The 72,089-nt window shown below is 42.7% G+C and overlaps 1 protein-coding gene across 4 annotated transcripts; it reads left to right on the top strand.

Annotated features, from left to right (window-relative positions):
• The first annotated feature begins 25,538 nt into the window (after positions 1-25,538).
• RAB4A (RAB4A, member RAS oncogene family) lies at positions 25,539-71,309 on the top strand. 4 transcript variants are annotated; one of them, XM_047760474.1, is made up of 8 exons: positions 25,539-25,864; positions 49,508-49,588; positions 52,200-52,314; positions 59,036-59,098; positions 60,576-60,730; positions 62,430-62,525; positions 65,653-65,787; positions 70,716-71,309. In XM_047760474.1, exons 1-7 carry the CDS (start codon positions 25,834-25,836, stop codon positions 65,766-65,768), a joined length of 657 nt encoding a protein of 218 aa, XP_047616430.1. In that variant the 5' UTR covers positions 25,539-25,833; the 3' UTR covers positions 65,769-65,787; positions 70,716-71,309. The 4 variants fall into 4 exon arrangements, with proteins under 4 accessions (XP_047616430.1, XP_047616431.1, XP_047616434.1 ...); XM_047760475.1 differs by lacking the exons at positions 25,539-25,864; positions 52,200-52,314; XM_047760478.1 differs by lacking the exons at positions 25,539-25,864; positions 52,200-52,314 and having other exon boundaries at positions 49,557-49,588; positions 60,614-60,730.
• The last annotated feature ends 780 nt before the right edge of the window (positions 71,310-72,089 follow it).

The following is a 72,089-nucleotide window of genomic DNA, read 5'->3' as shown; positions in this document are numbered from 1 at the left end:
CATGGAGTTTGATTTGCCTTTTATTCTAATCAAGCCAGCACCTTCCTTTTTTTTTAATTTTATTTATTTATTTTTGTCTTTCTAGGGCCAAACCCATGGCACATGGAGGTTCCCAGGCTAGGAACTGAATTGGATATGTAGCCACTGGCCCATGCCACAACCACAGCAATGCCAATCCCAGCAGCATCTGCAACCTACACCACAGCTCACAGCAACACCGGATCCTTAACCCACTGAGCAAGGCCAGGGATCGAACCTGCTTCCTCATGGATCCTAGCCAGATTCATTTCCGCTGAGCCATGATGGGAACTCCAAGACAGCACCTTCTTGATACCAGTCCCTTTCAGCATGTGTGCACATTGGCCCAGATGAGGGCGAAGGGGAGACAAGAAGACCAGAATCGTCGAGAATTTCCAAAATTTCCAAGCCAGCTACCACCAAACCAGATGTCTTTTCTTTGGCAGTTGCTAGCATTTTTTAAGCATTCTGAATTTTTCATCCCCCTTTGCTCAGTCACCCATTTTTAAAGTGTTTGCATCAATGAGTAGGATCAAAGGAGGAGTTCCCACCGTGGCGCAGCAGAAACAAATCCAACTAGGAACCATGAGGTTGCAGGTTCAATGCCTGGCCTTGCTCTGTGGGTTAAGGATCTGGTGTTGCCGTGAGCTGTGGTGTAGGTCACAGACGCAGCTTGGATCTGGCATTGTTGTGGCTGTGGTGTAGGCCGGCAGCTGTAGCCTCGATTAGCCCCCTAGCCTGGGAACCTCCATATGCTGTGGGTGCTGCCCTAAAAAGACAAAAAAAAAAAAAAAAAAAAAGAAAGAAATCTGCAGCATAATCACAAAGAAGAATTCTTTGTAGGTAGTATAGAAAAGGGTGAAAATTATCATAAAGGGATTATATCCAGAATTTTTTTATTAGAAAGTGTTATATAAAATGTTGAACTTCCAGTGTTTCTATAAAATATAATAACCATAGATTAGAAAGATTAAAAAATATTTTTAAACTAAATGAGAACAGAAAAAGTAAAAAATATAATAACATGTGGCATCAAGTTAGCTTATTAAAGGAAATATGAAACATACCGGAATGATTAAAACTACAGGATGGACAAACACCAAAGTCAGCAACGATTTAAAGAAGCTAAGCTTTCAGATGCTGCTTGGTAGGAGGTTAAACTGGGCTTTTTGAAAACTGCTTAACATTATCAACTAAAGCTAAACATACACCTACACTCTGGCCCAGTAATTCCACTCCCAGGTATATACCCAGCACAAAGCTGGTGCCTGTTTCTCGCTGATGGCAAGTCTATCATGGCCAAAAACTAGAGGCACCCAAATGTCTTTGCACAGTAGATGGATATTTCCAATCTCTTGGATTTAGGTTGTTTGTGATTTCCAACTCTCTTATTGATCCAACGTTATTCTCCACTCCCTTTACTTAGAAATTCACAGTTCCAAAAGGCAAAGTCCTCAATTCCCACCCCCCTGCCCACCCCCAGGAGTGGTGGGGAAACATGATTACATTGGGGCTTGTGTCAGGCAGCCCAGGTCAGAGGATGAAGGACTGAGAACAAGACTTGGGAGTTAGAGACACAGAATTCATTACCCTGGGAAGGTCTGCCTGTGCTTACATTTCAAAGGGTAATAAAACCTGGATCCATTCACTTCCGTTCCAAAGGGCTGTAACAACCCAGGGTCACCAGTGCTTAGATTTAAAGAAGGAAGCGATTTGGAAAAGGGCTAATAAACATATAAAAATGTCCAAGCTTATCAATACTTAAAAAAAAAAAGGCAACAAAACTCAGTACCATTCTTTGCTTGTCTAAAATTGAGCAAAGAGTTTCTAAATGTTTTGCTACCAACTGTTGGAAAGATGAAGGTAAGCCTTCTCACACTAGGGGCCAAAGGTGCCTAACAATAAGCCATTAAATGCCTGAACTCTCACACACACCTTGTACCCTTTTCAAATTACCCAGGGAAATGACAGCAGAACCATGAAAAGATCGAAACTCAAACAGCCTCATCACAGGGTTATTTCTGATAGAAAAACCTAATAGTATAACCATAGAGGCTTGGTTAAATAAATCATGGTATACCTATCCATCTTGAAATGCTGTAGGAAAATATTTAATGACAAGAAAACTATTCACAATATATCATTACGCAAAGCGTATGAACATGTATGTAACTATAGGTATAGACACATGTAGAAACACACTGGAAGTCTATGTACCAAACTGGTGAGAATATGAGATATTTAAACTTCCTTTCTTTCCTTCTGTTTATCTATATTTTGTAAGTTTTCTAAAATGAATTCTCATTATTGCTGGATCAAGAAAAACAGTAAATGTTACTATATTTAATAATGTAAAGGAGTCAGCCAAGAACTGGATGGAGCGCAGTGGTTCCTGGACAGAATGGCATCCCGCACCCACTTCTTCCTGCATTGGTGAGTCACATCCCTTGCCCCCAGGAGCTTCAGAAGCTCCTTCCCTTCTCACCAGCCCCACCGACAGAGACAACTTAAGGTCTTCCATAAAAGAGAAGGCATCTCATCTCAAAAAATTACATACATTCATAAGCATATATAGAGGCACAAAATTATGATCATAAGGTAAAGTTTCCACTAGTGACTAAATTGAGTACACGTGTTACCAGCCAGCAGGCATAATAAAGACTGTGGTAGGAATAACAGGACACGTGGTTTCTAGACTCCTTGTGGCAAGTTCAGAACATCCTCCCACTATTTCATCCAACGTCACAGCTTGTACAAGAGTTGGTAAGACTCATTCGACAGATGAGAAAGTAGAGTAAGAAAAACAAAACTGGATTTTAAGTTTCTTAACTTCAGATGACTATATAATTTTTCATCTAATAAGCCTTTTTTTTAATAGGGAACCAGCTTTATTTCTTTTTCCAAATGGCTAATCCATGGTGCCACTACCACTGACTGTGTAATTAATCTTTTGCTCACTGATTCAAAATGCCACCTTATGAGATCCAGATTCCTCTTTTTTTTTTTTTTTATGGTCACACCTGTGGCATATGGAAGTTTCTAGGCCAGGGGTCAAATTGGAGCTGCAGGTGAGGCCTATGCCACAGCCACAGCAATGCCAGATGTGAGCCACATCTGCAACCTACGCCACAGCTTGCAACAACACCAGATCCTTAACCCACTGAGCAAGGCCTGGGATCAAACCCATACCCTCACAGACACAATGTTGGATTCTGAAGCTCCTGAACCACCATGGAAACTCCTAATAAGGCTTTCTGTGAATGAAGAGGGATATAATTACTAATTATATTCTGGCAACAGGTATAAACTGGAACTGTCGCCAGCATACTTACTATTAATCCTTACTTTAAAAACCATAATCCAAGAGTTTCCTGGTGGTCTAGTGGTTAGGATTCAGCACTTTCACCTCTGCGGCCTGGGTTCAGTCCCTGGTCTGGGAACTGAGATCCCACATCAAGCATTGCATGCCACAGCCAAAAAACAAAAAAAAAAAAAAAAAAAAAAACAAACCTGCAATCCAGAGAGAAACTGGAATGAAGAAACTTCAGTGTGTTTTATTTTCAGCAAGTCAAAAACCACCTCACTTATTTCTTGAGACTTTGGAATTGTACAAGACAGAAAAAAGAGATGGTTGTTCAGAAACCTCACAAGCCCACAATCCTAGGAAGTGGCTGCGTTCCAGGTTCCAGGCCTGGGGCCACAAAGCAATAAGCCCATTAACTTGTCACTGGAACTTCCAAATCAGGAAGAGTTCTGAGGAGGGAAAGGAGTAGAGGCCGGAAAGTAACACTTGTGGCCAGAGGCACTCTGCAATCCACTGGGGGAGGCTGCAGGTCCAGAGCTGAAAGTTTATGTTCTTGGGGATGGGAGTGGTACCAGCCTTTGTTGGCTATTCATCATTGTCACTCAAGAGGCATCCCATAAACATTTGATGAATTAATGACTGATTGAATGTATGTCATCAGAATGGACTTAAGCAAAAGAATTACCAGGTTCAATATTGGAACAGCATTTGTGGTCACAGGCCAAGGCTTCAGAAGCCTCCACAACTTGTACTATTTCTTTTACTTTCGTCCAGATAACTCTCCCAAGTCCTGTAAGATTAGGATAATAGTAATATATATATAATTATGTTATGGAGTTGATATGATGATTAAAAGAGTTAATGAAGTGCTTAAAATAATACCTGCCTCAGAGTAAGTATTATATAATTGTAGGTGAAGGTGGAGGTGGTGGAAGTGTTAGCTGTGATGGTGGAGGTAGAGAGGATAGAGGTGGTGATGGAGGTGAGAAAGGTGATGGTGATGATGGAGATGGTAGAGATGATGGTAGGAGTGATAGAGGTGATGGTGGTGGTGAAACCAAACAGGATCCTGTGGGGCTCCTGGGCACAAAAGCCTATGTCCCCCATTGCTTTTTAGAAAATAGGCCTCATTCAGCCTCCTTGACTTTCCCTGAGTCCAAACAGTTGCTAACCAGGGAAGGGAGAGGATGCAGAGAGATCAGAGAGGAGCTGTCAAGAGACAATAGCGCAGCCTTGGGAGAGGGTCCTGGTCCCTCCTCAAGGAATATAGATAACAATATCTTTGAGTTCTGCAGAACTAAACCCCCCAACAAATAGAAGATGTTAATGAAGCATTCTTCATTCCAGAAAGAAGGACCACCAGAACCAGCCCTGGGACCACTTAATACCAGCTTTGAGAAACAATGCAAGCTTACACCCCCTCTGATCCTTATCTGTGGCCTATATTTTCCACTCCTAAACTAGAAAACCACTTCTTATTCTCCCCCAAAGAGGGGGCACAGTCTTTAGGGAATTAGCTTGCTGTGACCTTCCTTTGCCTGGCAAAGCAATAAAGCTATTTTTTTCTCCTTCACCCCAAACTCTTGCCTCCACATTTCTATTCAGCACCAGTGGACAGAGGCGAAGTTTCAGCAACAGTGATGGTGATGGATGCGGCAGAGGTGGAGGTGGAGTTGGTGGTGATGGAGGTTGTAGAGATCATGGTGGAGATGATGGAGGTGATGGTGGTGGTGGCGAGGGAAGTGGTCATGGTGGTGGTTGTTGTAATGATGGTAAAAATCCAAGCACCAAAGAATGATTCCAAATAATCTATCATACACTCAGTTGGAGTTCTAGAAGGAGTATAAAGAAAGAATAAGATGAAAGAAATATCTGAAGATATCATGCCCCCAAATTTCTAAGATGATGAAGAACCACAGATACAGGAGTTCCCATTGTGACGTGGTGGAAACTAATGTACTTGAAGATGCAGGTTCGACTCCTGGCCTTACTCAGTGGGTTGGGAAGCCGGCGTTGCTGTGAGCTGTGGTGCAGGTCCAAGACTCGGCTTGGATCCCGCGTTGCTGTGGCTGTGGTGTAGGCCAGCAACTGTGGCTCCAATTTGACCCTATCCTGGAAACTTCCATATGCCATGAGTATGGCCCTAAACAGCAAAAAAAAAAAAAAAAGCCACAGATCCAAGAAGCCCAGGCAGGATCAACATAAAGCCAAACATACCTGACATATCACAGATGGCTGAAAACTCATAGATAAAGAATGAAGTTATGAAGGCAGCTAGGGAAAAAAATTACTTCTGTAGGGTAAGAAAAGATAATAATTATAGGTGCCTTCCTGAGGATCCATGGATGCTGGAAGACAAAAGAGATACATCTTTACAATACTGAAAGAAAAAAATTTGTCAACCTAAAATTCTATACCAAGCAGAAGTGTCTTTCAAAAATTAAGGCAAAATAAAGATTTTTAAGACAAACAAAAGATGTATTACTGGCATATCTGCTGTAAAATAAAATTAAATTTTTTTCTAGCAGAAGGAAAATGATACCAAATGGAATCTGGGATCTCAAAAAGGGAGGGTAAATATGTGGGTAATTTTTTTTAATCTTCTTTAAGTTTTGACTACTTAAATCAGGAGTTACAAAGTGTAGCCCACAGGTCAAAACCTGCCTGCTGCCTGTTTTTGTAAATAAAGCTATGCTGGAACATAGCCATGCTCCTTGATTTACTCCTTATGGTTGCTTTTTGCTACAGCAGCAGGGTTAGGCAGCTGCAACAGAGGCCATATGGCCTCAAAGCCTAAAATATTTACTGTCTGGATCTTCACAGAAAAAGTTTGCCAACCCTGGTCTAAAGCAAAAAAAATTCCAAAGGATTATGCAGTTTATAACCTATATGGACAATGTATGGCAATAATAGCAGAAAGGATGGAAGCAGAAATGGACTGTTGTCTGATCCTCACATTCTGCATGGAGGTAGACTGTGACGTTAGAGATGTATATCATAGTCCCAGAGTAACCAGCGGAGAATAATAATAAAACTAAGGGGTTTTATGGCTAAAAAATCCAAGAGCTGAAATAAAGTAGAACTGTAAAAAGTACTGAATTAACCCAAAAGAAGGCAGAAGAAAGAAAAGAAGAGATAAAAAGCCAGATGGGACCAAAAAAGGAGGGAAAAAAAAAAGCAAGATAGTAAATTGAACCCAAGTCCATGAAAATCACATTAAAGAAATGGTCTGAACATGCTACTTAAAAGGAAAAGCTTGTCAGATTTTTTTTTCAACAAAGCAAGTCTCAATCTCTACCATCTACAAGAAACCCACTATAAATATAAAGACATACAAAGGTAAAAAATAAAAGGCCAGGAAAAGATAAGCCATATAGACAACTGATTTAAAAAGCTAGAGAGGCTCTATTTATGGCAAACAGAGTAGAGTTCAGGACAAAGAATATTGTCAAGGATAGAGATGATTATTAGGTGTGGGAGTGGTGGTGGGGATTGGAGGAAATCAGTCAAGGTACACACTCTCTGTAACAAGATGAAGTGCTGGGGATGTGATACAGCATGGTGACTATGATTAACCCTGCTGTATGGTATACAGGAAAGTTGGCAGTGGAGTAGATCTGACTTCTCATCACGAGGAGATTTTTTTTTTCTTTTTCTTTTATCTATATGTGATGTGGATGTTAACGAAGCCTATTATAATAATCATTTTGCAATATATGTAAATCAAGCCATCATGCTTACATTTTAAAACTATACAGTGAGGTATGCCAATTATTTCTGAATAAAATTGGGGAAAAAAGATGAACGTCACTTTTTTTTTTTTGGTCCTTTTTTAGAGCTGCACCTGTGGCATGTGGAGGTTCCCAGACTAGTAGTCGAATCAGAACTGTACCCACCATCCTACCCCACAGCCACAGCCACACCAGATCCAAGCCATGTCTGCAGACCTAGACCACAGCTCACGGCAACGCTGTGATCCTTAACCCACTGATTGAGGCCAGGGATTGAACCTGCATCCTCATGGATGCTAGTCGGATTCGCTTCTGCTGAGCCACAATGGGAACTCCAAATGCTACATCTTATTATAACAAATGGCCGGATTCTTCAGGACATGACAAGGCCAAATACATATGCCCCTAAAAACAGAGCTTTAAAACACAGGAAGAAAAGCTGATAAGAAGGAAAAATAAGCGAATGCCAAATTATAGCGGGAGATTCCAACATTTCTCTCTTAGCAATTGATAGAAAGTAGACAGAAAATCAGCCATGATATAAAAGATTTCAATGTCATATCAACCAACTTGACCTAACTGATACTTACAGAACATTCCATTCTGCAATGGCAGAATACACATTCAAGTGCACCTGGAACATTCACAGGATAGATTACCTCCTGGCCTGAAACAAATCTCAATGAATTTAAAAAGATTGAAGGGAGTTCCTACCATGGCGCAACAGAAACAAATTCAACTAGGAACCAAGAGGTGGCAGGTTCAAGCCCTGGCCTCGATCAGTGGGTTAAGGATCCGGTGTTGCCATGAGCTGTGGTGTAGGTCGAAGACATTGCTCAGATCTGGCATTGCTGTGGCTCTGGTGTAGGCCGGCAGCAACAGCTCCGATTAGACCCCTAGCCTGGGAACCTCCATATGCTGCTGGTGCGGCCCTAAAAAGACAAAAAAAAGAAGAAGAAGAAGTAAGTGGATTATGAAACAACACATTATATCCTGATTGTGTGTGTGTCGTGTGTGTGTGTGTGTGTGTGTGTGTGTGTGTCTGTGTGTGTGTCTGTGTCTGTGAAAGACTAAAAGGCACGCATTTTAATGTTAACCTCAGTTATCTCTGATCATGGAATAACAGATCACTATAATTTTCTCCTTTGTGCTTCTCTATAAAAGCCAAATTCTCTGGAATTAATATGTATGGCTTTGAATCAGGAAAAGAAGTTTTATTTAAAAAACATGTTCTGTTATATCCAGTTTGAAATACATTTTTTAATTGAAACCTCCTGATACATTACACAGAGGTTTTGTTTCTTTTTTGTATAAATGAAACAAGTAACTGTTCAGCACTCCACTAATAACAACCTCTGGGGAAAGAGTGGATAGGAATTGAGGGAAAGGAAGAGAGAAGAGAGCTTTTAAGAAGCAGAAGAGGTGCCCTGTACAGTGGGAAAATAAAAAAATTAAAAAAAAAAAAAGAAGAGGTGCCAACTAGGAAGAGGGACTTCAGAATGCTAGTTTTTAGCCACAGAGTAAATATACACACACACATTCACTCATGGGAGTAGGGGTGGGGACACAGAGCCAGAGAGAGAATGGAAGGACTGAGAGAGAAAGAGAGAGAGTCAAGCTTTGACCAGCAGGTGGGAGTAAGTCCTTCTTGGTCTCCCTTTCTCCACTACAGGATCACCTGTGACATTGAGGGACCAGCCCAGCCTCAGACACTCGCCACACCTAAAACTCTGGCAGACTGTCTCTCTTTTAGGTTAAAGAGTTACTTTTTTTCTTTTTCTTTCTTTCTTTTTCTTTTTCTTTTTTTGTCTTTTTTTTTCTTTTTTTTTCTTTTTTTTTTTTTTTGTCTTTTTAGGGTCACACCCTCAGCATAAGGAGGTTCCCAGGCTAGGGGTTGAATTAGAGCTGCAGCCACTGGCCACAGCCACAGCCACTCGGGATCTGAGCTGCATCTGCAACCTACGCCACAGCTCATGGCAACGCCAGATCCTTAACCCACTGATTGAGGCCAGGGGTTGAACCTTCATCCTCATGGGTTCTGCTGACCCATGACTGGAATTCCAAGAGTTACTTTCTAGAGCGATAATTCTCTTTGTCCCTTTTTGAAACACAGTGCATACTTGGACCCAAGTTGTCAATGAGCCCTCTATGCTTTAGTGCAAATTAATTAAATCAACATTTATAGGTATGCTGTGGGAAAACACTGAGTTAAAAAAAAAAAAAGACATCAGGATTCTGAGCCAGATAGAATCTACAGGAAGCTTAGAGTTCCCTTTAGAATTAGGTAACTTAAAAGACCATCAGGGGCTCAAAGGTCCAAAGTATGCACTATGCTAAAAGGCTTCTCACCACTCACCACAGAGTAATAATAATAGCAAGGAGCTACTGTGAAAACCCTATCCTAGTGTTTATTGTATATATTCACCAAGATGTACAGTATCTCTTACTAAAGGTCAAGTTTTCCCTGTTTCTCAAAAAAAAAAAAAAAGAATTAGTTAACTTATGAGGAAAGCTGACTTAGCATTATGAGGGTTAGCTGCCTTAAGAGAAAAAAGAGTGGATGGGAGGAGTGCAGTGGAAAGGGGGACTGGCAGGGCTGTGGGCTCTTTAATATTTCACTAAACCATCAAGACTCCTCCCTTTAAGAGGTGGAGCTCCTAGTGATTAGACTAGGGCCAAAGTGATGGTGTAGGACTTCAGGTCAGAAATTGAAGGCTCAGTGGTGTCTCTGTCTCTCCCATCACATGCTCTGCCATGTTGTACAGACACTCAAGCCATCCTTCCAGAGGCCACTGCAGTGGGTCAACAGCTGCAGGAGCCTTCTTAGAAGCAGCACTCCAGCCCCAAGCAAGCCTTCCAATGACCAAAGCCCCAGCCAACAGCTTGACTTCTGAGGGGCCCTGAGCTAGAACCAGCCAGCTGGGCCATTCCTGGGTCCCCAAACCCAGAAAACTGTGGGAGATCACATTTGTCATTTCAAACTGCTACACTCTGGGGTAAATTGTTGCACAGTAAGATGACTGAGGCAAGTGAAAGGAGGCAGGGGGTGAACTATTTTCTTTTAGCTTAACTTCAGATTCTCCCTGCTCCCCCACCCCAGCATTGTGCCTGCACTCAGGGAAAAGGAAAACTCAGTGATCTGACAAGGGGAGGCCTGGGGAATGTATCTCACAGCATCACCACAAGCTCCACCTGTTGGAAATAGGAGTTGGAGTTCTATCTTTTGAGGCTGCAGGATTGGGGGTTGGGGTCAGTGTGTACTGAGCAGACAACACAGTGCTATCCACAGCAGATCCTGGAACAAAGACCCAGGTCCTGCCTTCATGGCCTTTCCAGACCAGCCCTCCTCAAGTGTCTAGTCACGGGTGTATAATGATCCAAAGATGGAGATTGTTCCACACTAAAGGGTGGAAGTCTCAGGTGCTGGCGGCCCCTTGGTTCAAACAGGGCCCCACAGCAGTAGAAGGGCAAGCATGTTCTATTTTCTAGAGAAGAACCCTTTTTTTTTGGCCATGCCCACAGCATGAAGATTTTCCTGAGCCAGGGATGGAACCGAGCCACAGCAGTGACAATGCAGGATCCTTAACCCTCAGGGCTGAAATCTATGCTAATACAAGCAGTGAGCCCAGCTGCAGGGTCTCCACAGAGCCTCCTGCAATGCTGAGCACAGAACCCACTCAGTCACAGTATGTGATGCAATGCTTCATAATCCCTGCCCTCGCCGTCTCCACTCTTCCCAGATGGCAATAATGCAGCTAGATAATGAAGCCTCCAAATTTTCTCTCTGACCCTTACCTCTATCCATGTGTACCTCCACCTGCCTACTCAGCACCCCCACTCACACTGGACAAACCCTGCTCTCTGCATCCCTCGTATGAAGATGGGTACCATAGTACCTCTATCCCCATGCACTCCTCTGCAAGTGGTGCTGACACCCTCCCATTCATTGCTAGGGTCTGTGTCCCCTCCCTTTGAGCCTGGCTGACCTCTGAGACTCCCTCAAGCAATAGAGGACAGTAGAAATGAGCTGAGGGACTTGCAGGGCTGGGGCATAAAATGCCACGAGTGTCTACCTTGTCCGGGGAGCCTCACTCTCAGAGCCCAGCCCCCAGGCTGTGAGGACCCGGAGAGGCCGGTTGTGGGAGCTCTGTCTGATGGCCTCAGTTGAGGACACCCAGCAGCAACAGCCAACAAAAGCATGGAGCCTTAGACAGTTCCAGTCAGTGCTGGAGCCGCTGCTGAGCCCACTTAGTCCCCACTGAGCTCTGCCCCTGTGACAGACTTGTGAGCATGAGTTTAAGATGGTCTGTCACTCAGCCATAAACAGCTGGAACCCCCCAACCCACTCCACCCATGGCTGCCTTTTCTCAGGTAATAGAACTATCCTTTACCCCATGGCTCAGGCCAACACCCAGATTCACTGTGCGCTCATTTCCCACATCTCATCCATCAGCAGATCTGGTTGATTCTACCTTCAAGATACATCCAGGTGTTCCCGTCGTGGCGCAGTGGTTAACGAATCCGACTAGGAGCCATGAGGTTGAGGGTTCGAACCCTGCCCTTGCTCAGTGGGTCAAGGTTCCGGTGTTGCCGTGAGCTGTGGTGTAGGTCGCAGACGCAGCTCGGATCCTGCGTGGCTGTGGCTCTGGCATAGGCTGGCAGCTGCAGCTCCAATTCGATCCCTAGCCCGGGAACCTCCATATGCCGCAGGAGTGGCCCAAGAAATGGCAAAAAGACAAAAAAAAAAAAAAAAAGAAAAAGATACATCCAGCATCCATCCACTTCCCATTACTTCACTGCCTACCCCCAAGCCTCCATCACTGCTGGGGACCATTGCCAAGCAACCCCTCCACCTCAGCAGGCTGGACCACCCTCCGCTCCTCCACTGTACATATCTCCCCTGACATATTCCATAGTTACTTATTAATTTCCTCGTGTTCTGCCTCCTCCCACAGCAAGCAAGCTGCTGGAGGCAGGAATGGGGCTTGGTTCATAGCCATAGCCCCAGGAGCAGAACAGACCCCAGACTGATGGGCATTCAGCAATCTTTGCTCAACAGGTGAATGAGCACCGGGCTCCGATGCTGACAGCAGAGGGCACTGTCAACACAAAGTAAGTCCTTCTGAGGAGCCACCTTTCTTTCTACTCCCTTAACACAATTTTTTTTTTTTTTTTACTGGATCACACGATTTGACTTCTTTTAAAGAAAATCTACCAACACATCAATAACAAAGAAAATATTGAGGGATTTGCCTCACTGCTGGGCATTCTGAGTTGTGGAGGAAAACATTTCTAAATGTTTTTCTAAATGTGCTCTGCCTCTCCGCTTCCTGATGGTCCTTGAAGACATCAGATCTAAAAGCACAGGGAAATCTACTCAATATCCTGTAGTAACCTAGATGGGAAACTATCTGAAAAGGAATGGATACATGTATATGTATAACTGAGTCACTCTGCTGTACACATGAACACAACACTGTAAGTCAACTGTACTCCAATGAAATTTCTTAAAAAATAAATAACAGGCACCCACTTCAACTATTTCACCAAACAGAGCAGATATAAAAGAACCTTGTAGAAGTAACCCTCCAGGTGGGGCAGTGCACACTGAAGTCACCTGCCTTTTCTGTGGCCCTACAAACCACTTCCTGGGTGAGGGTCAAACCACAAAAGGTGGTATCTGTGTTAAGAAAGGAGAAAGTCACACTCACAGTAAGAGTTTATCTTATCACCAGTCATTATTCTTTTGACACTAGAAGACTTTAAAAATCACATAAGTAATTCATATGCCAATCAGAACATGTAAATAAAAATATTTCAAAAATCCCACCACCTGGAGGTAACAATTATTATCATTTAGATGCACGTCCTTTTACCACTTTGTCAATGTATTCATATACATATTTATATTTTTTATGAAAATGGCACCATGCCAAAACAACTCGAACCCTGCTTGAAATCTGTAGCTCTGAGATTTTCCTCATCTCCAAAATGGGAATAATAAAACCAACTCCTTGCGGGGGGCCTTCAAAGGATTAGAAAGAATGTGAGGAGTGCCTGACGTGCAGAAGACACTCAATAAATATGAAGACATTGTCGTTGTTGCTAAAAGTAAGTTGCAATTGTTTTTTATCCTGGGGCACTGCGGAAGGCTTTTAAACAGGGAGTGTAATTGTGTTTTCCAGAGCTCTCTGTGGACCTTGGAGCCTCCTGAAATTCTCTCTAGGACTCTCTGTGTACATGGATGTGTAGGCCTTCCTGGAGGGAAGGTGCTAGTTCTCATTGGGTCTCAGGGAGTCTGTGGCCCCGTAAAGGTAAAAAACGACTGTGGGAGAGAAGAACGCAGTGAGGTAGGCAGGCAGGAGTGGTGGGTGGAGAGGTGCCAAGTCATGAAAACACTCAAACACACCTACGAAGAGGACCGTGTCTAAGGAACTGAGGCCTCCTGCCAAGACCTGCCATCCCCAGTCTGAACTTCAGATGATGCAGCCTCAGCCAACTTCTTCACTGCAGCCTCACAAGACACCCCAAACCGGAAGCACCCAGTTAAACTACTGCAGATTCCTGAGCCACAGAAAATGTGTGCAATAACATATTTGTTTTAAGACACTAATTTTGGTATAATTTGTCTCAGAGGCAACAGGTCCCTTTAACTTCAACCCCATTACTGGACATCAGTGCCTTTGGCCCACTTGATAATCCAGTATCCATGATATTCTCCTTTATGATATTTCCACACACAGACAAAGGCAAACTCAGAGCTGAGCCCCTTGCCTCTGCACTGTGTGACCTCCCAGGTTCCCTTACATGATAATGTAACATTTGCACAGTGCTCTACAGCTGACCAAATGCATGATCACACTCCATCCTCACAGGGATGAGGAAACGCTTTTGCATTTCTCCATTTTGTAGTTTGAAAAAATGAGGCTCAGAGGAACTGAACTGGTTTGTCCAAGGTCACAGAGGTCATGAGTGGAATTCAAAATATGTGTTTTGACTCCTTATTCCAGATTCTTTCTGTATTAGGTTGGTTCTACTGCCATAACAAAGTAGCGCTAACTGCATGGCTTAAAACGGTAGGAATGAACTTGTTCATGGATCCAGAGGCTGGACGTCCAAATTCAAATCATCAGCAAAGTCCATTTGGAGGCTCCAAGGGAAGATGTGCTCCCTCCCCTCCCATGGTTCCTGGTGTTGGTGCTGGACATCAGTGCTATGCCTTGGCTTGTGGCTGCACCATCTAACCTCTGCCTCGTCCTCACATGGCCTTCTCTCCTAGTGTGTCTCTCTCCTCTTTCTATAAAGGCACTGGCTCACTGGATCCTACCCTAAAGAACCAATCTTAACTTACTCTCTAATTACAACTGCAAAGACCTAATGATCAAATAAGGTCCCATTCACTGGTAGCAGGGGGCAGGTCTTCATCATATCTTTTGGGGGAACACAAATTAACCCACAAACCTTTTATAAATTACATTCTTCCCTGGTAGACAAATCTAAACTGGGAATTCTTGGGATTGTCCTTGGTTGGTGCTGCCTTGCTTTGCCCCCAAGTGCAGCCTGGGGACCAAGCAGCCTGGGAGGGCACACAAAGTATCCACCAGGGGACTCCACTTGACCAGAAAATAACTCCAAAATACCTGCGGGTTTATTAAATTCCTTCATGATTTTTTTTCTTTCTCTTTAAAGATTTATTGAAGTATAGTTGATTTACAATGTTGTGTTAGTTTTAGGTGTACAACAAAGCAATTCGGTGATACATGTACACATATCCATTCTTTTTCAGATCTTTTTCCCATACAGGTCATCACAGACTACTGGGCCAAGTTCTCTGTGCTACACAGCAGGTTCCCTGTGGATCAATCATTCTATATACCTCAGTGTGCATATGCCAGTCCCAAATCCCCAATCCATCCCTCCATAAATTTGTTTCTTAATTTTATTTCTTAAATTAGGACCTTCAGAACTGATGGTCCAGAGAGGTTCAGGGGTGTACTAGTTCTCTAATCACAGATTTCTGAGCAGCTTTAAAACTTATTGTTCCCACATTTGTAGCTGTGGAGTTGGAGCCATCTGTGCTGGTAAGTTCTTTGTGAAGAGAGTGGGATTTCCCAGAATTCTTAAACAGGGCACCCCCTTGAGGGCAGGAGTGCTAGACCAGAGGGGCCAGGAGCTGTAGAGGAGGAGAGCAATCCTGGCAGGACTGGCTTGAGCTTCTTTCTCTAAGGTCATTTTATACCCTCAGCAAAGCTGCCCACCACTTCTTCTTCACACATCATTCCACTCCCTTCCCACCCAGACTCCTGTCCTGCAAGCTTGCCCTGAACCCCACTGTATATTGGTTCCCAAAGAGCCCTCACAGTCCCAAACCAGCAGGGTCATTGGTAAAAAAGACCCACTTTACCCACACGTAATGTGAAACTTGAGAGCAGAGCACAAAGGGGCTGGGAGGAAAACCCACAGAATCCTCCCCAGAATGAGCACCACTAACTCCTGGCCCTGAGCGACTCGCCCATCCTGGGGACCCTGGTATTCGACTGTGGCACAGACCGTGGGCTCCTATAAGATGGGCTAAAAGCCCAACACCATCTCAGTGGCACCAATACTGTTTTCCCCCAGGATGGTACCAGTGTTCACCGAACCGTCATTCACCCCACAAATATTGGGGGGGTGTCTCAAATGTGCCTGCTGTTGGGGCAGGTGCTAGAGGGACAAGGAATACAACAGAGGTAAAATCAGGCCTCAGACGGGCTCCACTCCCAGGTCAGAAGCTCCAGAGGACTGCCCTGCTGACATGGAGCTGTGGCTAAATTGTGGAGGTGGGAGAGTGAAAGAAAGAAAGAAACTGGACAGGTGGTGCTTTAAGAAGGAAATGGACAATCTCAACAGAAAGGATCCAGGTAAAGCCCTCCTGAGAAAGATGAGAGAGTGGAGAGGGGTGATCAGACCTGGTGGGGCGGGGGCACTGTACCCCAGCCTGTCCTGCCAGCTCTGACGTGTTGGCTGTGTCCCTGGGGAAAAAGCTCTGCTGACTGGGGCAATTGTGGGGGGTCCTGGAGGGGAAGGGAGCCACTCCCAAACACAGACAGCTTGAAATGTAGCCCTCGGTATATTTCCAACCTGTCTATACTCCTAACCGGAGAATTACCCTCAACACATGAAGACCCTGCCTCCCATCACATTTAATGGTCCACCCTCCCCAGCCCACCCCAGGACTCCTCAGGTGTTGAGACCACCTGCTTTAGAAACCTGAGGTGCTTGTTTTTTTGTTTTTGTTTGTTGGGGTTTTTTGTTTTTTGTTTTTTTGTCTTTTTAGGGCCACACCCATGGCATACAGAGGTTCCCAGGATAGGGGTCGAATTGGAGCTACAGTTGCTGGCCTACACCACAGTCACAGCAACACCAGATCTTCGACCTACACCACTGCTCATAGCAATACCGGATCCTTAACCCATTGAGTGAGGTCAGGGATCGATCGAACCTGTGTCCTCATGGATCCTAATCAGATTCGTTTCCACTGAGCCACAAAAGGAACTCCCCAAGGTCTTTGTTAAATATACGGATCCCTGAGCCCTGACACAGACTCAGTGAATCAGACCCTCTGGAGACAGGGTCCAGAAGTCAGTGTTCCTGCCAGTCCCCAGGGGGCACAGTTTCAGAATCAGCAAAAGCCTCTCCTCATGTCTGGAAAAACAGCAGGCCTGTCCTGATGCACAGAGTTGTTGGCTGTGTTGTGTTTACCATTCTGTGGGGCATGTGCATGATAAAAAATGAAATGGGCTGAACTGTGCCCCCACCCCCCACACTCACCCCAGCATCTCAGAAAGGGACCTTTTTTCAGGCCAGGGTTGCTGTGAATGTAATTAGCTAGGATGAGGTCCTTAGGGTGGGCTTAATCCAATACAACTGGTTTCCTTATAAAAAGGGCAAGTTTGAATACACACACACACACACACACACACACACACACACGACCTGCCAGTGTGAAGGCGAAGGCACAGGTGGGGGTGATGCCAGCAGACCAGCAGAAGCCTAGGCAGCATGGAACAGATCCCCACCCCCCGCCCCCAGCCCTTGCAGGGAGCCTTGACCTCAGCCGTGCAGCCCCTAAGATGTAGAGACGGGAAACGTGCGCTATCTGAACTCCTAGTCTGTGGTACTTCGGCATAGCAGCCCTTGCAAATCAATAGAGAGAGGGGAGATGGTGCACACATCACACTGTTTCACAGTACATCTGCTGGCCTGGACTACTCTCTTCAGGAAAAGAAAGGAAAATTCTTTTTCTTTTTTTGTATTTTTAGGGCTGCACCTGCAGCATATGGAGGATCCCAGGGTAGGGGTCGAATCAGAGCTATAGCCGCTAGAATGCACCACAGCCACAGTAATGCCAGATGTGAACCACATCTGCAACCTACAACACAACTGACGGCAACACTGGATCCTTAACCCACTAAGCAAGGCCAGGGATTGAACCTGCATCCTCATGGATCCTAGTCAGATTCATTTCCACTGAGCCATGACAGGAACTCCAAGGAAGGGAAGTTCTAATGCCTCTGACTTCAGTCTCTCCTGTAAAGTCACAGGGAACATCACTAAACCCAGTAAGCTCTTCTCTTAGCTCTCCTTACTCTTGTATTAAAAGGCACATTTTACCAAGCTAAGGGCTAGAAATGGTATTGGCCAAGGTCTGGGCTCAGATAGTGACATGCAGACAAACAGAAAGGATGGAATTTGGGGAGGGGGCATGGTGGGTGTTCTCTGCAGTGGGAAAACCCCACCTGGATCTCATGGAATGTGATATATCTTCCATAGGAAAGACAAAAATCTTCTATCTGAACTTAAAAATCAGCCTAGAGGGTTGGGAGAGAGTATCAAAAAGCTTCTGGAGTGACATATCATGATGGTTGTGGTCGTTTGTTACACAATTGGGTAAAATTTGTCAGAACTCCTTAAAATGTACACAAAATTGGTGAATTTTGCTACATAGAAATTATACCTCAGTAGAGCCGATTAAAGTGTTAAAAAAATCAACCCACAAAAGAAAATTCTGGGATTTTTGTTTGTTTGTTTTTGGCCTCCCTACAGCACATGGAATTCCAAGGTCAGGGATCAGATCCAAACCACAGTTGTGACCTACACCACAACTGCAGCAACACCAGATCTTTAACCCACTGTGCCAGGCCAGGGATCGAACCTATGTCCCAGCATTGCAAAGATGCTAATTATTCTGTTGCACCAGGGCAGGAATGCCAATAAAAGAAAATTCTGGTTAAATGTATTTGCTGGTGGATCCAAGAGGAAAAAGAAAAAAACACTTGTTTTGAAAACCACCTTTTTAAGAAACCAGGCTAAAAATAGTCCATTTAATTTGAAACACAGTATAGAAAAGAAAAAGAAAAGCAGAAGAAAGATAACTCTATAGGACTTTTGCTGAAAATGGAAAGAAAACACATATTTTAATATCCTTAGGCAGATAGTTAATCTGATAGGGAAAATACAATAAAAAGAAAACAAGAACCAGAAAATCTTCTTCTTCTGAATACAGAATAAAAATTAAAAGAACCCATGAATAGTCTCTGAATATAAATGCTGTTCAATGCAGAAACAAACAAAGAAGCATTCCCATCAGAACTAATGGCAGATTAACTGGCAACTTTCAAATTAAAAGATGAAGATGGAGAATGAACACACCACTGAACTGGACTTAACACTGAACACTGTGTACTTACATCAGTCTCTGCAGGACATTCCTGTCACATGCTCTAGGGGACATTAGTGTTGCAGAACCAGATGTTAACTTCTGGGTTGTTTGCTATCTCACAAGAGGCCTGGGCTTACACTTAAGTCCCAGCAGTGCCTGTAAACACTCTCCCACTCGCATCTCCACGCACACCCAGCATCTAGGGCAAAAGAAAATGCAGGTGTGGTGCATCCTCGGCTGCAAAGGAGAAGAGTGAGGAGAAGTACCTGGGCAGGTGGGTGAGGGTCCAGGGAAGTGACAGAAAGCACCCAGAGTATGGGTTTTCTTAGGTTTCCTTACTTTAAATAATTTGATGTCTTTTCAAGTCACACCTCTTGGTTTTGGAGGTTTTCATACTGTACTTTTTTTCTTTTATACATTATAGATGAAAAGGAGATGTGTCTAATTTAGTTTGGCTTTAGAGAAAAATCCCAACAATGATACATACCAGCAGTGAGAACTGCGGCAAAATAAATCATCCAAAATGGTATAATACCTACCTCATGAGTTCGTTGTGAAGACTGGGTTTTACAACATACGTAAAGCACTAACACTATACTAGCGTTTAAATAAGTCCTCAGTAAATAGTATTAAATGATTCTTTTGAATGGTTTTTTTGTTTGTTTGTTTTGTCTTTTTAGGGCCACACCCACGGCATACAGAGGTTCCCAGGCTAGGGGTCGAATAGGAGATGTAGCCACTGGCCTACACCAGAGCTACAGCAATGCCAGATTCAAGCTGCATCTGCGAACTACACCATAGCTCACAGCAACACCAGATCCTTAGCCCACTGAGTGAGGCCAGGGATCAAACCTGTGTCCTCATGGTTAACAGTCAGATTCATTTCTGCTGATCCATGATGGGAACTCCTCAAATGGTCTTATTACAGCCTTTCCACAATTACAGGTGGCATATAAAAGAGAGATTATCAAATTTCCCATAAATCAACAAGCTTAAAATTCAGATAATCACATCAAATTAAATCCAAATAATAAAGTGCTGCTGAGTTTTATTTCATGCACTCACTCAAAAGCTGTGTAATTACTGAGGGTTTGCTACATGCCCAATACTATTTTAGGCATGGGGACAGAGCAGGGAACAAGACAGACACCACCCTTTCCTCACAGAGCTTACAGCCTAGAGAGGGGCAGACAACATCCTAAGAAATGATGTGCGGTAAATGCTGGGAGCCCCCAAAGTAGGGGGTGTGTGAGGGGAGGGGGGAAGGATACCTACTTTATATCTGAAAAGGAAGGCCTCACAGATAAGGTGCCATATGTGCAGCATGTGAGGGCTGTGAGGGTAGAAGCCACATAGTCACCTGAGACAAGAGCATTCCAGGCAGAGGAAGGAGCACGGGCAAAGGCCCTGAGGCCAAAGCCTGCTTGGTGTGTTCAAGACTCAAGAAGGCCCGTGTGATCAGAGTCAAGAGACCAGCACCAGAGGAGGGGCAGACCAGGGAAGTCTCAGAGGCCTCATAAGAGACGGGACGAAGGGCTCCAAGCAGAAAGGGGCAGGGAGGCCAGTTAGGGGCAGCACACCAGGGAGGTGGGCAGGTGTGGGAGCGGGGCACAGTCTTGCAGGCGGTTTTGAAGGTGGAGCCAGGAGGACTTGCTGACGGTTAAAACACAGGCATGAGTGACGGAGGAGGACCCCAAGGTTTTGCCCTGAACAAACTGCTATCTACTTAGACAGGAAAGCCTGCAGAGGGCACAGGTTTATTGAGAACTTAGGATGCTTGGGTTTTATTTTGTCAGTATTAAGAAGCGAAATAGGCATTCAAGTGGAGATGCCAAGTGAGCAATAGTACACAGAGGCCCAGGCAAGGGCTTTATGAGATATTTAAAGCCCTGTGACTAGATAACATCAAGTAACGAGGAAGTGAATGAGGATCAGAAGTCCACAGCCTGCAAGGAAGCAGCACTCCTGAGCTGGGGATCAGAGTGGGGTGGCATCGGGGCCCTGGGCAGCGGGGAGCAGGCAGAGGCGTGCAGAGTTGGCCTGATCCTCCACAGGGCTCCCTTCAAGCCTTCACCTACTGACCTGGCAGGCCTGCAAGGAAGCTACCTAGGGCCAGGTGAAGTGTCACCTGTGAAGACTGGAGGAAAGAACCCCCAGCACTCACTCAGGGCCCAGGAGAGCTCCCAGCCCGAGAATCTCAGCACGGACTCATAAGCCAAGGATATGGGGCAAGTCATTGGAAGGGGTTGGCCTCAGCAATGGACAAAACTGCTGCTTTGGGCTCCCATAGAGGCTTGAAAACAGGACCTGAGCACATCAAACTCTTCCCAAGTAGCTTAACCATATCCCAGAATAAAGCTCATAAATATTTATATAAGTAAACAAGTAAAGTTCTTAATGTCTGGCATTGAAAATATTGCTTGTAACAAGGAGAAAGGCCAATCAATAGTGACTGTTTCAGAAATTACTCAGATGATAAAATTAGTAGAAAATGACCTTAAAACCATGATTTATTTATTTTTGGTAGCACCTGAGGCATGTGGAAGTTCCCAGGCCCAGGATCAAACCCGAGTCAGAGCAGTGACAACACCAAGCCAGAAAACTCCTAAAACCATTGTTAAAACATATTCCTCAGGTTCAAGACACTAGAGGTAAGGCTAAGGACAGAGCATGGACCACATACATATACTCAAAGTGAACATCTAGAGATGAATAATGTCTGACATGGAAAATACACAGATGGGACAGACAGCAGATGAGATACTGGAGGAAGGATGTGTGACTTTGAAGATGGGGCAACTGGAATTATCCAAAATGAAACAAGAAAAGAAAGACTGGCCAGAAATGAACAGAACAGCAGTTTGCTATAAACAAATTCTAGTGGCCCAACATTTATATGATGTGGTCATCAATGCAGAAGAGAGGGAGGGACAGGGAGATAACTCAAGAAATAATGACTGAAAGAACTAAAAATCTGATAAACACTATAAACTTGCAGACCAAAGAAGTTTAATGAAACTTGCCAAAAACTATGTCAAAAACCACATCAAGGCACATCAGAGTACATCATAATCAAACTGCTGCAAGCAATGATAAAGATAAAATCTTAAGAACAGGCAGAGATAAAAGATACAGGGCATACACAGGAATAAAGATAAGGTGAGCAGGAGACAATGTAAGAAGCAATATAAGCCCCAAAACATTGTAATAGGGGAAAAAACTGTTAAGTTGGAAATCTAATCTTAGCAAAAATATCACTCAGAAACAGAGGTAAAATACTTTTTTTAGACATATGGTAACTGGAAAAACTCATCACCAGCAGATGTGTGCTTTCAGATCTGCCAAGGGAAATCCTTCAGGCAAAAGGGAAATGACTGCACTTGGAGATCAGAATTCACACCAGAGGCTGAGGAGTCCTAGATATGGTAACCATGTGACTCACATAAAACGCTTGGTCTTAGTAAACCCATGAAAGGGGAATTTGCTGGGAAATGTGGTAAAAACAGAGTGGAACATCAGGAAGGAAATTCTGACACGTGCTACAACATGGATGAACTCTGAGGACATGATGCTCCATGGAATAAGCCCATCACAGAAGGATAAGTGTGTGACTCCATTCACATGAGGACACAGAGCTGTCAAATTCGTAAAGACAAAAGATGGAAGGGAGGCTGTCAGGGGCTGGGGGTGAGAGGAATGGGAGTTACAGTTTTGCAAGATGAAAAGAGTTACGTGGATGGATGGCAGTGATGGTTGCTCGATGTGAATACAGGTGACCTTCAAACAATGTGGGTTTGAACTACATGGGTCCACTTATACCTTGATTTTTTTCCCATAAATACATAGTTGACCTTCCATATTCACTGTGAGGCATCCTGGGTCTACAAATGCCACCTGGTGCTGAGTCTTCACCAGCACAAGCTGGGTAGGAGGTCTGAGTGAGAGATGAACTTCATTGTGCTAGTCACAAGCATGTGGGGACATCTTCGTTACTACAGCTAACTCAGCCCACCCTGACTGAACTTTCCCTAACACCACACATGTCCCATCAGAGAGGTCATTTTGTTGGCACTAGAAGGTAAACCAGTTCAGCAGCCTCTGAGGCCTCTTCCACCTTGAAGACATGAGTTATATGTCACAGGTGTTTAACTAAGGTACCTTTTCAAGCCTCCACTGACCTGTGCCGAACTGGCACTTTCTCAAAGTAACACCTATATACTGCTGAGTCCTTCAATACTCAAACACAAATTGGCTCTTGTTCTTGGCCTCTAGTTACCAAGGAAAGTTACCATGACACAGACTGACCAAGGTCCTCCGCCAAGCCTGGCTCTTCCAAACATGCCACATCCTTCATTCCCAAAGTCACTGCTCCCTGGAATGTCAGAGTCATGCTGGATTCTCAACCCTAGGCCTTTCTAGGCTCCTCTGCAGGGAGCTAGGCCACTGTTCTAGGCCTGACACTGTGCCTAGGAGTCTACCTGTCCACTGGTCCCTCCAGTGATGCCACTGTCCCCACCCATATGGTCCTCTGCCAGTCCTGGGGAACAGGACTCCTTGTGAGGCTGGCAGCCCCTGAGGATCCTAATTTATCACTAAATGGGAGGCACTGCCCAGGAACAAAAAGGAAAGTACCAGGTGTTTTTAGGTGCCACTGACCTGAGGAGGTGTGGGCAGGACCTATTTTGGAAGAAATCCTTCTCCTTTCATTTCCCTTAGATGAATCTCCAATGCGCCTAGGCTTTTAGAAACTTCTCCTGAAGAGAAAGGAGAAAATAATTGGAGAAAACACAAATGAATTTTGCAATGTTTTCCTTCTACATAATCAACAGTACCTCAGAACCAAAGCTGTCTCTAAGAATATCCAGGAGAAATGTATCATCTCTCAAAGATTCAAAGTTACTGAGATGCAAATTAACTTTCACATTATTATTCAAGGAAGTTTGTCTCCTTCAAACCTCAGTTCTTGAGTACTTCCCTTTCTAACTTGTGATATTTGGCTTTATATTTGCAAACTAACACAAAAATGGCTTCTTTGGGTGGTTTTCGCAAAACAAATAGTTTTTCCCAAAGGCCTAAGTATTCGTTTTCTACAGAAAGGAAAACTGCTCTCAGCTTTGAAATCGTTGCTTAATTTTTATTTCTATCACCCTGCTCAGGTTTCGCACATCACATGGTCCAGTTTCAGTCAATAATCTAGTGGTTCCTTTCTTATTATCCACAGAAGTTCCCAACAGGAAGAAAACTTCGATGTAAAGAATGGGATCACCATCTTTCCTCTGACATAGTTCTAATCAGTGTCTGTCTGATACACTCAGGAATGAAAATCAAACCTGACCTGTGGAAAAGCCAAATAAGAAAGCAACAGTGTCCAAGCCACCGAACAAGGGACACATGCAGAATAATTCTAGGGTATTGCGATCCTCCCCATGTTTCAGCAGGTGGCCTTCTCTGCGATTTAGAAGCAAGGATATCTATTTCTATTAGAATCAGTGATGCAGAGCCAGAGAGTCATTGGGGAGGAGGCGAAAGGGCTCAGGGAATGGAAGGCCTGATGCCAATTTAGAGGACAGAGCCAAATGGACTTGAAAAAAATGTATTTCCTGGTACTTCCCCCACAGCCAAGCCACTTGGGAGCTTAGCCAGGGCATGTTTTTAGGATTCTACTGGGTCTTTTGAATAAGCTTGGGTCTTCTTTTTCTTTTTTTGTCTCTTTAGGGCCACACCCACAGCATATGGAAATTCCTAGGCTGGGGTAAATCAGAGCTGTAGCTGCTGGCCTTCCACACCGCAGCAGTGCAAGATCCCAGAGGCCTCCGAGACCTACACCACAGTCCAAAGCAACTCCCAATCTTTAACCCACTGAACAAGGCCAGGGACTGAACCCGCGTCCTCATGGATACTAGTCGGATTCATTCCTGGTCAGCCACAACGGGAACCCCTGAATAGGATTGGGTCTTATGAGATGCCATGTGGCTCTGATCATGCTCCAATGGAGCAAAATCCCAACCAAAGTCCTCTTCCCAGTCAACTTTTTGGTTTATGGCTACTTTTCCCACAGAAAGGGATTCCGAATTCAGCTGTGCTCCTTATATCAAAATGTTCAACCAGCGACTCCTACCCTTAGACAAGCACCCGCCAAGAGGGGCTTCCGGTCCAGGGGCCTCAGTCCCCTGAATGCCGAGCAGCGGGGCCAACATCTAGTCCTCTGGGGCTTCCTTAGAGCCCGCACATCTGAGCTTCTGAAGGTCCAGCCGACAGCAGCTCGGCCCCCCAAGAGCGCCTGGCAGGTTCTGAGCGGAGCTCAGCTCCCCCGCGGTAGCCCGCCTCCCCGCACCTAGGGTTGGCCTCCAGTCGGACTCCTGGGGTTGTGGACTCCTGGTTACACATTCACCACGTCCCCAACAGGTCACTACCGCTTAGAGGAAGTCTCTTTCTGGCAGAGCGCGCCAGGTAACCACGAAGTCTCTACTGAGGTGGCGGCCAACCTGTCAAGACTGTCTTTCTCCCCAGGGCAGGTAATGGCTTTCTCTGCCCGCTGGGACCCTACAGTCCCAGTCCCAATCACCGGGGCCGGCTGACCGCCAGCCCCTGCGCGCCCTTCCCAGCTCCTGCGCGCCCCTGCGACCAGGACTGGGCCGGCCACGCCCCTCCGCGCGTCCGGTCTCTGCGCGCACACGCCCCGCCCCGCCCGCGCCCGTTACCACCCACGCCCGCACCGGCCCCTGCCTTTCTGCGGCCCTAGGCCCGCCCCGGCCTCCCCGCGCGCACGCGCGACCACGGGCTGGGGGCCGGGCCCCGCGCCCCCTCTCCTCCTCCTCCTCCTCCTCCTCCTCCTCCTCCCCCGCGTCCCGGCCGGCGGGGGAGCTGGGGCCGTGCGCCTGCGCGGAGCCGGCAGTCCGGCAGGGCCGCATCCGCGGTGTGGCCGGCAGTTGCCCTGGGGACCGCGGGCCCCTCCCTCCTCCAGTGCCCTGCCCTTCGCCGTCCCCCACCGAGGCGCGGCGGGCGACCCCGGCCTCCCTGGCCCCGGCCCCTCCAGAGCTGCAGCCGGTGACCCGGCGAGAGGCGGTGCCGCTCCCAAGATGTCGCAGACGGCCATGTCCGAGACCTACGGTAAGAGGCGGGGGGCGGGGGGGCGGCGGGGCGGAGGCCGCGGGGATGCGGATCCGAGTGTCGGGGGCGTGGGTCGGGCGGTGGGTCGCGCATCTACGTGCTCTGTTTCTCCGAGTGTCCTCTTGCTTTTCCTCCGCGTTCACGCCGGTAGGGCTTTCCTTTTTTACTCAACATCAACAGCTTAGGGTTTGGGAAGCCAGTTCGAGATTCGGTTTCATATGCGGTATTGTTCCCAGCTAGAGTTGTGAAGGATTTAGGGCGACGCCTTCAATTGAGTGTGTTCCTTCCTCAACTATTGCAGTCTGACCATTCCTGTCTTGGAATTCCTTTCTTTGCAGTGGGATTACAAGAAGGGCTTGTCGATAGGCGACTTCATCCATTTCTTCCTCTTGGGACCTTTCAGGTTGCGTTATGGCTACTTACAAACACCTCTGAAGCAGAGCCCTGTCTGCTTAATCTTTGCTTCCTCAGTAGCACCCAAACCTGGAGGCGCCCAACAGAGGTTTTTTGAGTGAAAGAAAGCCTTTCCAATTCATCGATTATGTTTTGTTTTTGTTTTAATCCTACGTGGTAAAAATAAACAATGTAGTATACCCCTGCTCTGTGTCAGGGCTGCAGAGGTGTTTGCTAGTCTGGGATCTCTCTTTCAGAAGCATGCATTCTCAGGTAAAGACTGATTTGGGTTTTACAGTCCCTGGAGATGCACAAGTTCAGTTACCTCTAGTCAGATCAGTCCTGTTGCCTCCATTTGTCCTGGCCTACTGCTCCTTCCCATCAACAGATAGATGTGGACTGGTTTTATGGCGTGGTGCCTCAGCACTGCAGAACTCACCACAGGCACTTCTCTAGTCTCAGGGAACTCACAGTCCAGTAGGGGGTACAGTGTTAATCCGGTTGTGACACTAAAGATGGGTTAAGAACCCAGGTGGGAGTCCTGAAGGAATGTGGTCTCTAAAGCTATGTGAGAAAGAAACCTGACCTGACCAGCACGGCCAGGGCAGCCTTAACCTGTCCCCACAGGCCCAGCCCCCAAGGGCTGCAGAGTCCCTGTAAAAGGAGTGCATCTGGGGCTGGCCTTGTTCTCAGTAACACTGAGAGCAGGAATCTGTTCCTGGAAGGCTTAGGAAGTCCCACTGGGCATCCCTGGCTTGTAGGATCAGTATTGTCAGAGTCTGATGCTACCACACTTCACATCCATAAGGTCTGCCTCTCTCTGTAGAGAGCCACAGTCAGATGCCGTAAAGGACATCACTTCTCCAGCAAGTGTTGAAATTTTGGTTATGTTTTTTCTTTTTTTCTTTTTTTTTTTTTTTTTTTGGCTGCACCTGAGATATGTGGAAGATCTTAGGCCAGGGATTGAACCTATGCCACAACAGCGGCTTGAGCCACTGTGGTGACACCAGATCCTTAACATTGCCACAAGGAAGTTGCCACAAGGAAACTCCTAGTTTTTGCTTTATTTTCAAGTGCTCCTTACCCCACACTTTTTTTCTGTGAGCTGGATAAAAAAGCGTAAGGGAGGGTTAGAAAGTTCAGGAAACCAAATGGAGGAGTTCCCATGTGGGTCAGTGGGTTAAGGATCTGGCATTGTCACTGCAGCTGTCCGAGTCCCTACTGTGGCTTCGGTTTGATCCCTGGCCTGGGACCTTCCTCATGCCACAAGAGGGGAAAAAAAAAAACTTGCCAAGTAGGGTGATGAGTTAGTGAGAAGGACTGGAAGTCAGAGCGTTTATGTTTCATTTATCTTCTCTGAAATGACACCCTTGAAAAAATATGGCATCTCCACTTCAGACAGAGTTCATTGAGTGTCGCAAAATAACTGACCAAATTCTGTCCATAAGGCTTTGAACTTTAGTGCTCTTATTTCATACCTTCCAAATACATTTACTTTTCACTAACTAAATTTAATCCTTTCCTCCATCAGAGGAAATTAGATGAAGCTAACAGAGAATTAGTTTTGGAAAGCACAAGTATGGCACTTGAAAGTACCAACCCAAAGTAAAAGTCACCCCAAACCAAGTCCTAAGCTGTCACCTTCACTTATCATTGGTAGATTTGCACAGCATTGTTTCCCCAAAGTAAGTCAGGTTCCCTGCTTCCGGACGTTTGCCTGTAGCTGGGAAAGGAATGTTTGCCTAATCTTTAAACTCCTTTATACTCTGTGCTCGTTTTCTCTCTTCTGGAAAAGGAGTCTTTGTAGCTCGACAGGGATATGATGAAAAATAAAGAACCAGTGCTTGCTGGTGTACTGTTAATGAGCTCTGTCTACCTGCTTTTCAGCACATGAAAGCAGTATTTCAGCTTCGTTGGCTGAGTAGTGTTCAACATTTTGCTGCTTTGAAAGCACCAACCACAGGCATACTTTACATTATGTAATACTTTATATAATATTGTAATACAAAATCAAAACCTTGAACACATAGATTTCTGATTGAAATCCTCAATCTGAATATGCCTAAACTGAAACAGTGTTTCCCAAATATTGTTAGATTGGCAACATTCTTAAAGTTGGTATAGCTTGGGGCATCCCAGGGAACTCCAGATTGGCTGATCACAAATTGGCCTTAAGTAATTTCTGGTACCGAGATTTGTGAGACAGTTGTGATGTTCAAGAAGGCACTAAAAAGTGTAAGTGGTGTGGAAGATGCTAGAAGAAAAAAAAAAATTCAAGGGCCGAGGCAGTTTGAGAGTGAGGAAAAAAATCTAAGACCAATCTCCATACACATTGGAGTTTATGAGTTCTACAGTGACAATAGTTTATGAAGCAAGAACACAAATTGTTAGTCTTATACTAGTTTTGACACAGTATACTCTTAATATGTTTATTTTGTGCTTTATTTTTAAGTATTATAGCATTTGCCACATAATTTTGAGAATTGTCAGGACATATCATGATAGGCTGCTGTGAGTTGACTTGTGTCCCCAAAGGTGTGCTCAGGTCCTAATCCCAGGTAACCTGTGAATGGGACCTTCTTTGGAAATAGGGTCTTTCCAGCTGTAATCAGGGTAAAGCGAGGTCCTGTTGGGCTAGGGTGGGCCCTCATTCATTGACAGGTATCCTTACCTGTCCCTTGAGAAGAACTTGGACATAGAAACAAGCAGGGAGAGTGTGATGTGCAGACAGGCTGAGATTGAAGGGATTTAAGTACAAGCCAGGATGCCTGGCAGCCACCAGATACTAGGAAGCGGTAAGGAGGCATCCTTCCCTGAGGTCTTTAGAGAGAGCCTGGCCCCACTAGCACTTTGACTTTGGACTTATAGCCTAGAACTACAAGACATCTGGTTTGTGATATTTCATTACAGTAGCTTCAGGAAACTAATACATAGGCTTTGGAAGTCAAAATAGGATTCCAGGAGAGATGTAAGTCATGGTGGAGTGAGGAGTGAGGCGGAGTGAGCAGGATATTCTAGGCAAAGGAAATAACATCTTCAGAGTCACCTGGCTCCAATGAAGTATAAAAAGCTTGCTTGTTAGGGAAATCACCTAAGTTGCCGTTCCTTTATTTCTTTAGATGGGGCAGGTCAAAAATGTCATCAAAGGAAGCAGAGCATAAAAATTAGAATAAAGGGTATTTCTCTAAAATGAGTTTTTATCATTTTAAATGTTTTTGTCCTTCGCTCATCATTGAAAATTGGTGAAGAAGGACCCAATCCTGGGGGCCACTTTAGCAGTAGTTCCCAGCTGCCTGTGCCCGAGTCCTCTGGTGTGTTCAGATTCTGGTTCTTCATATTCAGTTTGCACCCTCCCAGCCCCCAGGTGCCCACCATGTCAGCGCACCATGCTGTACAGTAAGTACCTTAGAAAACACTGCTCCTTGGAAAATCACAAGCTTCTGATCATTTTTCATGGTCATTTGAACTGTAAAGCATTCCAGTCCTTGCTTGTCACTGCCTTTCTCTGAAGTCTCTTAAATATTTCTAGCACATCAATCCCTCAAGCTAAATAACTTCTTTTCAACTCCCTACCTAACTGCCCATTTGGATGGCCTCAGGGTATCCTGACCCTGCCCAAACCCAACTAATTACCCAGCGCTATTCCCCAGTCTTCTGTTTTCCCCAGGTACCCATTTGCCTAAGAGATGATCTTTGCTCTGGATATTTTTTTGGAATGAGAAGAAAGCTGACATTTCTTTGATTTTTTTTTTTCTCTCATAAAGCATCCACTAGAGATTGGTCAGACTGATGTGATAGGTTTTTTTTTCCCTCATTCTTGTGAACTCCATTAGAATACTGGCCAGTGAAAATAGTTTGAGGGAAAACCTTTGATTCCTCTGTGTTCTGTAACGCTCTTGTCTTTGGACGTCACTGCTTTCCCTGCCAGTCTCATGATGATGATGGACTGAGTTCTGTGTGTTTGAAGAATACTTTTGCTTCTCTGTAGCTGTGAATATGAGTCAAAAGCTAAAATAATGTGCAGGGTACTACCATTTAAAAGATGGAGAAAGTGAGGCAGATGTAAAGGATAGCATGTCACAACATGACACGTCGGTCAAATTAACACTGTCCACAGATTATCCTCCTTTGTAATCCCCACTAAGCTTTCTAAATAAAAATAAGTTTACATTGGGAGAGATTTGACCAACAAATAAATCCCTGCTAATGATGGATGTGACCTGGAGGAATCACGCTTCGTCACTCTGCCACAGTCACCTGTAGCACTGTGCTGCTCAGAATGGTTACTGCTTATGTGACAACACTCAGTGACCTTAGTCTTTGATTTCTTCCTGTTTCTCTTATGTGCCGTGTTTTTGGCATTTAAGAAGTCTTTAAAACCCGCTAATTATACTTAGATATGGGTGGAAAGACACTTCATAAAGCACTAATACATTATGAATGAGAGGATGTATCTTGGAGCTTTGTCATTTCTCAGGTATGAATTTTTAATCTTCCAGAAAAGAGACTAGGAACTTATAAACACAGCATCTCTCACTCCTTTGTTATAACCAAAAGTACTGTTATGTGTGGTGTGTTCGCATAGTTCAGTAGCTTCTCTGGTTCACATGCTTACATGGGTTATGACAGGGGTCCTCACGAAATAAACACCCATCTCTGCTGCCCGTGAGGCCTGGCAGATCAGTCAGCTCTTGGCTGTGACAAAGCACATCTTTTTCAAGACTAGACCATAAGCTCCTTGGGAGCAGGGGACGGCTTATGTGACTTTCTGTCCCTACTGCTATGACCAGCTCCTACAAGGAATATAGAGCGAGCCTGTGCCTAGAGTCCACTTGGGAGGTTGTGTATCTTCCTCTCAGTTATAGAATACAAAACAAAAGGCCAGGATGAATAGAAACCCCCTTGGAAGACGTGGTGTAATTCTCTTCTTTACAGTAGAAGTCTGACAGTTTTTTACATTGTGTGTGATAGAACTGCAACTATAATTAAAACCTATCCACAGACTGCATTGTCTGAACTAAAGATACATGGGCATCCTTTACGAAAACGGACTTCCCTCCCTGAAGTTAGCCCCCAGTGCAGTGGGGCCAAGGGCTGCAGAGGTGCCTCTGCTTTGCTTCTGGGGCAGCAGCACTGGACCGCTGCCCCTAGACTGTGACTTTGCCCCTGCAGAGAGAACATGATGGTCAGGTGATAGCTGGTCAGCCTGGAGGTGCAAGAGCCCAGAGGCAGCCCCCCAGCACCCTTCCCTGTGGACTGGATCATCCAGGCAGACACCTGGTGACCCAAGTCTGTGCTCACTCAGCACTCAAATGCCCAGCAGTGGGTGGTTATTAAATCAGTATTCGTTGAATGACCTCCCTTAGCTCTAAATTCGTGTTTACTTAACCACCTCTGATTATAAATTGACTCTGTGACCAAAAATACATTTTAAGAAAATTACCCTTAAAAGAAAATTTCTGTTTGATAGATCATTAGCTCTTTGGTCATTTTATCAGGTGGAAGGTTTCCAGCTGCAAGTTGCAGAAAACCCGGCTCAGAATGCCATAGGTAATACAAAAATGTGTTTTTGCCACTAGCTATAGATGAGGTTTCGGGGCTGATTCACTCAGAAGCTCAGCTGTGTCAGCAAGGACATAGAGTCTTACCACCTCTCTGCTCTGCAGAGTTGTCCTCACCTTCATCCCCTCAGAGCCATAAAGCGACAGCTCTTCATGGTCTGGGAACCCTTCCTTGTTTTCACCCTTGGAAAAAAGGGTACTTTCCTGTGTTTATGAAACAGAACCCTTCCTCCCTGTCTGACTGGGTCGCATTAGGTCAAGTGCCTGCCCTGGACCAGTTACAGGCCAGAGCATTGCCCTGCACTGACTAATTAAGCCTGTGTTTCTAATCCAGCCTCAAGCAGGGAGGAGGTGGCTGGGAGCCGGCCATCACTGGTTTATAAGGCCCAAGGCCAGTCCTGAAACTCTGGGGTCACATAGCAGCACTGTGGGCAGAGCGTGACCTCCACCTTGGGCCCAGAATGGGATCCCTGCTCTTCTTAGGAAAAGCAGAACTGTTGTTTGGCAGACCCAGTATACTTGCGTTTGATCTTAGTTCTTACTGTCTTTGTGAACCTGCTAAAAATATTTGGTGTTTTGAAGACTAACGCTCACCTTCAGAACTCACCTTTGACAGTGATAATACTTGGGTGCGGGGGGGGATAGAAGTTGGGTATTTGGTGTCCATTGCTATCTCCCCACTTTTCATGTATTTAAACTTTGAATAATCTTGTCATAAATGCATACATAAGCTAGGATACTAGTCACATACCCTTATAAACATGAAGTTCTTATTTTAAATTATATTTTTAATATTAAAATCCATAGAGACCTTCATAGTCCAGACACTGATAAAACTGTGTTGGTAAAACCTAAAGTATATTTGGTTATTACATAAATGAGTTCCTTGAAATGTTCACAACTATGCAAGCATTATGAGTTCAAAATGACTCCCTGCATTTCTTCTGGTATGCATTGTTTAGTAATAAAGTTAATTTTCCCTAGTTACATTGTCGCAAGAACAGTGTTTTTTCTAGCTGTCACATGACTAAAGAAGCTTTCACGTCATCATCCTTCTGGTGTTGACCTATTATTCTGTTTCTGTTGTACCAGGAAATCTTTTCTTATTGAGAAACCATTGATATGCCAGCCTCAATTATAATTCTAATATCTAGGTGAAGGGTGAAGCTAGAATAATCTACCCGGAGTACTTTATATGCAGTGCCTGCTCCTCACCATGACAGGGTAAGATAAACACTGGGGCCCACCTCTGGTGAGGAAATGTCGGAGAAACCAGGCGTCTTCCCACAGTTCCATAGCTGGGATCGTGGAGCTGGCATTGGTGCTGATGTGTCTAGCCTCACACTCACACAGGTGGTCAGGTTCTTACTCTTCCTATTGCAAATAGAAATCTATCTCCTCTGTAAAGCTCCGATCAGTGATGACTCAGGTTAAACATTCCCCCCTGGACCTCATTGCCCTCGTGCATGTTCTGGACAAACACTGGATGTTTGACAGGAGTCAAGATCTGTCTCTAACTCAAGCCAGAACTGGGAGGTGGGCGCTGAAGCTTGTACCTTCTAAACTAATGCCAAAGACCTTTCGCATTCACAAGGAGTGCTTCCATAGATCGGTGTGATCTCTGATATTGTAAAACCTATTGTGCTATTCAGGGCTTGCTCCAAAGTTGTGATTCAGAGAGACATGTTTTTTGTGTGTATCCTCAAATAAAAAATTAACTGTTCAACTATTTTTATTATACTAGTGTTCTCTGAAACATTTTGACAAACAACTTGCCTTTATTTCTTTATAGAATTTTATCCTCTCATATACTTCAATCAGATTTAACATTGTACTCTTTAAAGTACCCCAAACATGTTTCCTGGTTAAGATTAATCGTTTTTAATTAGGTCTCTTAATTTCTGCCTGCTTCACCCGCTGCTGACTTCCTTTTCTGGGCAGTTTTCCACTTTGGGAGAATTATTTATTTATTTTCTTACATTATTACATCAAGTAGAAAGCAACTAAGAACTTGTAGTTTTGATGCTGGGTGGTTGGCCAGGCTCACTCATCTGGTGACCAGCTTGCATCCACACCTCAGGCTGACAGTGGGTCTGACCCAAGTGAACACATCAGCACAATCAAAGATCCTGTCTGGGACCTTGACCATGAGCCGCCCTCAGAGGGTCTCTCTGTGCCCCCAGATGTCACAGCTCTTGTCTCCTTACATTTAGCTCAGGCTCAGGCCAACCACCATCCTGGGCAGAGTGCAAGGCTGCCTTCATGTCTGTCCCACCTTCTGTCCTTTTTATTTTACCTGCTTTCCATGGGCCACTGCTTTTCTGCCACCTAGGACCCCCTACCCTCTACCCCCGCCTTACCAGTAAACCAAAACTTTTTTTCGCTTTGAAGTACATGTCATCTGAGGTCCTGTGTTCCACTGGCTCCTCCTTGATGCTGTGTCCTTGAGGCTATTCCTTATTCTAGGAGGTCACCTGGCTGTGGTCCTGCTCTCCACCCCAGCTCCCCACTGACCTTGAGTAACCCAAGCCTCTCTTCTCAGTGTCCTTGCTGGTCCCCTTCTCTTCTGCCCCCACCTAGAGGCTCTCACTTCCCTGGCTGCTCACTGGATATGGTCCATGCCCTGTTCTGGTCACCCCACCTCGTCTTCCTGTAAGAGCTCCTCCATGCCCCCCCTTTCTGGTAACAAGCTGTTCCCTCTCCAAATGTGACCCCATCTTTCCTTTGCCTCCTCCTTCTCCAGCTGCACAAGCTTTGCGAACCCCGAGCCTGGCCTCCCAACATCTGCCTTGCCTGCTGCCATGCAGACAGAGCTCTTTTCAGGTAGAGATCACTGCAAATGTGTGGTCTGTGCTTCTGGCTGGGTGCTCAATGATGGGTGCTGGGTGCTCCTTTCTCCTATCCCAGCCACTTTGCTTTTTCTCACCCTACTCTCACCTCCAGTAGGTGACAGAAGAAGTTGCTGTGCTAAGGAAACCCCTTCTCCTCTGCTTACCCTTCACCCTTTTCCAGTTGTCACAAAGGAGGTCCCTCTCCATTGCTAAGACTCAGCCCTGCCTTTGACTTTGGTCCTCAGCTGTCATGTCTCAGGGACACATGTCACCAACTGTCCCTTTCTCTTTCTACTGGTGACTTCCTGTCTGCTGGTCGTCATGTCCCCACCACCCCCACTTCTTACCCTGTCTCTTCTTTTCACCACAGCCAAGCCACTGGCAAGAGCTGTCAGTGCTTTTATCTGCTGCCTCTCACTTCCTCAGTTCTTGGCTGCCTGCCTTTGTCCCACCACAAGTGGGGCTCTGTTCGGGGTTGCTGAAGGTCAGACCCGGGCACTCTCTGCGGACCATACCGAGCTCCCCTTCCCAGACAGCTCTCAAAGGATCTGCCGCCCCAGCTCTCCTCCATGGCTCAGGACATGTGAGGTTCAGTCTCTGAATTTGCGCCCTGTATTTTGCTACAACATGGACACGTCCTTGTTGTAGGACCTTCAGGATTTCTTATCTCAGTCGTTGATACCCCAGACCAGTTAGTCTCTAAGCCAGAAACCAAGGGACCCTTCTCAGATGACCCACTATCCCAGTGCCTGTTCTGTGAACCACATGGAATGGATCCCACAGCTATCTGTCATCCACCTTTGCTTCCCTTCTGACCTTTGGAAATCTTAAAAGCAGACCTACTGCTTGTGGGAGACACTAGGATGGCAAAGGTCATTTGGTCTACCCACCCTGACAGTTTTCTTGATGGCTGAAGTGCATTGGTGACTCTCAGTGGTTGAGCATATGTGTCCTGCTCTTAAGAGTCCCTCAGGCCCAGTGCCCACTGTCGGGGTTGTCACTGTGCCTGCAACCACAGTCTTGCTTTAGCACATGCTACCAACCTGCTGTGGTTCAGGAAATTGAGGTTGCTTGAAATGAGTGTAAAAACAAGTCAGTAAGTTCCAAGTGAGGTTCTCGCATTGAGTTAATCCTTTGGCTCTGTGTTAGCTGTTCAGTGGAGGCCACTTTTTCCTGATCTGTATTTTGTTTTTGTCCCTGAATGGCTGACTTTTGCCCAAAACTCATTTAACATTTCTCATGCAAAATTAAAAATACATGAGTAGGATATACCCATTTTAGATTTTCTCTTTGGGGATATGGTCTTTCCCCCCCTCAGGCTTAATTTGTGCTAAGGAAACCCTCATCAGGTGAATGTAATTATCATGAGTTGGATGCAAAACATTTCTTTGTAATTTTGAGCAAATTTACATCCACTATAATAAAACAACATCAAATCTAACTAAAGTAGACATAATTATTTAACTAGCTCACACTTAGTTATCTTATACAACCTAACAATGTATCCTATACATCCTCCTTAATTAACCTGTAATCTGGCCATTTACTTGCCTCTTTTTTATAGCTGTAAAGCACTGTACACTTGACACATTAAAACGCATACATGATCTGCAATGTGTGTGTCATTCAGCTTCAAGCAAGGAAAGAGAAAAAGAAAGAAAAAACACAGATTATAAAAACAAAATAAATCAGTGAAACCAGTGCACTTTCTACCAAACCCATGGACATAGGTGTGGTCCATGAGAGCCTCGCTGCGGCAAAGCCAGCAAACCCCTGAGGAGAGACGTCAGGTTTTGCAGATGATGGGGGCTTAGCTCCAGGGAGGGCTATGAAGTCCAGATCTCATCATCAACAGGAGGAATTAATAGAAACTCCTTGTAAGTTGGATTCTTGTCACTGACATGGAATGAGTCATTGCCCTCGTGGTGCTTGGTCTTATTTGTGTCAGCCAAACACGTGCATCTCCAGACCGCAAATAACAGGATGCATAGCCCGGCGTTTCATCTGCTGCCCCTTCCTTCTGGGTACCATTTCCTCCTCAAAGCACATCCTTTGGTAATCCTTTCAGTTTAGGATGTGCATAGTAAACTTAGAGAGTCATCATCTGATAATAGCACCTTTCTTTTATTATAGATTCATATGTAGTTTTAAGAAAAAATAGAGATCTCATGTACCCTTTCCCCTGTTTCCCCAGTGGTAACATTGCAACACTGTCCTCAGACATCACAGCCAGAATATTGATGCTGCCAGGTCACCTCCATCACCTCAAAGTTTTCTCCTATGTCCTTTTAATGGCGCATACTCTTCCTCCCTGGCCCCACCCCTCCTTAGCTCCTGGCAACTGCTCATCTGTTCATCATTTCTGCAGTTTCCCTGTTTCAAGAGTGTTCTGTAAATGGAATCATGCAGGGTGTAATCTTGTAGGATTGACTTTTTCACACAGCATGATTCTCTGGAGATCTCTTCAGCTTATTGCATGTATCAACGGTTCACTCCTTTTTATTGCTGAGTAGCATTCTTTGGTACAAATTACCAATTTGTTTAACCAGTCACCTGTTGAAGAACATCTGAGTTGTTTCCAGTTTGGGGGCTATTACAAATAAAGCTACTACAGACATTCATGTGCAGGGTTTTGTGTGAACATAAGTCTCCATTTTTCTGGGATAAATGCCTAGGAGTTCAGTTGCTGAGTCATAAGATGGTTACATGTTTAGTTTTTTGTTTTTGTTTTTGTTTTTGTTTGAAAAACTGCCAAACTGTTTTCAGATTAGCTATACCATTTTATATCTCTACCAGCCATGTGTGAGTGATATAGTTTTCACTCCCCAGCATTTGATATTGTTACTACTTTATATTTTAGCCTTTCTGATAAGTGTGTAGTAATACCTCATGATGGTTTTAATTCACATTTCCCTAATTATCGGCTAATTCTTGATCTTTTTTTGTCTTTTTAGGGCAGCACCCAAGGCATATGGAAGTTCCCAGGCTAGGGATCAAATCAGAGCTGCAGCTGCCAACCTATGCCACAGCAAAAGCAACACAGAATCCAAGACACATCTGCGACCTACACACAGCTCAATGCCAGATCCCTAACCCACTGAGCAAGGCCAGGGATCGAACCTGAATCCTCACGGATACTAGTAACCCACTGAGCCACCACAGGAACTCCTAATTATTAACCTTAAACTTCTTTTCTTTTTTTCTTTTTTCTTCTTTTGGCCGCATCTGTGGATGTGGAAGTTACAGGGCCAGGGATCAAACCTGTGTCACAGCAGCGACCCAAGCCACAGCAGTGACAATGCCAGACCCTTAACCTGCTGGGCTACCAGGGAACTCTGATCTCAAACATCCTTTCACATACTTACTTGCTATTTGTATATCCTTTTCATGTCTTATGCTCGTTTTCTAATTGGGTTGATTGATTTTTTTTTTAGTGATTTTTATTTTTTCCATCATAGCTGGTTGATTTTTTTAATTAATTATTTTTTTGAGTTATATTTGATTTACAGTGTTTCAGGTATATAGCAAAATGATTCATTTATGTATTTTTTTCAGATTATTTTCCATTATAGGTTATTATAAGATATTAAATATAATTCCATGTGCTATACAGTTAATACATGTTGCTTATTTTATCTGTTTTATGTAATGCATGTTGCTTATCTGTTTGTATCTGTTAATCTCATACTCCTGATTTATCCCTTCCTACTCCTTTTCCCCTTTAGTAACCCTAATGTTTTCTGTATAGATTCATTTGTGTTATTTTGCATGTTCCACATATAAGTGATCCACTTAATATTTGTTCTCTCTCTGACTTCACTAATAATGTTCTCTGTATCACTGCATATGGCAATATTTCACTCTCTTATGGCTTAGTAATATTCCATTGTGTGTACGTACCACATCTTCCATCCTTTTGATGGTCACTTGGGTTACTTCCATATATTGGCTGTTATAAATAGTGCTGCCATGCTGCAGGTGCTGCCAAAATAAAAATAGTACTGCCATGAACATTGGGGTGCATGTATCTTTTCAAATTAGACTTTTTTTCATCTTTTCTGGTTATTCACCCAGGAGCGGTGTTGCTGGATCATATGGTAGCTTTATTTTTAGATTTTTAAGGAATCTCCATACTGATTTCCATAGTGGCTATGGAAGTCATTTGATGACGGCCATTCTGATCAGTGTAAGGTGATACCTTATTGTGTTTTTGTTGTTGTTGTTGTTGTTTGCTTTTTATGGCCGCACCCAAGGCATATGTAAGTTCCCAGGCTAGGGGTCAAATTGGAGCTATAGCTGCCAGCCTACTCCACAGCCACAGCAACGTGGGATCCGAGCCTCGTCTTCTACTCACACCACAGCTCACAGCAATGCTGGATGGATCCCCAACCCACTGAGCAAGACTAGGAATCGAACCTGCATCCTCATGGATCCTAGTCAGGTTTGTTAACCTGAGCCATGAAGGGAACTCCTACCTTATTGTGATTTTGTTTTGCATTTTCCTGATGATCAGTGATGCTTAAGCATCTTTTCATGTGCCTGTTGGCCAACAGTATGTCTTCTTTGGAGAAATGTCTATTTAGGTCTTCTGCCTATTTTTTGATTTGATTGTTTGTTTTTTCAATATTGAGTTGGATACACTTTTTGTATATTTTAGAAATTAACCCCTTGTCAGTTGCATCATTTGGAAATATTTTCTCCCATTCCATTAGTTATCTTTTCATTTTGTTGATGAATTATTTTGCTGTGCAAAAGCTTTTATTGATTAGATTCCATTTGTTTGTTTTGGCTTTTATTTCTTTTGCATAGGGAGACTGATCTAATCGTGATTTTGGACACCATTTATGTCCAAAAATGTTTTGCCTATGTTCTCTTCTAATTTAATGGTGTCATGTCTTATATTTAGGTCTTTAAATCATTTTGAGTTTATTTTTGTGTGTGGTGTGAGGAAGAGTTCTGATTTTATTTACATACAGCTGTCCAGCTTTCCCAGTCCTACGTGTTGAAGAGACTGTTTTTCTCCATTGTATATTCTAGCCTTCTTTGTTATAGATTAATTGACTTTGGGTTTATTTCTGGGCTGTCTATTCTGTTGCATTGATCCATAAGTCTGTTTTTGTGCCAGCACCATGCTGTTTTGATTACTGTAGCATGATGATATTGTCTGAGGTCTGGGAGGGTTATGCCTCCAGATTTGTTCCATTTCCTCAGGATTCCTTTGGCAGTTCTAGGTCTTACGTGGTTCCATATAAATTTTAGGATTATTATTCTAGTTTTATGAAAAATATCATGGCTATATGATGAGGATTGCATTAAATCTGTAGATTGCTTTGGGTAGTATGGACATTTTAGCAATATTAATTCTTCTGATCCAAGAGCATGGGATATCTTTCCATTTCTTTGAATCATCTTCAGTTTCCTTTATCATTGTTTTATATTTTTATATTTTTCAGTGTATAGGTCTTTCATCTCCCTGGTTAGGTTGATTCCTAAGTTTTTTGGGGGTATTTTTTTTTGGATAAAATTTTAAATGGATTTTTTGTTGTTTTGCTTTCTCTTTGATATTTCATTTTTATTGCAAAGAAATGCAGATTTCTATATAATCTCATTTCCTGCTCTTGGCTGAATTCATTTATTAGTTCTAATGATGGGTTGTTTGATTTTTTTTTTTTTTAACTCTAACTTTCAAAGGATGTTCCCCCCCCCCCCATTGGTGTATATAATCTAGTTGCTAGTCTTTTGTTGGATATTTTGCAGATCTTTTCACCCAGTCTGTAGCTTATCTTTTTATTCTCTTAACAAGATTTTCTACAAAAAATAGTTTTCAATTTTGATGAACTCCAATTTATCAATTTTTCCTTTATTGGATTTTTTTTTTTTTTTAGTGTTCAATCTGAGAGCTCTTTGCTTAGCCATTGATCCTAAAGATCCTCTCCTATTTTTTCCTATAAGTTTTACAGTAATATTTTATCTCTTAAATCTGTGATATATTTTCAGTTATTTTTGCTTAAGATATAAGACTTAGGTCAAACTTCACCCCCCCACCACCATGGATGTCCAGTTACTTCAGCACCATTTGTTGAAAAGGCTCTTTTTTTTTATTAAATTTTTTTTTGGTTTTGTTTTGTTTTGCTTGCTTTTTAGGGCCACACCCAAGGCATATGGAAGTTTCCAGGCTAGAGGTCCATTTGGAGCTGGAGCTGCCAGCCTATACCACAGCCACAGGAACATCAGATCCAAGCCATGTCTTTGACCTATACCACAGATCACTTCAGCACGAGATCCTTAACCCACTGAGCGAGACCAGGGATCAAACCTGAATCCTGGAGTTCCCGTTGTGGCGCAGTGGTTAACGAATCCAAGTAGGAACCATGAGGTTGCGGGTTCGGTCCCTGCCCTTGCTCAGTGGGTTAACGATCCGGCGTTGCCGTGAGCTGTGGTGTAGGTTGCAGACGCGGCTCGGATCCCGAGTTGCTGTGGCTCTGGTGTAGGCCAATGGCTACAGCTCCGATTCGACCCCTAGCCTGGGAACCTCCATATGCCGTGGGAGCGGCCCAAAGAAATAGCAAAAAGACAAAAAAACAAAAAAAAAAAAACAAAAAAAACACCTGAATCCTCATGGATACTAGTTGGGTTCATAACCTGCTGAGCCACAGTGGGAACTCCCTCTTTGATTAAATGGTTTTCGTACTTTCACTTATCAGTTATAGGAGGATTTGGGTTTTGTTTTGTTTTGTTGAGATTCCTTGGATTGTCTATGTAAACAATCATATCATCTACCACTAGGAACAATTCTATTTCTTTTCGACATGTATGCCTTTGCATCCTTACTTTATATGACTCACTGCACTGGCCAAAACTAGCTATAGGATATTAAATAAGAGTGGTGAGAGCAGACATTCTTAGGGGAAAGCAGCATTTCAACATTCACTGTAAGGTTAGCTGTAGAATTTCTAAAATGTTCTTTATCAAGTTCAAGTTTCTCTCTGTTTTGTTTGTTTTTGAGAGTTTTTTCATCATGAATGAGTATTGACTTTTGCAAAATGCTTCTTCTACATCAATGGATGTGGTTGTCTGATTTTTCTTTTTAGCCTGTTAGTAAGTACACTGATTGATTTTCACACATTGAACCAGCCTTTTCATTCTTGAAACAAAGCCCACTTGGTCATAGTGTATAATTTATATACACACACACACATACACACACACACACACACACACATATACACACACACACATATATATATATATATATATGTATATATACAAAACTGAACTTTGTTTGCTAATATTTTGTTGTGTTCATGAGAGATACTGTTCTGTAGTTTGTGTTGTTTTAGTACTGTTTTTTTCTGGCTTTGGTATCAGGGAAATACTAGCCTCATAAAATATATGGGGGAAGGTTCCTACCTCTTCAGTTTTCTCAAAGACATCATTTAAATTTGTGTTGATTTTTTTTTTTTAATGTTTGTGGAGTTCTCTAGTAAAACCATCCCAGCCTGAATATTTCTCTTTTGTGAGTTTTTTCATTAGAGATTCAGTTTCCTTAATAGTTATAGGGCTATTTAAATCATCTGTTTCTGGAGTTCCCATTGTGCACAGCAGAAATGAATCGGACTAGGAACCATGAGGTGGTGGGTTTGATCCCTGGCCTCACTCAGTGAGTTAAGGACCCGGTGTTGTATGAGCTTTGTGTAGGTGGCAGACTCGACTTGGATCCTGCGTTGCTGTGGATGTGACGTAGGCCAGCAGCTATAGTTCCGATTAGAACCCTAGCCTGGGAACCTCCATATGCAGCCAGTGCAGCCCTAAAAAGCAAAAAAAAAAAATCTGTTTTATGTTGGGTGACTTGTAGTACTTTGTGTTTTCAGAGAATTGGTCCATCTCACCTAAGATGTCAAGGTTAGTAGAGCTGTTCTTGTTATTCCTTTGTTATCCTGCCAAGTCTGCAGTATGATGCCCTAAAATTCTCTATTTGTGTACTCTTCCTTTTTTGTATTTTGATCAGTCTTTGTTATATAAATGAGCTGAAGATGGCCTTGCACATTGGCGCCCTCTGTAGTTTTCTTCTTCACAGCAAGCTGAGACATTAGTTCAAAGCCCACCAGCACCAGACTCAAATTCTTACACACCCAGTGACTTTAAATACAGCCCCATGAAGCATATTTTTAGCCCTTTAGAGGTTGCCTGCTTTGAGTATCCTGTGAAGCTGCATTCTCCATCTGCTAAGCTTTGACTAGACAAACTCTGGGGCTTTAAGCATCTCCAGAAGATGCTGCCAACCAGGCTGCTGAGCAATGTCATTTGGACACATTAGTTCCCAGGGATGTGATGCCTTTCTCCCCAGAGTCCCCAGCCCTATTTTCCCTCCAGGCGACTTGTCTGGAAGGCCTACTTCTAGAAGGGACTTCTCTCCCATGAAGCCTGTCAAGAGTGCTACCCAAACAAGGGTGTTGTATGCTGTGACCATCTCTAGGTCCTGTCTTTCTTTGATCAGCCTCCAAATCTTGAACTCACTGGTTTTGCTAAAGGTTTGTCAATTTAATTGATCTTTCAAAGGAACTAGCTGTTTTATGAATATTCATTCTCCTTTGTTTTTCTTTCTTTGATTTCATTGATTTCTGCACTTTATTTCCTTCCTTCTGCTTGTGTTATGTTTATTTCACTTTTCTTTTTCTAAGTGCTTGAGGATAGGACCTTAGGTAATTGAAATTGAGACCCTTTCCACTTTTCTACCTTAATGCATTTAGTGCATTTTCCTTTCAACACTGCCTTAGTTGTAACCCACAAATCTTGATGAGTTACATTTTCATCTCCTTTCAGCTCAGTGTATTTTTCAGTTTTCTAGGAGACTTCCTCTTTAAATCACGGGTTATTTAGAGGTGGATTGGTACAAATCCTAGAGAACATAGGCAAGACATTCTCTGACATAAATCGCACAAATGTTTTATGTGTCGGTCTTCCCAGGCAATAGAGAAAATAAACAAATGGGAGCTAATCAAACTTAGAAGTTTTTGCACAGCAAAGGAAACCATGACAGGAGTTCCATCATGGCTCAGCATTTAACAAACCCGACTAACATCCAAGGACATGGGTTCGATCCCTGGCCTTGCTCAGTGGGTTAAGAAGCTGGCATTGCCGTGAGCTGTGGCATAGTCGAAGAAGCAGCTTGGATCCTGCATTGCTATGGCTCTGGTGTAGGCTGGTGGCTACAGTTCCAATTGGACCCCTAGCCTGGGAACCTCCATATGCCATGGGTGCAGCCCTAAAAGGGCAAAAAAAAGAGAAAGAAACCGTTACCAAAGAAATGAAAAGACAATCTACAGAATGGGAGAAAATAGTTGCAAATGATGCAACTCATAAGGGGTTAATCTCCAAAATATACAGACAACTCATACAACTCTACAACAAGACTCAATTGAAAAATGGGCAGGAGCTCCCATCGTGGTGCAGCAGAAATGAATCCAACTAGGAACCATGAGGTTGCAGGTTTGATCCCTGGCCTCGCTCAGTGGGTTAAGAATCCAGCATTGCCGTGAGCTGTGGTGTAAGTTGCAGACGTGCCTCATATCTGGCATTGCTGTGGCTCTGGCATAGGCCAGCAGCTATAGCTCCAATTGTACCCCTAGCTTGGGAACTTCCATATGCCACAGGTACGGCCCTAAAAAGACAAAAAAAAAAAAAAGTGGATTGGTTAGTATCCAAGTATTCGGAGATCTTCCTGTTATCTTTATGTTATCGATTTCTAGTTTGATTCCTTTGTGGTTGGAGAACGCATTCTGTATGATTTCAGTTCTTTTAAATTTGTTGAGGTTTGTTTTATGTCCCAATGTGTGGTCTATCTTGATATATGTTCTATAGGCCCTTGAAAAGAATGTGTGTCCTGCTCTGGTTGAGCAGAGTGTTCTATGAATGTTGAGTCAGTTTTCTGTGCTGAGTTTCCCTGTATCTTTGCAGATTTTTTGTCTAGTTCCATCAGTTGTTGAAAGAGGGGTATAGAAGTCTCAGCCATAGTGGTGTGTTTGTCTGTTTCTCCTTTCAGTTCTGTCAACTTTTAATTTGACATGTAGATCTTTTTTGGTGCAGACATTGAGGATTCCCATGTCTTATTGGTGGATTTACCCTTTTATCATTATATAGTGGTATATAATTATCTTTTAATTGATATATTTATATAGTTTACATTTAGTGGAATTATTGATCCATTATAATTTATTTTTACCATTTTATATTTTTGCTGTTTGTTCTGTTTTTCATGTCCTTTTTTTTTTCCTGGGGTTTATGTGAACATTTTTTAGAATTCCATTTGATTTACCTACAATGTTTTTGAGTATATCTCTTTGCATAGCTTTCTTAATGGCTGCTCTAGGTATTACATTATATCACAGTCTATTGGTGTCATGATTTTTTGCACATTGAATTCTACCCCAACACTGTGAAGACAGTAATCTTGCGGTTAGGGAACCTAATTTCTTCATAGGGAGTTTTTCCTTTCTTTTTAATTGGGTCTCTACCTCATCCTCTGTTTGTTTTTTGTAAATCCCCACACATCTATTAAACCAATTTTGGACCTTTTCCTTCAAGTATGCATTTTTCTTTTTATTTCTTTTCTTTCTTTCTTTCTTTTTTTTTTTCCTTTTTAAGCCACAACTGCAGCATGTAGAGGTTCCCAGGCTAGGAGTCCAATGGGAGCTATAGCTGCTGGCCTGCACCACAGCCACAGCAATGCCAGATCCGAGCCACATCTGTGACCTACATCACAGCTCACCACAATGCCAGATCCTTAACCCACTGAGCAAGGCCAGGGATCGAACTTGCATCCCGATGGATACTAGTCAGATTTGTTTCTGCTGAGCCACGATGAAAACTCCAAGTCTGCATTTTTCTTAAATGCTCATATTCTCTCTCTCTTCATTTCTCTGTTCTGTCTCCTGGCAAATTTCTCCAATCTAGTTCACTATTTTTTCCTTAGTTTCATTGATTATACTCTTTAACTCATCCATTGACTATTTGCTTTTAATAACTGTAATTTTTATTTGTAGACATATTCTAGAAATCTGTTATTTCATATCACTTTGTCCTTTTCTTATGGAGTCAATTCCTTTTTTATGGTATTAATCATCTTGAGTATACTTTTATCAGTTTCTTTTTTTTTTTTAATCAAACTCTTGAAAGTGTAATGTCTTTGGATTTCTGGCTCACTCATGATGGATTATTTCCTGAAGGGTTTTATAATTTTAGATTGTGAGCCCATCTTCAGAGGAGCTGTAAGTATGGACTTCCTGTAGCCTGGATTGCAGATGGATCCTTCCAGAGTCACCTGCATTTGCTTCTTCTAGGCATCCTGATGACTTCACTTTCTAGAGCGATTTTTATTGTTTTAAATTTCTTGACTTGGAGGTTCATCATCCACATGTTTGTTTTTGTTTGGGGGTTATTTTTTGACCACAGTTGCAGCATGTGTAAGTTCCCAGGCCAGGGATCAAACATGAGCCATAGCAGTGACCTGAGCCACAACAGTGACAATGCCAGCTTCTTACTGCTAGGCTACCAGGAAACTCCAGGAAGTACATATTTTTACATATGGAAATTACACATCTTACCTGTCTTTTGTCCAGAAAGGTACAATTCAGTTGGTATGTTACTTTTTACCTGATGAAGCTGTAGTGTAATTTGGAAAGCAATTACAATAATAGAGTCCATTTAAGCAAAACTTCTAAACCAGAAAATAACAATGGAACAAGCATTAAGCCAAAGTAAGCTTAAGCATTAACCATTAGGTCAGTCTAGGTGTATGATTTCTATTCCAGAATTAGATGGATTTGTGGAACTCCTCTTGCTTTGTGCGTAGGGAACATAAGAAGAGTTCCCATTTGTATATATAAATTATTTTCTCTCTCAAAGCTTACTTTTGCCTATATAGGGGCAGCATCTTTACCTTCTCATCTTCCTTATGCAGTGTATTGGGCTTTATTTCTTAAATATAAGAGGATATTGAGCAAGATTGAGAAATACCAGTATTTTCATTTTAACCTGGCAACCTTACCATCTTCCCTTCAATTTCTTGGTCTGCAAAAAACTATTAAAATGATTAGGGAGTTCCTGTTGTGGCTCAGCAGTAACGAACCCAACTAGTAACCATGAGGACACAGGTTCAATCCCCGACCTTGCTCAGTGGGTTAAGGATCCGGTGTTGCCATGAGCTGAGGTGTAGGTTGCAGTTGTGGCTCGGATCTTGCATTGCTGAGGCTGTGGCATAGGCTGGCAGCTGTTGCTCCAATTCGACCCCTAGCCTGGGACCTTCCATATGCTGCAGGTGCAGCTGTAAAAGAAAAAAATGATGAGATGTGGCATATTTTACTTTGTGTGGTAAAATGTACATAACGTGAGATTTGCGACTTTGACCATTTTTAAGTCTACAGTTTAGTGGGATTCAGTACATTCACATTGTTGCCCCGTTATCACCACCACCATCCCCAGAACTTTTTCATCCTCCCATAGTGATACTCATATTCATTAAGCCCTAACTCCCCATTTTCTCTCCCCCATGTCCCCATAACTACTCTTCTACTTTCTGTCTTTATGAGTTTGATGATTCTGAGTACCTTATATGAGTGGAATCTTCTGGCGTTTCTCCTTTTGTGACTGATTTTCCTCACTTAGCACAATGTTTTCAGAGTTTGTCCACACTGTAGCCTGTGTCAGAATTTCCTTCCTTTTTTAAGACTGAATAATATCCAGTGTATGTACATGCCATATTTTGTTTATCCATCTATCTGTTGACGAATAGTGGGTTGCTTCCATCTCTTGACTACTGTCAATAATGCTGTTATGAACACTGCTGTGGCTTGCTTTTAAAACAGGCAGTGAGAAGCATAAAACTGTTGGTATTTTTCAATGATAACCATTCTAATAGCACCATCCAATAAGTTTAATTTCCTATAACCATTTGAAAATCATGAGAGGTTGAATAGGCTTATTCTTTGAGTTGTGGTAATGAATGTAGTTCTTAGGAAACAGGGCTAGACCAAGCATCAGAAATAGACTATTGGGACTTTATTTTAAAACTTGAAGTTTCATTATGGTATAGTTGATTTTCAATATTATGATAATTTCTGCTGTATAACAGAGTGATTCAGCCATATATATATATATATATATATATATACACATACATATATGTATATATATATATATACACATATATATATACACATACATATATGTATATATATATATATACACATATATATATACACATACATATATGTGTGTATATATATATATATATGCACATACACACACATACATATATGTGTATATATATATATATATATATATATATATATGCACATACACACACATACATCCATTCTTTTTCAGGTTCTTTTCCCACATAGATTATCACAGAGTACTGGGTAGAGTTCTCTGTGCTGTATAGCAGATCCCCATTAGCCAATCATTCCATATACCTCAGTGCGCATATGCCAATCCCAAACCCCCAGTCCATCCCTAGCCCCTTTGGAAAGCATAAGTTTGTTTTCAAATCTGTGAGTCTGTTTCTGTTCTACAAATAAGTTCATTTGTATCTCTTTTTTTTTAGATTCTACTTACAAGTGATATCATGTGGTAATTGCCTTTCTCTTTCTGACTTACTTCACTTAGTATGAGAATCTCTAGGTCTGTCCATGTTGCTGCAAATGGTATTATTCCATTCTTTTTATGGCCGAGTAATATTCCATTGTATATATGTACCACATCTTCTTTATCCATTCCTCTGTTGATGGACATCTGTGTTGCTTCCATGTCTTGGCTCTTGTGAATAGTGCCGGTATGAACATACAGGTGCATATAACTTTTTGAATTATAATTTTGTCTGGATATATGCCAAGGAGTAGTATTGCTGGATCGTATAGTAGTTCTATATTTAGTTTTCTGAGGAAAACCCATACTGTTCTCCATAGTGATTGTACCAGTTTACATTCCCACCATCAGTGTAGGAGGTTTCCCTTTTCTCCACATCCTCTTGAGCATTTACTGTTTGTAGTATTGGGGCATATTTAGGGGAGAGAAGGAACCAGAGCTGGGAGTGCTTGGTCTGGGTTTGAAAGAGGAGTGTTGAGGTGACACTTTCAGGGGTGCATACTCAGGAACCAAGGATGTGGGACAGGCCTTCAGGGCTACAAGGCGAGTGTGGTGGCCTGGGGGTTAGTGGTGCTGGCTCAGGATCCAATTCCATTCTAGAAAGCCTCTATTTCTAGTTTATGGAAAATAGGATCCCAGATTGCATATATTCCTCAGTGTAAAAAGGAAATGAAGAGCCCACTCTGCATGGAATGAGGCAAATTTCACACGTGGAATGCTGACCCAGCCTGGGCTTAGGCCCCTTTCCTGCAGGTCCTGGATGAGACAATAGAGGCAAGACCAAGTCTGCAAGTGTGCAGAGAACTTACACTTGCTCTTAACGGACTTCTCAAAGCTTCAACTAAACCAGGTCCATTCTTTTGAATAGAAAACACTCACAATTTCTAGACAAGTTTTGCTTGTCACTGCGTATGCATATTTATTTGAAAAGCAAAGAGACAGACTTTAGACATCACCAGAGTAGTTTTCAAACTTTTAGTATCAAAAGAAATTGTCCCCTTAGCAGTTTGAAAAGGCACTGGCTCAGCATGGAAACCAAATGCTGAAAAGGTAAAAAGGTAAGTCCATGTGTTTATTGCCTTTTTCACAAAATCTAGTTACCTGTTTTTTTCTGTTATATTAACAACCAAGATTCCATTAAATGTTACAGCTGTAGACTACGTTCACAGCACCTGTTTTAAAGTTCTTTTTCATGGTCTCTTTTTGTTTTTCAGATTTTTTGTTTAAATTCTTGGTTATTGGAAATGCAGGAACTGGCAAGTCTTGCTTGCTTCATCAGTTTATTGAGAAAAAATGTAAGTGATGTCACATGGTGTTCTCAATTTCTTCTGAGAGTGCTTCTGCTCAAATTTGTTGACAGCAAAACTTCCAAATAAGTTTTCAGGAAAAAAAGTTTGTGGTTTAAAAATATTTTTAAATGACGTTAAAAGTTCATGCTATTAAACTTCTAGTAATGTGGTTTTTATTTAGCATTTTAGTTTTATAGTAGTTCATTGTTCATTATGTAGTGAATTGTCCTGTACATTTTCTAGATACTAAGATACAATATGATGATGTGGAAAACAGCGGAGGAATTCCATTTCCTGACAGGAGGTGGCCCAAGAACCCTAGTTGCACATTTTGGATAAAATAACATTTGGTCCTCAGTGGCCTTGTACTGTCATTAAGGCAGTATTGTCATCAGTTCTGTTTTACAGGTAAAGAAACAGAGGTTTAGAGGAGTTAGTGTGCATGCTCTAGAGTGGTCACCTAGTAATTGCTTAGAAATAAACCTGGGCCTTTGAGCACAGAAAATATCTCTTGTCCTTGACCTTCATGTTTTGGTAAGGGACGTTGAATTCTGTATTCCAGGCTACTGTAAAAGATGGTATGTTTGTAAGGCCCTCAAAATAATGCTTTATACTGATGGAAAGAATTGTGGAGAATGGCCTGTTTGGTAGCGGTAGGGGTAGGCAGGTGAGAGCCTGAAAACAGAATTAATTTAATTTAATGAAGTGCATAAGATACAGTAGGTGGTGGGTAAAATGGGGAAAGAGGCAGCACAGAGTGTCTTGGGAAAGAGCTTTGAAGAACCAGAGTCTAGAAATGTATCCTTCTGCCTCCACATTCATCAACCCAGAGCTCAAACCCCTGTGTGGGACAGGAACCTAGTGTGGCTTGTCAGGGAGCCAGGCCTTATGAATTTAACCAGCATCCATTCACTGGGCGGTCAAGCTTCTTTACAAGTTACCAGGCTTTGCACTGTTCTGTCTCAGAAAAGACTGCTCGGGAGCATCAGGTCAGGGACCCAGCCTATGTGGAGAAGGCTCCCCCCCGCCCCCAGATCCTCCCCAACTCCGCAGGACCACAGTCAGGAGGAAATAGGTTTCACTTTATTTCTGTTGTAGCCATGTCTTAATCAGGATGTCCTTGGCCTTTAGGGTCACCCTCTGAAGGCTTGCCCAGGAGCTGAATCCTAGCCAGGTATCCACGCTCAGTCTGCACTGTTTGGGCTGAGACAGCTGCCAGTGCCAGTACTAATAACCTTTCACCCTCTCATCCCCAGGAAGCAGTAAACACTGCTGTTAAGAAGCATCTCTGATTTCTGGTACAATTAAATTTTATCCTATGGTTATAAAATATAAACCAGTCAATGAACTGTAGAGCCATGAAATGTATTTTTAACTTATCCTTCCAACATCTCAGAAATTTTCTTTTATAGCTAGCTTATTCCAGTTGGATGGAGCAGACTACTTGTTTTGCCTGCCTCCCTGCCCATTCACAAAGTATTGATTTCTCCAACAAATTTCATTCCAAATTATCACCCTACAATACTAAAATTCATGACAACTCAACAGCTATAATATGATAGAGTTTTTGGTTTGGAGTTTGTTTTGGATTTTTTTTTTTTTCTTTTCCTTTTTAGGACCGCACCCGAGGCATAGGGAAGTTCCAGGTCACAGGTCTAATCAGAGCTGTAGCCTCTGGCCTACACCACAGCCACAGCATTGCCAGATCCGAGCCACGTCTGCAATCTACACCACAGCTCACGGCAACGCCAGATCCTTAACCCACTGAACAAGGCCAGGGATAGAACCTGCAACCTCATGGTTCCTAGTCAGATTCATTTCTGCTGCGCCACAACGGGAACTCCAGATTTTTTTTTAACTCTATTTTTTCCCCGATTTTCCTTCACCTTTTGTGTCCATCAAGCTTCTTTCTTGGGCTGCAGTACTTTTCCCTCCCTTTGCTTTTATTTGTTTAGAATATTTATCCAAATAGTTGAAACTATCATTGGCAAAGTTGTAGAACTGTCACCAGGTGGTAAGCCCTTCAAGATGGCACCCAGTATTTTATTCATTTACCACTTATGAGAACCTTAGCAGTGTCCGGTAGGTACCATCTCATGGTGTGGTTCCCCTTCAAGCCTCAGTTTTAAAACATATGGGTTGTGGAGTTCCCATCGTGGCTCAGTAGAAACCAATCTGACTAGTATCTATGAGGACGTGGTTTGATTCCTGGCCTCGTTCAGGTGGGTTGAGGATCCAGCATTGCCATGAGCTGTGGTGTAGGTCTCAGACTCCACTGGGATCTGGCATTGCTGTGACTGGCGTAGGCCAGCAGCTACGGCTCTGTTTCAACCCCTAGCCTGGGAACCTCCATATGCTGCAGGTGTGGCCCTAAAAAGACAAAAAAAAATGGATTGTTTAGAGGTTTTGAGATAAAGTTGTATTGTGTCTTTGAGAACAGGAACTGTGTGTGTTCGTTTAAAACAATGAGTGCTTATTATCATCTGACTGTTGGAAAATGAATGATAAAGAAAATTGCATTTTCCATTGACTTAATTATTGATTTTAATGTTACTTCTCTAAATCTATAAACCTATTTCCTTAACATTCTAAACTTAAATTTTTTTTTCTTTTTCAGTCAAAGATGACTCAAATCATACAATAGGAGTGGAATTTGGTTCAAAGATAATAAATGTTGGTGGTAAATATGTAAAGTTACAGATATGGGACACAGCAGGCCAAGAACGATTCAGGTAGCTTTTTCTCTAACTTAATAGAAATATTTGAAAATTGGATTTGAAATAACTATATTCTTAATATATAATTGTTCCCTCCTCCCCCACACAGATTTCAGAAACCTCACCTCTGGAAGCTTTAAGACAAGCTAAAAGTCAGGTTTTTCTCCATGCAGCAGTAATTTACAAAAGAATTAGAAACTCTTCTGAGTAAATGCATCCTAATTTAGAAGCTGACTTACTCTCTGGGACCAATGAGTTCCTTAGGAGAGTGTGGCATTGTGTATTCCACAATCAAGACAAAGTAGGAGCACAAATAATTTTTCTCTTAAATCACTTTAGAAGGAGGATGTGTTTTTTTGTTTGTTTTGTTTTGTTTTGTTTTTGTCTTTTTGCCTTTTCTAGGGCCGTTTCCCATGGCATATGGAGGTTCCCAGGCTAGGGGTTGAATCGGAGCTGTAGCCACTGGCCTACGCCAGAGCCACAGCAACACGGGATCCGAGCCGTGTCTGCGACCTACACCACAGCTCACAGCAAGGCCGGATCCTTAACCCACTGAACAAGGTCAACGATCAAACCTGCAACCTCATGGTTCCTAGTTGGATTCGTTAACTGCTGCACCACGACAGGAACTCCTAGAAGGAGAATTTTTAAAAAACCTCTTTGGGGGTTGTTTTTGCTTTCACAAAATAGTCTCTCCTAAACATTTTTATTACACTACAATCATAATGGATGTTTGGAATGATAACCCCAGATCATTGCAAATTAGGTTATATGTTTAATATTTTGTAACCACTAAAGCAAGAAGGAAGGTTAGTATTTTAATTGCGTCTTTTGAATAGATACACAAAGTTAAACAGAACAGATGTTAACAGTTTCAAAATTCAGTTAAATAAAACTCCATCCCAGTGCAAGCATTTCACTTAAAGTCAGGTATATATTATATTTTAAATGCTCAATAATTGTTTCCTTCAAAAGTATTATAATGTGGCTTCAGACAATACTCCAAAGTTGCGGTAATCAAAACAGCATGGTATTGGCACAGAAATGGACATATGGATCAATGGAATAGAATAGAGAACCTCAGAGTGAATCCATGTACCTATGGTCAGTTAATCTTTAACAAAGGAGGCAAGACTATACCAGGGACAAAATATAGTCTCTTCAGTAAATGCTACTGGGAAAACTGGGCAGCTACATGTAAAAGAATGAAATTAGAACATTATTTCTTACCATATATAGAAATAAACTCAAAATGTATTAAAGACTTAAATGTAAGACTGGATACTATAAAACACCCAGAGGAAAGCTTAAAGCACTCTTTGGCATAAATTGCAGCAATACGTTTTTGGATCCATCTCCTAAAGTAATGGGAATAAAAAATAAACAGGATCTAATTAAACTTAAAAAAACTTTTGTGCAGCAAAGGGAGCCATCAGCAAAACGTAGATGGTATACAGAATAAGAGAAAATATTTGAACATGATGCAGCTGATAGGAGTTAAACAGACAGCTCATGCAGTTCAATATCAAGAAAACAAACAACCCAGTCAGAAAATGGGCAGAAGACCTAAATAGACATTTCTCCAAAGACATGCAGAGAGCCAACAGACACGTGAAAAGAAGCTCAGCATCACTGATCATCAGGAAAATCCAGACCAAAACCACAATGAGGTTATTACCTCACTCTAGTCAGAATGGCCATCATTAATAAGTCTACAAATAACATATACTGGAGCGGGTGTGGAAAAAAGGGAACCCTTCTAGACTGTGGGTGGAATTTATATTGGTACAATCACTATAGAGGACAGTATGAAGTTTCCTCAGAAAACTAAAACAGAACTACCATATGGTCCAGTAATCTCATTCCTGGGCATATATCCAGACAAAACTATAATTCAGAAGGATACATGCACCCTTGTGTTCACAGCAGCACTGTTCACCACAGCCAGAACATGGAAACAACCCAAATGTCCATTGACAGATGAGTGGATTAAGAAGAACGGAATACTACTCGGCCATTAAAAAGAACAAAATGCCATTTGCAGCAACATGGATGCAACTAGAGATTCTCATACTCAGTAAAGTAAGTTAGACAAAGACAGATATCATATAACATCACTTATATGTAGAATCTAAAATATGACACTAATGAGCTTCTTTACAAAACAGAAATAGAATCACAGATACAGAGAAGAAACTTCTAGTTACCAAAAGGGTGAAAGTGATAGTAGGGGTATAAATTAGCAGTTCATGAGGGAAAAAGAATCACAATCTTTTTTTCTTTTTCCTTTTTTAAAATTTTTTATTTTTTATTATATTTATTTATTTTGCACTTTCAGGCCTCCCTGCAGCATATGGAAGTTCCCAGGCTAGGGGCTGAAATGGAGCTGCAGCTGCCTACCTGTGCAATAGCCACAGCAACACAGCATCCAACCCACATCTGCAGCCTACACCACAGCTCAGGGTAATGACAGATCCTTAACCCACTGAGCAAGGCCAGGGATTGAACATTCATCCTCATGCATACTGGTTGGGTTTGTTACCACTGAGCGAAGACAGCAACTCCCATAATCATTTTTAATCATGATCATTCTGGAAGCACTGATTAAACATGATGGATTCAGTTCAACATTTATGTTTTCTGACCCGTAGAGCCCACTGAAATGACTGTAAAATAACTGAAAGAGCATTAACTCAACCCCAGAAAAGGAGAGTGCACATCGTGATTAAGATATTTCCCAAAAAATGTTAAAGATAGGAAATGGATAGTCTAGCGGCTGATTGACAGCAGAGGGAGCTGCATCTCAATTGCTTGTAGTAGGAAGGCCAGTAAGCAGGAAGCCATTCTTTCCTGCTGAATCCCAGAAAGGCCAGGGTTTGGAAGCATCAGGTCAATGGTGCATGGGTTTCCAAAGCATTTTATGTACGTGCAGACACACCCCTCCACACACACACCCAAAACCACAAGGTGAAAGTTCAGTCTCTGGGTTGAAACAGGTTCTAGACTCAAGGTCATCAGGTCCAACAGAGGCCTGGAAAGATGAGATTTAAGTGAATCTGCTAACCCTCACCTCCTTCCTACCTGTGGGCAGCTGTGGGCAACCAGGTGTTTTGTGGCTCAGGCAGAAGAAATGATTCTTTTCTGCAGAAAAATGAATAGCCCCAAAGAAATAGCTTAAAGAGAGTGACATTTTGGTTTCCCCAATGAAATAGCCCAACTCTGTCCAGCCGTCTCACAGTGAAGCCCCCAGTACACACATAAAGAGCATCTTTGAGACTTGCATTCCTTGTTCTTGAATATAAATGATCAACCATAGATCATCACCAAACACTTGAAGAATGTTTCTAAATTAAAAAAAAAACAAAACCCAACATAAAGAAAATAGAAATGTTCACAGAATAGACTAAAACTAAAACTACAGTATCCTCACAAACAAGAGTAGGGATTGCATTTAGATAGAACCAAATTATAATTTAAAAAGAGCAAAGTGTTATATTAAATAGAGATCTTTCAGAAAGTTAAACGATAAAATTGCGATGGGAAAGGGAAGAGACACCATGAAGAATCCTGCAGAATTAGTCGAGGAAGTCCAAGGCCTGACTAGGCATTCCTGAAGAATGAACAGGGGCAACAATAAAAAAAAAATTGAAGAAAATTTTCCACTGAAGGAATGAGATTCCAGATTTATTGGCCCACCTCACACCAAATACAAATGAGTATGGGAAAATCCAGACCAGGGTGCAGCATGTAAATTTTGAGAACACAAGGATGAAGTGAAGAAACAGAAAGATTTCAAGAGGCAAAAACAATCACATATAAAGGATTAGAAATGAAAGCTGCTGTGGACTGTTCAACTGCAACATTTGGAAGCCAGAAAATGATTAAAGCATTGCCTTCAAAACTCATGGTGAAAAAATGTTTTTCCAACCTAAAATTCTAAACTTAGCCAAACTATCCATTAAGTGTGAGAATAAAAATCGGAATACCTTCAGTTATGCAGGAATGGGATAAACAAATGTTATCTTTCATATCTTTTTAGAAACTTCAGCAGGGTGTGCTTCACCAGTCCAAGGGAGTAACCCAGATAGAAGACAGAGCTGCGGGAGAGCCAGCCCTGGGGGACAGGGAGTTGGCAGGGGCAGTGGTTATAGGACGATGCTGCCTGCCAGGAGCATGGTGAGAGGGATAGGGGCACGAATGAGCTGAAGATTCTTTTTTTTTTTTTTTTTGGTCTGCAACTGCAGCATATGAAAGTTCCTGGGCCAGAGATCAAATCCAAGCCACAGTTGCACCCTACACCACAGCTGTGGCAACACCAAATCCTTACCCCACTGCACTGTAGCAGGAACTCCTTCCTGAAGATTCTTATCAAAGCAAAAGTGCATTATGCTCTAAAATTAGTAACACAAATATTTTCACAAGCATTTCATAGAATTACCAAAGCAAGTACCAAACGAATGAATCCAGAAGATCCATGAAAGTGAGGATTGTTGTATTTTCTGTTTCTTTGTCTGAAGCCCAGAATAGTGTCCGGCACATGGGTGTTCCACATGCATTCTTTTAACCAAGCCAAAGGGAAAAAACCATCAAATTCTGCAGGACAGTGCTCACCCTGGTGTTGGGGGTGTGGATGGGTAGGATTCACAGGAAAGCATGAGGCAGGAGAGGGTGGTGCTTCATTTCCAGCCTTTGACAGTATTTTACTTAAAAACTATGTGCATCTGTTACTTTGGTTTAAATTACTTTGAAAGAAAAAGTAATACCTCAAAAAGTGTTCTTAAATGTTTAGATTTGTATACTTAAATAGTAGTTCTACTGTAAAATAAATTATTAAGAAATAGATGTAATTTAGTCTGTCTTGAAGAGAACTCTTAGGTAACTCTTCCTTTAGAAACTGAAGCTAAAATAGATGAGTAGCCTCTTAATATACCTGGGAAAGAACGCCGTCTGTCCCTCCCGGATGCTTTCTAGGGGAGAATTGAGTCCAGCTCTTCTCACCCTGCCTGCCTGCCATTTTATAAAGTGTGGGACCAGTGGTAGTGATTTAAAGGTAGATTGGGGGAGCTCCTGGCTACATGCCTGCCTGTCGTGTTTAAGATCTAAAAAGTAAGTTTAAAGATACCTGCCCTTGGAGTTCCCGTCGTGGCTCAGAGGAAACAAATCTGACTAGTATCCATGAGGACGGAGGTTCAATCCCTGGCCTCACTTAGTGGGTTAAGGATCTGGCATTGCCCTGAGCTGTGGTGTAGGTTGCAGACGTGGCTCGGATCTGGCGTTGCTGTGGCTGTGTCTGTGACATAGGCAGTGGCTACAGCTCTGATTCAACACCTAGCCTAGGAACTCCATATGCCACAGGTACAGCCCTAAAAAAAAAAAAAAAATAGCTGCCCTTATCAGAGTATCAAGATAGTCAGGGGTTCTTACCAAAGTTTCTGTCCATAGGCAGGATGGATTAAATCACTGACCATTAGGCCCTGCCCCTGAGCACAGGGGCCTTGTAGATCTTGAGGGGAAGACCTTGTAGGTCTGGGGAGTGGTGACACAGGTGACAGTGGGGACATGGGCATGGGCAGAGGAAAGTTGGCGGCTTAGATTGGGGTGGTGCGGTGAAAATGGAATGATGTGCCCGGTATAGGACATGGATAGTTGGTGAGTTGGGTCCTGACTGATGGACCCAGTGTGGAGATGGGCACAGAAGGGTGGAGGCCACAGGAGAGAGTTCTGGCTGGATGAATGGAGTGGGAGCAGAGACCTGACCACCCCTAGTTGGGAGGGACCTGAAGGCTGGCAACTAAACAAAACCTTGGGTGAATGTTGAGTGTGACATGTTCATGATGTGCCCACATGGAGATGCTGGGCTGGCAGGTGGATCTTACAGAAGTGGTCCAAGCTGAGGATTAAACTTGAGTCAAGAGCGTTGGTAGAAAAGAGAACCCAGGATGCAGCCCTGGGGAGGAACTCCAGTACCAGTAGGGATGTTTAGGCTGAGGGGTAGGGACAGGTGCTGTTGGGGCTGGGTCGGAGCCACAGGGCAGGGGTGGGGCAGGGATGAGGGTGCATCAGCTCTTGGGAAATTTGGGTGCAAGCAAAGCCTGCAATGGGACAGTAGCAGGAGGATTGGATCGAGGCGCCCTCCTTGTTTAAGATGGGAGGTGCCAAAGCAAATTTGATTCTGCTAGTGGGAAACATCTAACAAAAGGCGGGGGGCGGGGGGGAAGAGATGCGTTGTTGAGAGAAAAATCTGAAGGTTGTGAGAATGGGCAAGATATTCTGGGGGTATAGGGGGAGCTCAGAGCAGATGGATAAGGCTCCTGGTCAGTAGTGAGGCAGGAGGAGGGGAGTACAGGCCGCCTGGCTGGAGAATCAGTGGGAGACTCAGGTCCCCTCCCTGGTGGGAAGACATGCAGGGAGCGGGGAAGGCACAGAGCAAGCCAAGGCTGCCTGGAGCTTAGTGCCACCTGGGCCTGTGCACCCTCCTGCAAGTTCTTAGGGTCAGAGAGTACCTTCGGGTCAGAGAGTACCACCTTGGTCTCAGCCTGACAGCCCCACCCCCTGCCCTTCTAGGACACAATTGTAGATAGAATAGCTCCTCAGGTTCAAAGACTTGGCGTCATTTCTCTTTAAAGTTATATCTGTCCATCTATGGAGGTCTTCAAGGCAAAAACTGGTGTGGGAAGATGGTCCTCAGGATTAAAGGCTCTGATCAGTTGAAAGTAAAATAATGTATCTCTTCCAGGTCTGTGACGCGAAGCTACTATAGAGGTGCAGCAGGGGCGCTCCTGGTCTATGACATTACCAGGTAATAACACCCTCGCCCACCCCACCCTACCCCTGCTGGTGGAAGAGGCCAGCTCTCTGCTCCCCCAGGTCCATGCCTCCCTGTGGGCTGCGCCGTAAACATCAGCCCCCAGCAGCATGGCCTGCAGTCAGGAAGCCTCTCAGCCCTTTCCACAGGGGTCTTGGAGGTTTTTGAACCAGCCCCTCCACTGCTTTAGCTCGTAAAAAAGTACACAGCTTAGATAGATTAAGCATCCCCATGTTTCACTAAGTTTCTGCATGATGTTCTGGCACTTTCCTTAGGGTTTGCAAAATGAAGCTTTGTCTGTGGTAAATTGTTAGAAGTAATTGGCGTCCGCCAAGCACAGGCTCTCAGCTTGATTGCCTGAGTTCAAATCCCAGTCAGTCACTAGCTATGTGAGTCCTCAGGTGAGGGGCTTTGGTTGTCAGGACTTTAGTTTCCTTGTCTGTTTTAAGGCGTAAGGAGGGCCATACAGCACTCATGAGCTTGTTGGGCGGTTAGATTGGTTAATAGAAAGCTCTTGGCACATCATAAGGATCTGAGTGCACTGTCCTGTGTGTAGCTATCACCCAGGTATCTCAATTAAGTTTAATTAATTAAATATTCAGTTCCTTGGTCTCACTCTCCCATTTCAAGTGCTCAGAAGTGCTGTATTGAACAGTGCAGGTGGTAGAACTTCCTGTCTTAAAGAAATGCCATCAGATGGTGCTGACCTCAGTGTTTGCCAGCATCACCTATAAACATGTCATCTGAGAGAGTATCACCCTGCTGCTGTAACACACCCAACCTAGGTCCAGAACAAGGGGCTCTGGCAAAGAGGTGGGCAGCTCCTTGCCAGGCTCTCTGCATCTGCCTGGACGGCAAAGGTTCAGTTTGCTAAAGTGAAGCCACCAAGCACAAAGTGGGCCAGGGGGGGAAATCTGTCCTTAGATATGTGAGGGCTGCAGACAGTCCTGCAGGTGATGGACCTGGTCAGGTCCTGGCTTGACCGATGGCTGCTCGTGTCTCTGGGCTCAGGTTTCTTCTGGAGGAGGAAGATAATAAGAGTCAATGTCATGGAGTCTTCACAGAGAGTCAGTGTGATAAACTCCTGTGAAACAAAGCGAAGTATGTTGCAGGGTCCGTTGCATGGCAGCAGTTAGCTTAGGTCTTGATCACCGTGTTGTGCATAAAAGCTCAACTACTGTAAAATGAACAAGGGAACTTCTGTTTCCTTTTGCACCCTGATTGGGCAGACCACAAACAGCAAGCTCTCTGACTTGCTGCTCATTTTCCTGGAAACAAAATGAAACACACCCTGTGGCCATGGTGTCTGTGGCTATAGTGTACACTGGGGCATTCAAGTTACCTCAGTTACCTGTAAGGTTGGTGGTGTTGCCCTTCATGTGTAGAAGTGGTGTGAGTGGTGTGAATGACTGGAAAGAGTTGCTAGCTTTATAAAATACATGTGCTATTTTCACAATCTTATATTACGCAGCCGAGAAACCTACAATGCGCTTACTAATTGGTTAACAGATGCCAGAATGCTAGCGAGTCAGAACATTGTGATCATCCTCTGTGGGAACAAGAAGGACCTGGACGCTGATCGTGAAGTCACTTTCTTAGAAGCCTCCAGATTTGCTCAAGAAAATGGCAAGTGACCTTTTACACATCTACTGGAGTTTTAAGATTGAACCATATTTGGGAAATGCAAAATTTCCTTATAAACCTAAACCTATTTAGCATATTTTCGTCGTGTTGCATTCTGCCTACAAAGGTTACTGTAATGCTAAAAGTACATTTCGTAGTATTCTGTGATGACATTTCAGTCGAGGATTTTTGAGTATTATAGCTCTTGGTTTAAATGAAATTTGTAACAATAATTTCTAAAACCCCTAATCAGATGATGTCATCTTTTTTTTTAAATGTAACTTGAGGAGTTCCTGTTGTGGCGCAGTGGTTAACGAATCCGACTAGGAACCATGAGGTTGCGGGTTCGGTCCCTGCCCTTGCTCAGTGGGTTAACGATCCGGCATTGCCGTGAGCTGTGGTGTAGGTTGCAGATGTGGCTCAGATCCCGAGTTGCTGTGGCTCTGGCGTAGGCCGGTGGCTACAGCTCCGATTCAACCCCTAGCCTGGGAACCTCCGTATGCCGCGGGAGCGGCCCAAGAAATAGCAACAACAACAACAACAACAATAACAACAACAAAAGACAAAAAAAAAATAAAATAAATAAAAATAAATAAATAAATAAATGTAACTTGAAGCTAAGTTGGTTACTAAATAGAGAAGCAATAGAAGAAATACTGGACTTAATTGGCTTTATTTTACTTACAGTAAATTTAAGTCATTTGGCTGTAGATGCTTTTGAAACTTCTCTGAATTTCCATATAGAATACCTGAGGATGACACATAAAATGAATGGTTGCTTAGAGACAGCAGAATGATAAGGAATCAGATGTTTTTAAATAACTTTAATTTTTAGAACTAAAATATCCTGATATCAATTTTCATATGGACTCTAGGACTGCCAATTTATACTGTTACAAATTAACAAGTTTTCTGCTGAGAAAATAAACATGTGCTGAAAACATAAGCCGTGTTGAGTTTATAAAGAAGCTGTTAAGAAGTATGCAAGCTTAGAATGTTAGAGCTTCAAAGGAATTTATTTGTTATTTAAATAAACCTCATTTTTACAAGCAAGGAAGCCAGTGTCCGGAGAGGTTAGGGTTTGCTCAGGAGAGCAGCTTTTCTGCTGCATGAGATACCAGCTGGTGGAGAAGAAGAGCACTCATTGAAGTTCCCTGGTGGCTCAGCAGGTTAAAGGCCCAGTCTTGTCAGTGCTGTGGTGTGAGTTCCATCCCTGGCCCTGGAACTTCCACATGTCATGGGTGTGGAGGGTGTAGGGGAAGAAGAGCCCACCTTCATACAGGATCCCTTCACTGTCAGGATGGCACACTGCCCGCCCTGTAATCCCCCCCCAGGATTGCAGGTTGCGTTTGTGGTCACATAAAGGCTATTGAAAAGGAAATGGCTCCTTTGTCTTATATCAACAGCTGGGCAGTATCAGCCAGCCCACTTCCTTTAACCAGCCTCTAGCTAGCTTAGTTTCTTTGATTTAAATGCTAGAACAAAATACTAGTTACTTTTCATCAAAAGTTAGAACTCTTCTAATATTTAAAAAAAGTATCTTGACACATATTAATTTTATATTTGCAGAAATACATGGTTTTAAGTAATAAATTACATTTTGCCTGCCATCCTAAGAGAATATTAAACAGGCAGTTATTAATTGAATAATTGCAATTGTCTTCTAAACATGGCTTCGTGTTTTGTTTGATGTCAATTTTAGAGCTGATGTTTTTGGAAACAAGTGCACTAACAGGGGAGAACGTAGAAGAGGCCTTTGTACAGTGTGCAAGAAAAATACTTAACAAAATTGAATCAGGTAAAAAAGGCTTTCCGTTAATAAACTTTTCTTTAGCATATTTTACTCTTTGCCTCAACGGTATCACTTTTCGGTATTTCCAGGAGTGATTTGGTCAAAGGGTATTTATTCTCTCTACACCTGCCGACCTTCAGCTGCCACTTGTGGGTTCGAAGGTCTTGTGCACCACCCCTCTTGCCCAGTGGTTTTTTTGGCCCCACTGATGAAAGGGACAAGGGTCAGGGTGTCAGCTGGTGTTTGCTTTTTCAAACCACAGCCTTTTTTGACCCATCATTTAAGGAAGAATGGACCTTTGTCCACTCCCTATCAACAGCTTGCTCACTCTGCTGGGCCCGTGGTTTGGGTATCGTGAAGAGTTTATTTCTGAAGCTAACTGAGCAGGTCTCAGTAATCACCTGTCTCATTACTGTTCTATTTGTTGCTTCAGTAAAAATAAATTTTAAATAACCTTAATGTAAGCAGCTGACAAAATAACATGCAGTTAATCATTTATTGAAGTTAATTTTTATTTAAATGTCACCAAAGTTATATGTGGACTTCAGTTTTTCATTGAGTCATTCAACTATCTGTGCCTATTCTTTGTCAGGAGCTGAGACACCAAAGTAAATTAATCACAACGCTTGCCCTCAAGAAACTGTCATGGGAAACAGTCAAAAAATAATTATAATGCAGTGTGGTCGATACAGTACTTGAGACAAGCGTGGGATCTGGGGCCACAACAAGAAGGGAAACCCACCTGTTCAGGAAGTGCTATCAGGAAAGGCTTCCAGAAGGAGGTGGTGACTGAGCTCAGGCTTTTCAAATGTGAGGAGGAAGAGCGAGCAAGGGAGTGAGAAGGAGGGTAGGCTGGCAGAGGGACAGCATGAGTTGAGAATGGGGGGAAGCTGGAGTTACTGGAACAGAAGGACTTCAGCAGGGAATGGCAGGAGACGATGCAGAGGAGAAGCAGCATCCAGGCCAGTCATTGTGGTCTAGGATCTGGAACTTTACCTTGTTACTAAGTCTTCACTGGCTGTGCACCAGAGTCACCTGGGATGCAGGCAGATTTGGATTCCAGGCCCTGCTTCTGGAGATGTGGAAATAAAGCCTAGGCATCCACTCTTTCATGTGATTAATTCTGATATTCATCTGAGATTGAGAACCACTGCTGTGGGGGTGAGAAGCCCTTTGGGGTAGTGAGCAGTGAATGATATGGTCAGGTTGTGACCGGGGACAGATCACATGTGTAGGTAGCCTTGTCAAGGATAGACTGGAGGGATCACAGGGCTGAAGGCCAGGATGCCAGTTAAGGCATTTTTGAGTGATCCCAAAAAGGTGACTGATTAAAGCTATAAACAGGGATGTGGAAGCAGAGATGAAGAGATACAGATGAATCTAAGAACTATTTGGCGGTGGCACCAGGATTCAGACGCTAAATATCGGTGGTGACAACTCTGAAGAAGTGTGATCATCCAGAGAGCAGTGGGAAGAGCAGTGACCCGGAGCAAAACCCTGGAGACCCTAAAGGATAGAGAGGAGGGGAGATGTCAGAGATGTGTGAAGAGAGCCAGATGTGTCACTCCAGCCCCAGTTCCACCAAAGGATCATTCATTATCAGATACAGTAGAGGAAGTCTTATAAGCTGAGACCTAAGATGAAAAATATCCCAGGGGCTGGGCAGTAGGAAATCTTTGGTCATCTTTACCAGCAGAATGACAAAGGCAGAAGACAGGATACAAAGAAGAAGCAGAGACTGGATGCCTCCCTGGAGGAGGCGGTGGAACGCTAATTTAATAGGAGAGGTGTCAGGAACAAAAGAGATTTAACACATTTAAATGCTGAGAGAGAAGAGAGTAAGGTAGAAGAGAGAAGGAAGGAGGGGAGCTGACCAAAATGGGTCAGGGGGAGGGGGGCAGGCAAGGCAGAGTGTTGGGGCTCAAACAAAGGGCTGGCTTCACTTCAACTGTCTGTGGTCTTTAGATCTGAAAACAGGAACAAAAAATTTACTCAACTTGGTACAAAACAGTTATTTTTAAAGACTCAGTAGTATAAATAGTTAGCATTAAAAAACTGGCATAGTGTTGAGGTAAGCTCATATTAAACATCAAGTTTTATGTAAATTACCTTCCCACTTTAATATTGCCTCTATGGCTACAGTGCATGTAAGTTACTCATATAAAACTTCCAAGACCTTTTTCTCCTGAGGGCATTAAAATCATAATTACATCAGGTGAAAAAAATATAAAGACAATTTAGAATTCTTCAACACTACTTCAGCAGTACTTTTGAATTTTAATTTTCTGAATAGTACATTCATGTAGTTCAGAAACCATTATTTTCTCCTACCTCTTTTTTACACAAAAGTTAGCATACTATAAACTCTGCATTTACTATACCCACCAATCTTTACAAATCAATATAGAGAGACTTCCATATACATGTATGTGCTAATGTACACATATATACATAAAGGTGTGTGATATTCAGTTGTGTGTATTGCCGTAATTTATTTAACCAATCTACTTTGGACATTAGCGTCGTTGCCAATGTTTTGCTGTTGCAAACAATGTTCCAGTAAATAACTATTTGTATATCATTTCACATACATGAGTGTATGTGTAGGATAAATTCCCAGAAATGGAACTAATTGCTGGGTCAGAGAACACGAGCATTTGGAATTTAGGTAGAGGCTCTCAAATTCATCCTGTCAGGGTTGTAGCGATTTATGAAGGGGTTTATTTCACTAAAGCCACACCAGGGTATGTGATCATACTTGGGTTTTTACTAGTCTCATAAGTGAAAAATGTTGTCTTGATGATTTACTTTTAAATTAATCTTTGTATACATAATACAGTCACACAATTCCAAATTCAAAAAGTACAAAAGAGAATACAGTGAAAGGCATTCCCCGTTACCCCATCTCCTGTCCCAAGCTATCTACTTTCTTGAAGTCAGACATTTTTACCAGTTCTTTATGTATCCTTCCAAAGATATTTTTATGCCCATGCAAGCAAACATGTATATATGTTTTTTCCTCCTTTTTCAAAACTGTGTTGTATATAGAGTTCTGCACTTTGCTTTTTTCACTTATATTAAGTGGGGATCAGAGAAGCAGAAAAACTTTTTCTAAAGACTTGCTTGTCCTCAGGTGAGCTGGACCCAGAAAGGATGGGCTCAGGAATTCAGTACGGAGATGCTGCCTTGAGGCAGCTGCGGTCTCCGCGTCGCGCACAGGCCCCAAGTGCTCAGGAGTGCGGCTGTTGAAGCTACTCTGGGAGCACAGGTAGGTGTCCACATGCATCACAGCTTCTCTGCCAGCCCTTCCGCCTGGCACTCTGTTCACACCTGGGGTTCTGCACAGGCTAACTGTGGGGGTGGTTGTTGCTTTTTGGAATGGAGAGATGATTGTGTAATTAAAAGTTAGAGGTGCTCAGCAGCAGAATGCACATTCTTCTCAAGCACATAGAACACTCTCCAAAATAGACCACATCCTGGGCCATAGAACACACCTGAACAAATTTAAAAGAATAGAAATCATACAGTATCTGCTCTCAGACCACAGCAGAATTAAACTAGAAATCAATCATAGAAAGATAACTGGAAAGTCCAAAGTACACAGGGATTAAACAGCACACTTCTAAATAACACACAGGTCAATGAAGAGATCTTAAAAGAAATTGAAGAATATTTTGAACTAAATTTAAAAAAAAAAAACGGTTTATCAAAACTTGGGAGGATTCAACAGAAACAGTGCTTAGAATGAAACTTACAGCATTGACTATATGGATTAGAAAAGAAACTCTAAATACGATCATCTAAGAGTCCACTATAGGAAACCAGAAAAATAAGAGAAAATTAAATCCACAGTGGGCAGAAGAGAAGAATGAACAATTAAAGCAGAAATGAATGAAAGTAAAAACCAGAAAATCAGTAGAGAAAAATCAACAAAATCAAAGCTGATTCTTTGAAAGAAGGCTAGTAAAATCATTAAGACTCTAGCTAGGCTAAAAGGAAAAAAAAAAAAAAAAGATGTAAATTACTAATGTCAGGAATGAAAAAGAGGACATCACTGCAGATCCTATGGATATTAAAAGGATAATAAAGGAATACTGTGAACACCTCTATACCCACGAGTTTGATAACCCAGATGAAATAAACCAATTCCTTCAAAGACACAACTTGCCAAAACTAACACAAGAAGCAATAGACAATCTGAATAGGCCCATATCTATTAAAGAAGTTGAACCAATAATTACTAACCTTCCAAAACAGAAAGCACAGGCCCAAATGGGTTCACTGGTAAATTCTATCAAACACTTAAGGGAGAAATTATACCAGTTCTTTACAATCTCTTTCACAGAACAAAAGCAGACAGAATATTTCCTAACTCTGTGAGGCCAGCATTACCCTAATTCCAAAACAGGACAAAGACTTACAAAAATGGTAACTACACACCAGTATCTCCCATGAACATAGATGCAAAAATCCTCAATGAAATGTTAGATTGAATCCAACAATGCATAAAAAGAAGTAGGTACCACTTCCAAGTGGGGTTTATCCCAGGTATGCAGGGCTAATTCAACATTCCAACATCAATTAATATAATGCATCATGTCAACAAGGAACAAAAATCACATGATTTCCTCAAGAGATACAGAAAAATAATCTGATAAAATCCAATATCCATTCACGATGAAAACTCCCAGCAAACTAGGAATAGAAGAGAATCTCCTCAATTTGGTAAAGAAAAATCTACACAAAAACCTACTTCTGATAACATCACACTTAATGGTGATAAATTTGAAGCTTTTCTGTTAATATCAGGTGAAGGCAAGGTTATCCTCTCTCACCGTTCCTTTTCAACCTCATACTAGAAATCCTAGCTAATAGAATAGGAAAATAAAAGGTATGTGGATTGGAAAGAAAATTAACTTTGTAGGCAGATGACATGATTTAGCTATGTAGTAAACCAAAAAGAATCTGCAGTCTCCTATGTAAGTGAATATATAGCCCAGTTGCAGCATACAAAGTCGGTATACAAAAGTCCATTACTGTTCTATATGCCAGCAGTGAACAAGTGCAGTTTGACATTGAAAACATAAGGAGTCCCTGTTGTGGCGCAGCAGAAATGAATCTGACTAGTATCCATGAGGACACAGGTTGAATCCCTGGCCTCTCTCAGTGCCATGATCTGTGGTGTAGGGCACAGACACAGCCCGGATCCCGTGTGGCTGTGGCTATGGCATAGGCCGGCAGCTTTAATTCAACCCCTAAACTGGGAACTTCCACACGCTGCTGGTGCGGCCCTAAAAAGCAAAAAAATAAAAAATAAAAAGATACCATTTACATTAGCGTCCCCAAAAAAGGAAATACTTAGGTAGAACTTTACAATATCTTTATGAGGAAAACCAAACTGATTGTAAAGTTTCTGTGGAGAAGCAAAAAACCCATAATAGCCAACCCAGTAAAGAAGAAGAACAAAGGTAAAAGAATGTCACTACCCAACTTCAAAACACCAGAGAGCTGCAATAGTCAAGACAGTGTGGTATTGGTGGAATAATAAACAAAGAGATCAATGGAACAGAATAGAAAGCCCAGAAATACACCTACATACATGTAGTCAACTGATGCTTGAGACAGGAGCAAAGGCATTTCAATGGAACAGAAATCATCTTTTCAACAAATGCTTCTAGAACAACTGGATATCCATATGCTAAAACAAAACAAAACAAAATCTGGATACTAGACCTATACCCTTCACAAAGTTTACCCAAAATGGATCATGTAAGGAGTTCCTGTCATGGCTCAGTGGTAACGAACCTGACTAGTATCCATGGGGAGGTGGGTTTGATGCCTGGCCTCACTCAGTGAGTTAAGTATCCAGCATTACCATGTGCTGTGGTATAGATCACAGACTCAGTGTAGGATGGCAGATGCAGCTCCAATTCAACCCCTAGCCTGAAAACTTCCATATGCCATGGGTGCAGCCCAAAAAGGAAAGAAAAAGAGAGAGGGAGAAAGAAAGGACAGGATTGTGCAAGATGCAAAATTATAGGACAGGACTCCTAGAAGATAAAATAGGAGAAAATGTAGATGACCTTGGGTATGGTGGTGCCTTTTTGGATACGCTAAAGACACAATCCGTGAAAGAAATCACTAAGAAGCTGGACTTCATGACAAGTAAAAACTTCTGCAGTAAAAACTTCTGCTCTGCAAAAGACGATATTAAATGCCATGGGTGTAGCCATACAGTTTTTTAAAATCAAGAGAATTAGAATTCACGCTGTAGACCAGGAGAAAATATTTGTGAAAAGACACATCTAATAAAGGACTGTTATCCAAAATACACAAGAGCTCTCAAAGTTCAACAAGAACGTAGACAACCCAGTTTAAAAATGGGCCAAAGACCTTAACAGACACTTCACCACAGAAGATATCCAGATGGAAATTAAATCTGTGAAAAGATGCCATCAAGGAAAAAGCAAATTAAAACAATAAGATACCACTACAAACCTATGAAAATGGCCATAAATCCAAGACACTGACAAACACCAAATTCCGGTGAAGATGTGGAGCAACAAGAACTCTCACTGGTTGGACTGCAAAAATGGCACAGCCACTTTTGGAAGATAGTTCGGCATTTTATTATAAAATTAAACACACTCTTACTCTGTTATCTAGCAGTCTCACTCCTTGGCGTGTACCCAAAGAAATTGGAAACCTATATCCACACAAAAACCTGCATACAGTGTTTATAGCAGCTTTATTCATAATTGCCCAAACTTGCAAGCAATCAGGATGTCCTTCACAAAGCAGATGGATAGATTGGGATCCATCCAGACAATGGAATAATATTCAGCACTAAAAAGAAATGAGTTCCCGTTGTGGTGCAGCAGAAGTGAATCTGACTAGGAACCATGCGGTTTCGGGTTCAGTCCCTGGCATCGCTCAGTGGGTTAAAGATCTGGTGTTGCCATGAGCTGTGGCATAGGTCATAAATGTGGTTCAGACCCTGCATTTCTCTGGCTGTGGCGTAGGCTGGCAGCTGTAGCTCTGATTAGACCCCTAGCCTGGGAACCTCCATATGCCACAGGTATAGCCCTAAAAGGCAAAGAAAAAAAAGAAATGAGCTGATAAGCCATGAAAGACATGGAGGAACCTTCAATGCGTATTACTAAGTGAAAGGAGCCAATCTGAAGAAGCTACAGACTGTGTGATTCCAATTATGTAACATCCAGAAAAGGCAGAACTCTGGAGACAGTGGAAAGATCAGTGATTGCCAGGGGTTGGGGATGGGAGGGATGAACAGGCAGGTTTTTAGGGCAGCAAGACTGCTCTGTATAATACAGTAATGGTGGATACATGGCATCATTTATTTGTCCAAATCCATAGAATATAAAACACCAAGAGTAAACTGTAATTTAACCATGGCCTCCGGGTGATGATGACATGTCGGTGGAGGTTCATCCACTGTAACAAATGTACCATCTGGTGGGGATGTTGATAATGGGGATGGCTGTGTATGTATGAGGGCAGGGAGTGTATGGGAAATCTGTGTACTTTTCCCTCTTCAATTTTGCTATGAACCGAAAGCTGCTCAAAAAAATACAACCTTAAGAAAAAATTCTAAAGCAACCACTGATATAACACAACAAAGAGTTTTGGCTAATAAGCCAGCATGGGAATTAAAATGGATAAACATAATTAACCTAAATCCAAAAAAAGGCAGAAAAAGAGGAAGGGGGGGACTAAATACACATGGAAAAAGTGTAAAACAAGTAGCAAAATGCTAGATTAAACCCTATTTACCAATTTTAAAAAGATATTCTGTTTAAAGGAATTTATGGGAAATCCTTATGCTCTTGCTCAAAGAAAGGGAAGGTGTAGATGATGAAAGTGACTGAGTTAGAGATTCTTCTGCTTAATGTCAGTGAGGAGTCTTTCTTGCGTTTGTTGAAGTCTAAATGAATGTGCCTGTAGCTAAGGCTTGTTTATAAAATTTGCAAATAGAGAGTTGATCTCTTTAAAGCTTCTTCTTTTTCCCCATTTATCACAGTGGACTTTGTATGTAAAGTCAACATTATCTAATAGGCATAGGCAAGTTTAAATAAAAGTTGGGCGTGTTCACTGATTCCCTTTGTGACTTTAAGCTGTGTTTGTTTGTACATGTATAGTTAAGCATATTTCTAAATTATTCTTAATGTTTTTTAGGTGTTCATACAGTGGTATTTGGGACACAATTGTTGGAGCTTGAAGAAGTTTTTTACCACCATCTTTTTCTACTTTATATAGAAGTAGATCTTTGTGCGGAAAAAAATCATTTGGGATGTTATGCAAGCTAGTAGATGTGGCACAGCCAGCCGTATGATAAATCCAATTCAGCGGACAAGACCATTCAGTGTACACATGTATGTGAAAAATGTTTTGTTCTGTATCTTCCTTCCCCCTTTGGTTTGGATCCTGGCTATGACTGTACATAAGCTAGTCTGATGCGTCTCCACAGCATGGATCTGATGTATGACTTGATAGAGCATTGCACTAAATGCAGTCTAATATTTTTTAATCGTATGAACTAAAATCTGTTCATTGTGAGGTGTGCTTTGATCATCATGGCGGCTATATTGCACAGTGGGTGATATTTATGACCTGCTATTCAAAGACTCTGGCATTGATGGCTGGTACAGTGCTTAAAGTTAATTCCGTTTTCCACAGTCCACAAGGTGTTCACATGAGCCACACTCTAGAGATCAGTAGTTACTCTTGTACTGAAATAAAATGAAAAATGGAGTTTTTCCATGATCTTTACATAGTCCAGCACTCTGTTGATTTTAGAACATCTTCGTCCAGATCAGTTCAGGAAGTATAGCTGGGTACCTGCTCTGTTTTAGGCACCATGGACAGCACTAAGGATTCTGCTACCTTTAAACCAAACTTCCTAGGCAACAGATTCTACTCTCAGCGTCTGGTCAATGCAATAGATAAACAGTGTAACTTGGGGCTGCTCACCTGTTTCCAGTTTGCCAATCTGTCTGGTCTCCCTGTTAGAAAATACACTGTCTGCTACTGTGCTTTTTCTGGGATTCAGCATTATAGCATCACTGCCTCTTTTTTAGTCTTTTATTGTTTGGTGTCCATTTTAAGGCAACCCACTAAATCAAGTTCATGTTAAAGGGATACCACTAAGAAATTTCTGTACATCTTTTGCTGAAAACTTAAATGCCTTACTCCATTTATCAAGTTGACATGTTTTTAATTCACATGAGGTATCTTGAAGTCTAATATATACTGTATTACAAAGACTTGTTCTAATATTTTTAAATGTTTATGCAAAAAATATATATTATAGAACTTTTCTTTAAAGTTAAAATACAGTACTATTTAAAGCTGAAAGGTTAAAAAAACATTTGTCACCTTATATGTCTTCTTCCACTGTGACTTTTTAGCTGCAGACTGGTACATTTCATTGCCTTTAAGTTAGAAGCTGCCTACTGCTTTTGTTGTTTTATTTTAACCAACAGAGCACAGCGGCACTGCAAACTCTGGGAATTGACTTGGATAAAAATATCAGGATGTAGCTGTTTTAGA

The sequence above is a fragment of the Phacochoerus africanus genome, chromosome 15 (assembly GCF_016906955.1).
Source record: "Phacochoerus africanus isolate WHEZ1 chromosome 15, ROS_Pafr_v1, whole genome shotgun sequence".
Taxonomy (NCBI): domain Eukaryota; kingdom Metazoa; phylum Chordata; class Mammalia; order Artiodactyla; family Suidae; genus Phacochoerus; species Phacochoerus africanus.
This window is presented reverse-complemented; position numbering and strand designations above follow the sequence as displayed.

Coding starts and splice junctions, on each gene's coding strand:
- RAB4A (XM_047760474.1), top strand. CDS start 25,834: ATGTCGCAGACGGCCATGTCCGAGACCTACG. Junction 49,589..52,199: donor TCAGTTTATTGAGAAAAAAT/GTAAGTGATGTC, acceptor TTTCTTTTTCAG/TCAAAGATGACTCAAATCAT. Junction 62,526..65,652: donor ACTTAACAAAATTGAATCAG/GTAAAAAAGGCT, acceptor GCTTGTCCTCAG/GTGAGCTGGACCCAGAAAGG.